This window comes from Lathyrus oleraceus, chromosome 4 (assembly GCF_024323335.1).
Source record: "Lathyrus oleraceus cultivar Zhongwan6 chromosome 4, CAAS_Psat_ZW6_1.0, whole genome shotgun sequence".
Classification (NCBI taxonomy): Eukaryota; Viridiplantae; Streptophyta; class Magnoliopsida; order Fabales; family Fabaceae; genus Lathyrus; species Lathyrus oleraceus.
In genome coordinates this window covers 303,914,194-303,986,282 of record NC_066582.1, presented here as the reverse complement: position 1 = coordinate 303,986,282, position 72,089 = coordinate 303,914,194, and the positions used below count along the sequence as shown (strand labels likewise).

Here is a 72,089-nt window from a genome sequence, read left to right as displayed (position 1 = left end):
GTTTTCTCTGATTGGGGGTGGGTGATACTCGAGGTAAAAGGCCCAATACCCAGGCTATGAGTGCAATCTAGGAAACCTAGGAATAGAGTGATTCATGGGAAGCGGGTGGTGTACGCCACTTAGCGGAACATCGATATCACGAGCAGTTCAGACTCTGATGGGGTATTATCGGTGCATACATCTGGTGTGCACAGGATGATATTCTTGAAAGGGTTGTTTATCCTGCGTTTCTCTCAACCTTACCCTGGCCTAGATGACACCCGTGAGTGGGGAGGGAATGATCATTTTAACAGGTACAGATGGTGACTGTTGGTGACCGGTTGGTGACTGTTGGTGACTCAATGTGTTCCTGTTGGTGACTCAGTTTCTCGGATTGGGTTCAGATGACAGTTGACCAGTTGACTTTGGGTTCAGATGACAGTTGACCAGTTGACTTTGGGGTTTCAGATGTTTGCGATCAGAGTTCGAGCCAAAGCTTCAATCCTGTGTCCAGATATGCACAGCTTGCCAGTCGTGTCTGCATCATGTGCATCATAGCATGTTTATTTTTCAAAAGAAACGCAATCAACAAAAAAAAAAGAATCAATAAAAAAATTGAAAAAAAAAAGAGAAAAAAAAAATGATCTCTGCATGCATATCATTTCTCAGGTACATTCCAGAGTCTGTTCACTGATAGATCCGGGTGCTCATTTACAGATGAAATTGTTGGTACTCATTGCTCTTGTATGCTGTGCTGTTGCTGCAGATTGCTATCCTTTAAAGATGAATTAGCCTCTTTGAATGCCTAAGGAATGAACATTTCATGTGCATCATATGCATTAGCATCATACTCATGTCATATTGCATAACAGGGGTTCTAATTCGGGCTTCTCACTCCGATTCCAGAGGCAAGATAGCTGATCAGAGACCGCATCGTTACTCAACCAGACTCAATCATCAGAAGCATGGATCAGGTTCAGACGGAGTTGGCTGAGATGAGGGCGAGCATGGCTCAGTTTATGATGATGATGCAAGGGGTCGTTCAGGGGCAAGAGGAGCTGCGAGCCTTAGCCCAGAGACAGGAAGCCATGATTCTGCCACCCAGTCGTGCTTCACCAGAGGGGGTCCCCGTTAATGATCAAATTGCTGCTGTCACTATTCCCGTCAACAACTACGACGTGGATGATGATTTGAGGGGTATCATAATCAATGGACAGCCTCTCGCTACAGAGACTGTTAATGTCAGAGCAACCCGTACTCCGGTTCGCCATCGTGGCTCTTCAAGTTCGTTGAATTCTAAGAAGCCATTCTCTGGGGCACCCAAAAGGGGAGAGAGTGAAACAAATGCTGTGCACCGGCGAGGGAGTGCGAACAGAGGACAATAGCGTCAAGCTGCCGCTGTGACTATTCCAGCAACCCAACAGCAACAGGGAAGGCCAACTCAGCGGTATCAACATCAGCAACATCGTCCGCAACAGCAGGCTTACCAGCCTCCCTATGATAATCAAGCCGGTACAAGTAATGAGAGGAAGAGGGTCATTTTGATCCGATCCCTATGTCTTACGCAGAGTTGTATCCCTCGTTGATAGAGCGAAACTTGATTACTCCCAGAGACCCGCCGGCTATACCCGTTAACCCTCGGTGGTGGTATAGGACTGAGCAGCATTGTGTGTATCATTTGGGTGCTCCTGGTCATGATGTGGATAGTTGCTTTCAGTTGAAAATGAAGGTTCAAGACCTCGTGCAGTCAGGTATTCTGAACTTTGAAGACTTGGGTCCCCGTGTTAATCAAGCTTGAAGATAACAAGTCGCGGGCTGGCGTTGGCTTTTCTCCTGAGGTCTTCAACAAAGAGGGTTGATCAAAAGCAGAAGCTACTAATGCAAGAGATTCTGACAGTTGTTATCCCTGGTGGGATCTATCACAATTGGGTCACTGTGGGCGTTCCTACAGTTGTTCATAAGTCAGAGTAATAATCACTTTGTTTAAAAACCCTTCTCCCATGCCAAAAGGAGAAGTGATGACATTGTTGGCAACATTTTGTGCAATGATATTTTCATTCAAACAAAAGCATGTTTAAAACATTTGTTTTTCCAATTGTTTTCCCTTTTCGCTTTTTGCATGAAATTGGTGATCACAAAAAACCCTAAAAACAAGAATAAAAGCAATTTTTTCATCTGCATAACGATTGTCTTGTTTGTTTTCCAAAAAGGTTTTCATATCGAAATCATTATGCAGGTTGTTTCTCAAACCCATTGAACATAATGATCGGACGTCATCTCCCAATTTTGAATTCCCTGTATTCGAAGCGGAAGAAGATGATGTTGAAGGGATTCCTGACGAGATTTCCCGACTTCTTGAGCAAGAAAAGAAGATCACTCAGCTGCATCTCGAGAATCAGCAGAACAGCCAACTGGGGCATCAAAAAAAAATCAATCAAAAAAAAAAAAAACAAAGAAAGAAAGGGTGCAAAAGAAATCAAAAGAAATCAAAAGCAAAATCAAAAGAAAAAACAAAGGAAAAATAGCACCCTCAAAGTCCCAAGTTGACTGATGCTGAATTCAATCGAAAAGAAGAGATTAACTGCCAGGTGTCATGGTCAGTTATATCAGCAGAGAGTGACGAAAGCATTCGACTAGAAGGTCGAGTCTCGAGTTCTGAGAAAATGACCTTGTGCTCAAGAAAGTCTTGTCTTTCGTGCCCGATTCCAGGGGCAAGTGGACTCCAAGCTATGAACGTCCATATGTTTTCAAGAGAGCCTTTTCAGGCGGTGCTTTGACACTTACAGCAATGGATGAAGAAGTTCACTCGTCCTGTGAATCCAGATGCAGTCAAGAAATACTTAGCCTAAACAAAAAAAAAAAGCAAAACAGCTCGCTAAGTTGAACACCCCAAAGGGTAACTTAGGCAAAAAGGAGCGTCTCGGTGGATTGAAAACCCGAAAGGGCGATCCAGGCAAAAGTTAGAGACATTGAAAAAAGAATTTGCATCTCGCTAGATTGAGCACCTCACACCGGGGCAATCTAGGCAAAAATTAGGGATTTGGCAAGTAACTGCATCTTGACAAGACCGTGTTCTATATCTGTCATCCGCCAGGAATTCTCTATGCGTCGTCGACCGAAGCTCCGAATACATCGAGATTCAGAATGGTAGAGGAAAGGTCATTATGTTCAATGTAGCCCTCTCCAATATATATCACCGATTTCAAACTTGTACAAATCTATGGAGTCTCGCCCTTTGCATACTACCATTCCATCACATCGATTTGAGCTTTTACCCCATTATTTGCACTCTTATTTGTTTCAACTCAACAAATGTTTTGCATGTTTTAATTGATAAAGTATCATTGTTTTCAAAATAAACAAAAATTTTCACAAAATTGTTCTTAAACAAAGTGAACATTCACAATGATGAAAGGATACCTAGGAGACCCGCAGTGCTCTCCCAAGGGTGGTATGATTACCGACGGGTAAGACAGTCGTTCGTATCTCGAGCATAACTGTATCTTTGTCCTGTAGAACCTTTTCATGGTCTCTCCTCAGCGAGGTTGCTCAGTGCAGTGTTGGTTGAAGTTGTTCATCTTCACGTCCCCGACAGTGCAACATGTTTTCTCCAAGTCTCTGTTAGCCCTATGGTGGGGCATCCCTAATAGAGTGCTGTTTGAGCCCTATCGTGGGGCATCCCCAGCAAGGTTGTTGTTTTGGACATTATCGTGGGCCAGTTCTCAAGCAGTAGGTGTACTGAAGACTTCAATTTTCGTCTCTCCAGCAGAGCAGTCTTCTCCTCTCCCTGGCACGGATGCTTTTCTGCAACGATTCGGTATTTGGAGGATTGACATCCCAGTACTCCGTCATTTTCTCAGGTAGGTCCTCAGCAGAGTGGTTGACATGAGGAACTTCATCGATGCCTATCTATTTTCACCAGAGATCTGGCTGATTCTTGGTATCTCTGTTCTCCAGCATGAGTGAGAAGTCAGTGCTCTCCCTACAGAGTTTTCATCAAGCAGATTTCCTCAGCAGAGTCTCCCCACAGAGTGGAGTATTTGATCAGTGGGCTCCCTAACGGGGTTTTCATTCACTTTGCATTTTGCATGTAGTGATCATTGCATCCTCAAATCGCGTAGCATTTCCATTCATAATGGAGCATTACGCCATAGAAAAATTCAAACATATGCATTCATGTGTTAACCCGATTAGACCGTCTCCCCGACAGAGGCAGCTTCTTGTTCGACGTCTGTACAGCGCTTTCGCTACAGTTGCTCCTGACGGCACTCAGGATTGGTACCCCCAGAGAGGTTTATTTCCTCATCCGTTGGTGAAAGAAAAACCTGGTTCTACCCAGTAGCCTCCTAGTAGATGTGGGTGTGTCTGATCTCTCCATGTAGAGTCTACCCCTTAAGCAGAAAGTGTCCATCCTTTCCTGCCATTTCCCCACTGAGATACATCCTCGTGGATGACGGTTGCTTCCGTTCCCTCCCTAATGGGATGGGTTTTCCCTATTGAGTTATTTCCTCATTAGGATGAGTCTTGATTCAGTTTGCCTTTTTGGATCGATCCTAAATTGGCTTTCCATTGACCGTCTCTTGTGCTTCCCTGGGGCATAAATGAATGGTTGCTCACTAACCGGCACTCATTCATCTTATCCTCAGCGGAAATTGTTGGCTTCTACCTACAAACCGGTAGCTGTAAGTCCTATCGTCGTGGTTTTCTACCTACAAGCCGGTAGTTGTAAAATCCCACTTTCATCCCCTAGCAGAGGTAGCCTTTGTGGTTCATTCTGTTTGTTGGCCTCTACCTACAAACCGGTAGCTGTAAGTCCTATCATCGTGGTTTTCTACCTACAAGCTGGTAGTTGTAAAATCCCACTTTCATCCCCTAGCAGAGGTAACCTTTGTGGTTCATTCTGTTTGTTGGCCTCTACCTACAAACCGGTAGTTGTAAGTCCTATCTTTGTGGTTTTCTACCCAACCGGTAGTTGTAAAATCCCACTTTCATCCCCTACCAGAGGTAACCTTTGCGGTTCATTCTGTCGATGGTTTTCTACCTGCGAACCGGTAGTTGTAAAATCCCACTTTCATCCCCTTGGTGGAGTTAACCCTGTGTGCTCATCCTATCGATGACTGGTTGCTTTTCCGTGGTTTTCTACCTACCAACCGGTAGATGTAATCCCCTCTTTGCAGTTATCAGTACCCAATTGGCGGTATTGATAGTCTTGTCCCCTCTGGATACTTGCCTTGATCAAGCAGTATTGTCCCCAGTGGGTTTCTCACTTCCCTTTGGATATTTGCTCCGAGCAACTTTATCCTCTTTTGATTGGTCATCTTTGCATACCTATTCCTGGTACCCGATGCCTTTCTTTTCGGTCGTTTATCCATTTAACAACCTACAACCCGGTTATGGATAATCTGCCATGCGAGTATCTTATCTACGTTTTGATGGCTATAGATAATATGCCTCATGCACTCTCTGGTCAGTCTTTTGATTGTTTTCTCCAGCAGAGTAAGATTCGTATTCCTTGCGGAATCGAATATCCATCCTTTAACAAGTTTGCTTTCGCTCTCTTCAGGATGATGTCGGTCGGTTTATCCATTTAACAACCTCCAATCCGGTTATGGATAATTTTCCATGCGAGTATGTTATCTACGTTTTGACGGCTATAGATAATATGTCTCATGCACTCTCTGGTCAGTCTTTTGATTGCTTTCTCCAGCAGAGTAAGATTCGTATTCCCTGTGGAATCGAATGTCCATCCTCTAACAAGACTGCTTTTCTAACCCTCTCCAGGATGATGAGTGTTTTGAAACACAAACCAATTCACGCTTTGGTCGGTCACCCGTTTCATACCTACAACCCGGTACCCGTGGTGTTCCTTCCTGTTTGCTCGCTGTAGTGACCTTGATCCCCAGTGAGATCCCCTACAAGTGTAGCCTTGCCCTATCACCTCGTAGATGTCAGTATCTAGTCAGCACCCGCGCGTGTTGTTTCCTTGGTGTCGGTAAACACCATCTTTCGGTGATTTCCCAGTCATGCGTAGTGTCTGGTCTTCTTTGGTGTCGGTAAACACCATCTTTCGGTGCTTTCCCAGTCATGCGTAGTGTCTGGTCTGCTTTTGATGTCTGTAAACGTCATCTTTCGATGTTCGTAACGTCCTCCTTCCCTAGTGAAGTTTCCTCCTCTCCGTTGGTGTCGATAAACGTCGAGTTTTTCCTATACGTCCGTTGGCGTATAGTTGATATCTTTCCCCACAGGGTCTTCCCCAGTTGAACCTCCTCTCCGTTGGTGTCGATAAACGTCGAGTTTTTCCTAGTCGTCCGATGATGTCTAGTTGCTTATTCCCTACAGATCATTTGGTAATACCATATGATTCCTCTCAGAGTTTCCTCCTCTCCATTGGTGTCGATAAACGTCGAGTTTTTCCCCATCATCCATTGATGATTTGGTTGTGTTCGCTCTCCCCAGAAGAGTTTCCTCCTCTCCGTTGGTGTCGATAAACGTCGAGTTTTTCCTATGCGTCCGTTGGCGTATAGTTGATATCTTTCCCCACAGGGTCTTCCCCAGTTGAACCTCCTCTCCGTTGGTGTCGATAAACGTCGAGTTTTTCCTAGTCGTCCGATGATGTCTAGTTGCTTATTCCCTACAGATCATTTGGTAATACCATATGATTCCCCTCAGAGTTCTCTCCTCTCCGTTGGTGTCGATAAACGTCGAGTTTTTCCTATTCGTCCTATGACGTCTAGTTGTACCCTTCCCCAAGTGGATTTACCTCCCCGTTGGTTTCGATAAACGTTGTGTTTTTCTCATTCGTCCGATGACGTCTGATTGTATACCCTATTCCCAGTCATTCATTAATGTCTGGTTGATTTCCCAGCCAGAATCCCCAGTAGACGTCCTATTTGGTGTCCGGTTGTGGTCTCCCTTTCGTCCTATGACGTCTGGCTGAGTTTTCTCCTTCTCCGTTGGTGTCGATAAACGTTGAGTCTCCCTTTCGTCCTATGACGTCTGGTTGAGTTTTCTCCTTCTCCGTTGGTGTCGATAAACGTTGAGTCTCCCTTTCGTCCTATGACGTCTGGTTGAGTTTTCTCCTTCTCCGTTGGTGTCGATAAACGTTGAGTCTCCCTTTCGTCCTATGACGTCTGGCTGAGTTTTCTCCTTCTCCGTTGGTGTCGATAAACGTCGAGCTTCTCCCTTTCGTCCTATGACGTCTGGTTGAGTTTCCTCCTTCTCCGTTGGTGTCGATAAACGTTGAGTCTCCCTTTCGTCCTATGACGTCTGGTTGAGTTTTCCCATTCATTCATGATGATTGGTTACCTCTCCGTTGGTCTTGGTAAACGTTGAGTTTTTCCCATTACGTCCGCTGACGTATGGTGGTATCACTGTCCTTCCAGTCATTCATTAATGATTGGTTACCTCTCCGTTGGTCTTGGTAAACGTTGAGTTTTTCTCATTACGTCCGCTGACGTATGGTTGTATCTCTCTTCCCATTCATCCGATGATGTCTGGTCACCTCTCCGTTGGTTTTGGTAAACGTTGAGTTTTTCCCATTACGTCCGCTGACGTATGGTTGTATCTCTCTTCCCATTCATCCGATGATGTCTGGTCACCTCTCCGTTGGTTTTGGTAAACGTTGAGTTTTTCTCATTACGTCCGCTGACGTATGGTTGTATCACTATCCTTCCAGTCATTCATTAATGATTGGTTACCTCTCCGTTGGTCTTGGTAAACGTTGAGTTTTTCTCATTACGTCCGCTGACGTATGGTTGTATCACTATCCTTCCAATCATTCATTAATGATTAGTTACCTCTCCGTTGGTTTTGGTAAACGTTGAGTTTTCCCCATTACGTCCGCTGACGTATGGTTGTATCCTTTCCTGGTTATCCCCAGTAGAGTTGAGTTACCTCTCCGTTGGTTTTGGTAAACGTTGAGTGTTTCCTAGTTGTCCGTTGGCATCTAGTTGAGATGATTTTTGTTCCCATTCATCGTGTGTCGATGTCTGGATGTGCTTTACCCTGAAAAGAAAGAAGAAAACAAAAAAATTTCCCAGCAGTGTGCAAATTTCTACGGTACTTAGTATTCAATCCCTGTTTACCCTGAAAGTCTGACAGCCGTTGCTCTCATCCATTCGGGTTCCCAGCTGATTGAATAGGGGCAGCTGTAGCACCTCAAATTTGCACCCTACCTTTTGTACATTCATTTCATATTAGGTCATTAAAATAACATAGTCCATTGCATAACATTGCATTGTCCATTTGCCCAAGTGCAAGCCATTCAGAAGAATTAGGTCAAACTGGTCAGGAGATCAGGTCAAACAAGCAAGCAAGTGCCATTTTCATTGAGACAAAGCCCTAGGGTTGATTTATCAAGTTCATGTGGTCTAATGATCATTTTGAAGTGGGTTGGCCCAAGATTGGAGGCTCAGAAGTCATCGGTCAAGCTGAATTTCAGCTGGGACCATAGAAAGTCAACGGTGGTCAACTGTGGTCAACTGTGCCTGATTTTATGGATTGGAAGGTGGGAGATGGTTTGAAAGGCCTCATTCATGTCCATACAAGTCTCATTTGACATATCAAATACCAAGGTTGAAGGTTTGGAGGTCAGACAAGAAGTTTCCTAAAATGGCAGGTGACCTGTAATTTCAGCTGCCCAAAATGGAAAGTTTTTCTCCCCAAAATTACTTCATCATACATGCTTCAAATGGAATTTTGTCCAACATGAAAGTTGAAGATCTTGATCTCACCATTCCAAAAAGTCCAAGAACTTGAAATTCCCATGTGTGGTTAGCAAGATAGGGTCCAGTCATTTTCAGAAAATGCCCGAAATCAAAGTGGCATAACTCTCACATGGAGTGGCCAAATTGGATGGTTCTTCTTTGAGAAAATCACATTTAATGTGTACTTTCATAATCCATCACCACATTTTGCCAAAAGCATTCACACAAAAAGGCCATTTTTCAAGTGCACTAATTAAAATTCAAGGGCAAAATGGTCCAATTTAAGAAATACTTGGAATTTTGGCATGGGACTTTTTGCAACAATTTCTAAATGTCATTTGTGACCTGTTGGAACCAAGTTTGGACAGAAAAATCAGCTGCATTAAGGAAGGGTATTTTGGCCACACACTTGAAATTACACATTAACACTAATTCTCCAATTTTGCTAATCTTAATTAATTTGTGATTAAGCATTGGTATAAATAGATAATTGTAACTGTAATCACTAACCACTAATCATTTTTTCAGATCCAATCCAAAAACTCTCCAATTCTCTCAAAAATTTCACAATTCTCATTCACTTTTTTCATCAAATTCTTCAATAATTCACTATTGTTTCTGCGAATTCTTGGTTGAATCTTCATTTGCAGGTGATCTTAGAGTTCTGTTTGTAGCAAATTGAAGCAAAAACCGTCCGAAACTCCAGCTGCTACAAGCTTGCTCTCACATGGCAGTTACGATTTTCCACTGATCCGTGCACCGTTGAGCTGCAAAATCATCATCATTCATCTTCATAATCATCAATCACGATCTGTTTTCAAGAATCAAGGCCAACAACATGAGGATTTCACGGCTGCACTTCAAGAAGGTGATTTTTCGAAATCTTTAATTCGTGAAATCAAGATATGGCTTAGATAGTTCGTGGAATGTAGGTTAATTTGATGTTTGAATCGCGCGATTCCGTTAAGTATTGAGCTAGGTATGTTGATCCGAATATTTGTGTGTGAAACTTCTTTCGATCGGATCTTGATACATGTTGATCTTTAGACAATTTCGTTTGCATATTGTTAATCTACGTTGGAAGACGAAGAGATCCGTATATCACTCGTCCATTTTCGTTGAAAAAAGTTCGAAGCCGCAGCTGGCATTGATGAAGATGATGAGCGCGGGATGAACACTGTAATTTCTGAAAATTTCACGTGCTACAGTACAGCGTTTCAAGCTTGGCTGCACATTATTACGAAACTGCCATTGCTATATATTTAATTCGTATAACACAAAATGATTATTCCAATAAATATTACAAAACTTAAAAAATTCATAAAAAATTCAATATTAGTCCAAATTAGGTGAGATTTTTTTTGTTAGTTTCCAAATTTTATCTACTTTTTTTTAGGCATAGTAGTGTAAGTTGTGCCTGGTAGAATTTTAGAATGGCTTATTGATTTTTGACATGTGTGCAATATTCATGTGCTTTACCATTTTAATCACCAAATGCTCATACATTATCCAAAATTAATGAAATTTCATATGGTGATTCTTGACACATTCTTGGAGATTTTCATGTATCATTTGTGATTTTTGGACCTCTGGATTGGTAGATATGATTTATTCAATTTGAGTGTGACAATATGTGTCACACTATGCCATGCTGAGTTCATAAATTAATTTACCATGCTTCCACTAGGCCTATGGCTCTGATTTTTTGCATGAGATACAATGTATATGTTAACTTTCAACATGAATTTTTGTGGATTTAATTGATCCATTTTCTATTTGATTAGGATTTTTGATTGCTGTTTAGAAATTTTAGGGCTTTGTTTGTGTGACAATTTTACATATGTTGCTAAATCCTCATCCCTAATCCTATGATAATGAAATTTGGTGGAGTGGTTCCTAACATGTGTAGCTTCCATTTGGCTTTGGTCCCATTAATTTCCCATGTGATATCACTGTTTTATGAATTATTGAAGATGATGCTTATGTGGAGGCCTTGAATTGGCTTGTATAATTGTATCTGGATTTCTTGATTTTCATTGACCTAATTTCTTTTGTCCAATTGAGCTGAAAATTGACATGCTATACATTGAATATGTCCTGTTTATGTGTGAATTTTTGTGGAATTAATTGAATTGTTTTGGTATGCTTTTGAGTGAGATAGTTCTGTTTGGTCATTTGAAGTTGCAAATTGCATGATTAATGTTAAATTGTGCATGAATTGATAATGGTGAATGATGTGAGCATGGGACCAATTGCATTTGCTTTTAATTTGTTTGAATGTGATTTTGGTTGAATATTACTTGCTGTTTAGATTTTTTTTATCCCTCTTGGACCCTAGGCTTGGCCTAGTGGTCTAGTTTCTCACATTTGGTTTGGATTTTCAGGTTAAAAGTGCAAAAGGCTTAAGGAGAGAAATGGAAATTGAAAATTGAATTTGTTTGATGTTGTCCACTAACATGTCTTTGTGTTGTAGGGATTAAAGCTTGAGCTTGAGCTTATAGCTTGCACTTGTGTGCATTAACTTGTGATGCTTGTACAGATTAACTGATTAACCATTTGCTGTTTACTGTTGTCTGTCTGAGTACTGATGATACTTGATTGATTTCAGGTACATTTAGTCGCTTACAGTTCTTTAAGAACTTGCTTGCTGCTGCTTGGTTTTTAACCACTTGAGGTAGGACTCCTATTCTCCATGTAGTCTGGAAGACCTGGCCTGTTACTTGGCCAGGCAACTGTCTGAAGTCCTCCTTAAGAGGCGATGTTTGTGGTTGTTTACATTTGTGCCCAAGTAGGTAAAGACCTCTATGAGGCAATTGGTGGATCAAAGGGATATGCAATCTATCCCCCACTATTCTGTTGAGTCGTCCCTCTGCTCACACGGCTGTGTGTTGATGCATTGGGACACAAACCCAAGATCTTGTGCTGTTGCACAATCGAGTCAGAGTCTTTGAGCGTAGAAGGGTCCCTCCATTCTGGACCCACGCTCCTTTGTCTGAAGCTCTCCCTGACCAGGGATAAGAGCTGTGAAGTCTCATCTTCACTCACCTTTCATCAGCTTCACCTTAGCCCCTCAATGGCAAGGTTAAGAGCTAACCTTACCCCGATACAGAGGCTTGTTTGTTGAGGTTGATATGACCCCTCGACTAAAGCCTAACCCTGATGTTTGAGCCCCTTGTTGGTGTGTTTATTTCATGCTGTATATGTTTGTGTGGTGTGATTGTATCCCCTAGGTTTGCTAGACTCCGCGTAGTCTCGTTTGCATGTCAATTAAGGTAGCACGGTTCCTTCGTATAGGACTTCCTTTCTTGCTTGAGCTTTCCTAAAACATAAACAAACATTATCCCCTCTTAAGGATACGTCAACTCCTTCTACTACAGGTGAGTAAGTCTCCAAAGGTCGAGCATCCGGTAGATTGCGTAGTGACGTTGTCCACTTAAAAAACACAAACCAACAGGAATAGTTTAGCCGAACTACGGCAACTCTGATTCTCATGTCCAGATGAGATACGTAGGCACGAGATGCGATGTCTTGTCGAGTTTGACTAACAACTAACACTAATTCTTTTCTCTCGCCCTCGTTGCGATTGAGACCTTCCCTTTCTCTTGCCCTAGTTGCAATCGAGACCTTTCTTCTGCCTGTGTCTTTGTTTTGTGTTGTTGTGTGCTTGGAAGCTGATGTAAGTCCATCGAGTGGCATTCGGGTTCCAGTGTGCGTGTGTTTGGTTCGGATGCTGATGTAAGTCCAGTGATTGGCATTCAGGCTCCATGTTTGCCTTCTTGCGTGTGTTTTGGGTTCGGATGCTGATGTAAGCCCAGTGATTGGCATTCAGGCTCCACGTTTACCTTTGCCTGTGTTTGTTTGTGTGCGTGAGCCGAGCTACGAATGCTCTGATTCTCCTTCGTCCAAAGGAGATACGTATGCATAGGATGCGATATCCTAGCGAGCATGTGTCGTTTCCCCAGTCCGAACTACTCTGACTCTGATGTCTATGCTTGATAGACTAAGTAGGCCCAGGATACGATATCCTGCCGAGTCAGTCTCTTGTTCTCTTGTGTCTCCTTCAGCCAGTGTGTGTGTGTGAGCAGTGTTTTTAGCAACCATTTTCCTTCCTATTGTGCGTGGATCCCGTCGAGTACGACGGATGCGTAGGGGTGCTAATACCTTCCCTTCGCATAACCGACTCCCGATCCCATTCTCTTTGGTCGCAAGACCATGCTTTTTCCAGGTTTACTCTGAGCGTTTCCTTTCCCTCTTTTGGGATAAATAACGCACGGTGGCGGCTCTGTTGTTCTTGTTTTCCCGCCGGTTTTTCGCGTAATGCGACAGTGTTCATGGAGTACATGAATAAGATTTTCCATCCTTATCTAGGTCAGTTTGTGGTTATGCTCATCGATGATATTTTGATATATTCTAAGTTTGGTAAAGAGCATGTAGAGCATCTGAAAGTTATATTGTGGACCTTGAAAGAAAATAAGTTGTATGAAAAGTTATCCAAGTGTGAGTTCTGGTTACGAGAAGTGAGTTTTCTCGAGAATGTAATTTCTAGTGGTGGTATTATTGTTGACCCATTGAAGATCGATAATGTGTTTCAATGGGAAACTCCAAAGTCTGTTACTGAGATCAGAAGTTTCCTTGGATTGGCTGGTTACTACATAAGGTTTATTAAAAGATTTTCGAAGTTGGCATTTCCTTTGACTCAGTTGACTCAAAAAGGTTAAGCATTTGTGTGGAGTATCCAATGTGAAGAGAGTTTTCAAGAACTCAAGAAGAAGTTGGCATTAATGCTAGTTTTGATTTTGCCGAGTCCAAGTGAATCCTTTGTTGTGTAATGTGATGCTTCGAAGATGGGTCTAGGTGGTGGGTTGATGCATAATGGTCAGGTTGGGGCTTATGCTTCTAGACAGCTGAAAGTTCACGAGAGGAATTATCCTATGCATGATCTAAAGTTGGCAGTCATGGTGTTTGTGTTAAAAAATTTGAGGCATTATCTGTTTGGTTCTAGATTTGAAATGTTTAGTGACCACAAGAGTTTGAAGTACTTGTTCGATCAGAAAGAGTTGAATATGAGGCAAATGAGGTAGCTAGAATTTTTGAAGGATTATGATTTTGGCTTGAGGTTCTATCCTGGTAAAGCCAATGCAGCAGGTGATGCTTTAAGCATAAAGTCCTTGCATATGTCAATGCTTATGATTCAAGAATTTGAATTGTTTGAGCAATTCAGAGATCTGAGTCTGTTGTGTCTCCTAATAGTGTAAATTTGGGTATGTTGAATCTGACTAGTGGTATTCTCGAAGAAATCAAAGAAGGTCAAAAGTTGTATTTGGGATTGATTGACCGGATAGTGTTAATCAATAGAGGTAAAGGAGGTGATTTCAGAATACATGAGAATGGTGTTATAATTTTCCATGATAGAATTTGTGTACCTGATGTGCCATAACTTAAGAAGAGTATACTTGAAGAAGGTCAGTGAAGTAGTCTGAGTAAGCATGTTTGACTTGGAAGAAGTCGAAGGTTGAATATCAGAAATTGTTGGGTTTGATGCAACCATTAGATCTTCCTGAACTTGAGTGGCATGGTTTTTACATGGATTCTATGACGAGTTTTCCTAAGACTTACAAAGGGAATGATTCAATTTGGGTTATAGTGGATAGATTGACTAAATCAGAAAATTTCATTCTGATTAAGATATGTTATTCATTGCAGAAGTTGGCTAAACTGTATAATGAGAAGGTTGTTAGCTTGCATGGTATTCTTTCAAGTATTATTTTTGATAGAGATATGAGATTCAGATTGAGGTTTTGGGGGAGTTTGCAGGAAGCCATGGGTACTAAGTTGATGTTAAGTTCTATTTATCATCCGCAGACGGACGTTCAGTCAAAGAGGACTATCCAATCTTTGGAGGATCTGCTGAGAGCTTATGTTTTAGAGTAGGGAGGTAACTAGGACAATTAATTATTGTTGGTTGAGTTCACTTACAACAACTATTTCGATTATAGTATTAGAATGGAACCGTTTGAGTCTTTGTATGGTAGAAGGTATATGACATATTTGTGTTAGTATGATGTTGGTGAACATGTTGTGCTTGGACCCTGACTAGTTCAGGATACTATTGAGAAGATCAAGATGATTCAGGAGAAGATGAAAGCTTAATAGAGTCTCAAAAAGAGTTATCATGACAAGCCAAAGAAAGCATTTGATTCTAAGAGGGAGATCATGTGTTTTTTTAGATTTACTCCTATAACTAGTGTTGGTCGAGCTTTGAAGTCTCACAAGCTCACCTCGCATTTTATTGCTCTTTGTCAGATTCTTAAGCAAGTAGGCTAAGTGTCCTACAAAGTTACTTTACCATTGTCTCTTTCAAATCTTCACGATGTGTTTCATGTGTGTCAACTTTGGAAGTATGTTTCAGATGAGTCTCATTTGATTCAAATGGATGATATGCAAGTGAGAGATAACTTGAATGTGAAGGCATTACCATTGCAAATTGATGAACGAGAAGTGAAACACTTGAGAGGTAAAAAGATCGTCTTGGTAAAAGTTGTTTGGGGAGGACCTGCTGGAGGCAGCATGACGTGGGAGCTGAAGATTCAGATGTTGGAGTCTTATCCGGAGCTGTTTAGTTTAGGTAATTTTCGAGGGAGAAAATTCTATAAGTGGGAGAGAGTTGTAACACCCCATTTTTGTTAAATTATTTATTTAATTGAATTTATTATTTATTTATTTATTTAAATGAACTTTATATACATTGGATTGATGATTTGGTGTTTTGGCATGTTATACTATGTTGGGATTGATACAGTGTTTAGTTATTTAATTAAATAATATTAAAATTTAATACAAAATAGAGGTTTTGGGTGGAAAATAGAAACCGTGAGGAAAATAAGGTAAGTGGTGAGAATTATAATTAGTAGGGGGTCAAGGTAAAATTATTAGAACATTAAATCAGGTTTTTAATAAAAAGGGATTAAGAAACCTAAGAGCAATCAATACGTATTATTTTGGGACAAGAGGAAAAAAGCAAAGTGAGAACAAGGGTTTGAGAGAAAATCACCATAGCCAAATATTAGAGTTGTTGCTGGAAATCCAAAGTAAAGGGGGATTATTCTAAATATGGTGTTAATTGCATAATGAATAGGGAGAAATCCTTTACCTCTATTAGTTTGATGATATGGATGAATCTATCATGATAACACGATGTGAAAGTTGTAAGTATCCTAAAATTCGTGTGTTGAATTACCAAGAAAATTAGATGTTTGTATTCATAAAAGTGGTATGAGTTGTGTTCATATGGTTGACATGAATATGATGAATAAAGTGGTAAAAGTTGTGATTAATTGATGAGATTTGATGTCATCGATAGGTATATGATATTTTAATGATGACATGTTATTTCTCTGATGTTTATGATCGATTAGAGGGTATGGGGTGGAAAATCGGAGTTATCAACTAAGCTTCATAGTAGAACATGAATTTTGCTTATGTAATAGAGGTGACGGGTGTTACCGGCGTGACAACCTAGTCGTCACGTGCTCCAAGATGCTGACGGGCGTCAACAGTCTGACGGGGAGTCCGTCATGGTCTCCAGGAAAGCGTTGAGCCTTGTCGGTCGTCACAGAGGAGAAGGTTGGAGGAAAAGGGTGATGACAAGCGCCACCCAGGTGACAGGCTCCCCGTCATTGTGTCAGCGGGTGCATTTTCCCTGTTGAGTTAGACTTTTAGTAATGTTTTATCGTGCGGTCGATGTTTGCCTGTTATTTGGTGTGCTTTGATGAATTTTGGTTGTTTAATTGAATTGTTTAATTAATCTATTGATGTTGAATTGTGTTGATGGTGAGATAATAATTTGACGAATGTATAAATGAGATTGTAGTGGGTAGTCCAAGATTTCACAACCCTGCTCCTACGTATCTCCGGGTGCAATAGAGAATTCAAGGTTTACGTAGTGATGGATAGAAAATGTTTGTTTGTTGGTCGATTTTAGTGAAAACTATCTTGTATTAATCTAAGAAAAACATTGTTTTACCCAACACAGATGAGGAACGGACGTATACATCACATCAAATGGATTTACAAATCAACATTCGGAAAACCGTCACTTATCTCAACTCAACAATTGTGGATGAAGCATTACTTTTCATTATCTTAAGATAAGATGTCTTTCATTTTGAAAAGGTTTTTGAGATCGCACGGTGGCGAGAAAAAAGAATTTGATTAGTTCAATGTATTTTATAGGTAAATGACGAACGTTTGATGAGAACAAGACCTAAGCCTCAGGATCAAATATTCGGGATTCTACCAGAATGCTAGATTCCAATGGTCCTTTTTCATTCAAGGATAATTGAGAAAATTATTTCATGAACAACGAACGGTTGATAAGAATCAATTGCTCAAAGAGTTACGCCAACATGCTAGATCCCAACGACCCTTATTTATCCAAGTTGCTTTAAGTGTTTTAAGAATGAAAGAAAAGAATGAAAGATTAACCCAAAACGCATGGCCTGGGACCGATTATTCGAGTGTTTCCACCGGAATGCTAGATTCCAACGGACCTATTCTTTCGTAGTTGTTAAGAAAAAGAGTTAATATTATGTTTGATTATAAGAAAAAAAACCAATGGATCTTTGATCGAGGTTTGATTCATAGATGATTTGAGAAATGGTTTTGAAAATAATTTGAAGTTGGTGAAATTTTGAAAATTTACTTGATGTTAATCAAATGCTCCTTGTATGAAGGCGCAAGAGTAAACCTTGAGACCTAAAATCAAATGAAATTGAAAGCGATTGAATTTTGGCTCCAAACTATCTTAGAGTGGATTCATGTGGGAATCACTCTGTAAGAAGTCGAGCAACAAAAGTTATGTGTCCAAGAAATTTTCAGAAGTTAAATTGGATTTTAACTTTGAAATCACGACACAATAAAAGACAGCAACAACCAAAATGTTGTTATAGCAGTGTTACAATTTTTACATCAACTCAAAGGAATCTTAAAAACAGAAAGCTAACACGTCACATACACATGATATCCAACAAATTTATATCGCTACAAAATCGACATAAAACTAAAAATAAAATGAAATGTGAAAAAAAGAAAGAGAAAACAAAGTTAACACACTACAAATATATATATATATATATATATATATATATATATATATATATATATATATATATATATATATATATATATATATATATATATATATATATATATATAAACTATAAAAGAAATTAGGGAAAAAAATGTATAACTTTAAAACAAAATAAAAGTATTAATATAAACTAAAAAGAATCTATATATATATATATATATATATATTGAAGACTATGTAGAACAAATAAGTAGAATAACTAAAGGAAAAATAAAATATGAAGATGAATAGAAAGTTTTAAAGGAAAGAAGGAAGTTGGTTTCTGGAAGAGGAAACAAATGGCAGGGGTGAGGGCCGTTTTGAATCTCATTCGATTTCAAATGTCAAAGGTAAGGTTATATAAGGAGTTAATAGGGTTGTCCAAAATAAAATGAAAAGAAGACCCTTAAAAAAATTTAAAGATAACAAAGAGTTTAAACTAATTAAACAATTAAAAAAAACTAATTTAAATAATCATCGTAAAATCGAAATGAAAACATAAAAAATCCTAATTATTTCTTTCGAATATTTTGACACAGAAATAAAAATAAACAGACTCAAAACGAATAAAAGTTAGGCGCAAAAATGCTCAAAAAATTAAATTGAATACACCAAAATTACCAACGCGAAATAAGCTTCTCGGAAACATACAACTTTTGGTTTAATTTTGAAATAAAATTTGACCGGTTAAAAGACTCAGACAAATCAAATTTTGACTGAAAAAATAGCCGAAAAAATAAAGCGAGTACGCCAGGTTATACTACGCAAACCATAGATTAATAAAATTGACGTCTGCAGGCTAGATTTAGAAGTTTTTCGCCCTCTAATTTCACGTACATTTGAGAATTAGTTTGACCGATTTGTCTGTAAATGTGTGGATTTATTTTAGTCGATATTTTGGGAATTATGTAAGGTGAAATGCATTCTACGATGCATGGATGATACCGATGTCAAGATGACTGTATGAGGTTCAAAATTGGGGTATGGTAGTTGTCATTATTTAAGTATCTTCAACGAGAGAATATGAAGAATTTTAATCTTTATATGATCACAGTGGGAGATAGTAAATACTAAAAGACCCAAATTTTGTCCTTTGATGAAATGATATGAAATGATATAATGTGTTATGAATGCATGAAAGACTCTTTTTTCTTTGTTGGGGGTATGACGTGAGACGAAATGAACCCTAGCATGACTTTTATGATGGATGATGAACAAATTTATGGGGAATGATAGAGATACGGTAACGGTGATCCACAGGAAAATGTCAGGGACGACTGGGCGAGGACTCATTGGGGATAACAAATTGTTGAGGAAAAAGACACTGGGAAATATGTAAAGAGATTTTAACAACAGGTTCATACATGACCTGACAACATCGGAATATTCAAAGAATTTTCAACAACAGGTTCAAACATGACTTGACAACACTTGAATATTCAAAGAGTTGTCAATTAACATGCGCATACATGACCTGACAACATTAGGGAACATACAAAGAATGTTTGAACAATAGATTCATACATTGAGTTGATGACAACCTGAATATCAAGGAAAGTTTAGTCAACAGGTTCATACATGATCTGACAACACCGGAAAAAATCAAAGAATTCCATCAATAGGTTCATACATGACCTGACCATTTGGAATATTCAAAGAGTTTAAAAATAGGTTCAAATATGACCTAACAATGTTGGGGGATATCAAAAGGTTTCATCCACAAGTTCAAACATGACCTAACAATACTAGAAAACATACGAACAAAGTTCCATCAACAGGCTCATACATGACCTGACAACATTGGAAAATTCGAAGTGTTTCAACAACAAGTTCAAAAATGACCTGACAATTCTAGAAAATCAAGGAAAATTTCAATAGGCTCATACATGACCTCAACATTGGGATATTCAAAGAAAGTTTCATTCGCAAATTCAGACATGACCTAATCAAAGAGAGTTTTATCAACAGGTTCAGATATTACCTGACGGCACTTTAGAGTATATTTGTTAGTTATGGAGATTTCTCATAAGAAATTCATCCAATCATAGATTTTGGAGATTCCTAACAGGGAAATTATCCAAGACAAGAATAAATTGGAGTCTTCTCATTAGAAGATCATCCATACTACAACAATGGGATTTTTTCATTAGAAAGTCATCCACACAAAAAAAACATTGGAGTCTTCTCATTAGAAGATAATCCACACAAAATATTGGAGCTTTCTTATTAGAAAGTCATCCACACAAAATATTGGAGTTTTCTCATTAGAAAGTCATCCACACAAAAAAAATTGGAGTCTTCTCATTAGAAAATCATCCATACAAATCATTGGAGCTTTCTCATTAGAAAGTCATCCACACAAAACATTAGAGTTTTCTCATTAGAAATTCATCCATAAAAAACATTGGAGTCTTCTCATTAGAAGATCATCCACACAAAACAAACTATGACGATTCTTTATGAAGAAATCAATCAAAACAAACATGATTGGAGTTTTTCAACAAGAATAACATCCAAGCTTCTCGGAATTCCTTAAAATGAAGAGTCACTCATGATTTTCACGGAACCATCAGGAAAGACATGTAATCAAACTCTCTATACGTGACAACAACAATTGGACTTTAACCATAAGCAATGGATTGCAAACAACTTTGAACAGATATGTGGCAACAATAATTGAACTTTCACCGTAAGCAATGGATTACAACCAACTTTTAACGAATTGGTGTAAAAAATAATTAAACTTTCACCATAAGTAATGGATTACAACCAACTTTTAACAGATTTTTCCAACAACAATTGGACTTGGTCGAAGGCATTAGTAAAACAATTACCGGTACAACGGAGTTTGCCAGCAACAACTGGACTTGAAATGATGTTGGTGACAACCAAAGTTCAGATACCAATTACAATTGTATTTACAAACGGAGTGATAATGATTCCAATGACAATTTGGTTTAAAATGAGTTCTAGTAACAATTGATCTCGGAATAATGCTAGTGACAGCTGAATTTTGGGAGACACCAATGAGCCTAGAAATAATGCTAGGGAATGGCATAGGGGTTCTGGAATTGCGTCAGAACAAAAATGACATGTCCAAGAATTCATCGGAGAGTAAAAGAAATGAATTCTGGAAATGCATCAGAATTACAAGTGATATTATGGAAATATAGCATAATACAGACACATCCAGTAATACATCGAGGAGATTCTGGAAATACATCAGAATACAAGACAGACATATTCGAGAATACATCAGATAAAATTCTGGAAATACATCAGATAAAGACATACATATTCAAGAATACATCAGATAGGTGGGGAAACATCTGGAAATACATCCAACAAGTTATGTAAATGCACCAATAACCAAAGGAGTAATCCAGAAATTCATCGGATAATCCAAAAAGGAATTGAACCTCAAGGACAAAAAATTTTGATAGGTGCCAACTGAGTTGGACTTGAAAATGACTGTGAAAATTGGATGATGGTTTAAGGGCACCAAAGACAAACTGGAATTGGAGGTCAAAGGATATAGGATCAACAACAAGACCTGGGTCAATGCAAAATGAGCACGAAGTATATTTCGGCGATGCATGATTTGAATTTGTTTTTATGCGTGATATATGAATGATCATGATATGAAAAGGTTGACACTTGAGTAGACTGAGAGTTTGTAAAGGATTTTTATGGAGGTCATGATTCCTTAACACCGAGAACTCAACCAAATATTTTGTGATAGATGTTGTCAAAGGAGAATTCTATCCACCTTGACAGCCACAACTTAACGAATGGGATCCTTTTAGAGGATTAATGAATCGTGCTAGAAAAAAATTTGGGCACTCGTCTTAAACTCAATAGTTGTTGACGTATAGCATAATTTGTTTGAGCAGTTTGAAAGCATGAAGGGGGTCAACCCCTATATGGCTCATCTTGCCCCAGTCTGTTGGGTCTTTGAAAATGTTCACCTTGAAAGTGAGTTTGAAAATAACTTTCCCTGAGACGACCTCGAGATGGCTTGCCCCAATATTTGAATACCGCATTGATCTAACCTTGATTAACCAAAACCTTGAAAGGTATACTTATGATTGAATGTCCTTGGCTTGTTGGACTTAATGAGTTCCAAGGTGGCTTGTTCCAGTCTGAGTCTTGAAGCAAATTACTCTTGGCTAACTGAACCTTGGGGTGATTGGCTCGGATTGACTGATGCTCAAAGTGATTTCCCCTGACTGGACTTCTTTCACTTTATCAAGCTCCTCAATTGTATATTGTTGGAATTTCTTTAATGCTAAGTGTTAACTCGCAAATAAGATTGTTCATTCAAAAATGGTAATTTTAATGTAGTGCTTATGCAAAAATTTGAAATCAAAATTTATTGATATGAACGAGTGAAATATAGTGAATGGGTCACTGATAAGAACCAATGATGATCTAGTCATTCACACTATACAAGTTGGTGCGATCAAATGATTAACGAAATCGTTTGGAGTCAGGTTAACATAACCTTATTGTAGTATGCTTTCAAAATAAACATTGCCTCAATTAGGTCTTTTAAGGGTTGTAACATGGACTGGTTCACGGTTTTTTTAAACAAAACGATATAAGGCTCAAGTTTAATTTTAACCCACCCCTTCTTCTTAATGATCTCCAACTCCTACATTCAGTTAATTCGATACACACATTCGACTTCGAAGGCGTGAAGGTGAAAATGAGGATTCAAGATGAGATTTTCTTGAAATGGCAGTCACCTTATTTTGTTTTTGATGAGGATTTAGTGACAACTTTTGATTGATTTTTTTTATATCCCTAATTTTTGTCTGGACCACTTCTTTGAAGCCTTTGGTCCACCAAGATGCCCTGATTTTTGCCTAAGTCATCTTTTGCGGTGTTTGACTTAGTGGGCTTTTCCTTTTTTTTGATGATTCTTTTCTGATTGCCATGTTATTGGTTATTAAGGATTAACCGTTATAATATTGGGTTTTTCATAACTTCTTCGACACTTCAAGTTGTGTGCGAAGGATAACATATGGTTGATCTCTTTAAGTAGGATGTTTCCTCTTGCAATTTAAATGCAAAGTTAGATTAACTGAACAAACTACCCTGCCCCTGGTTAAGATTAAGGGTTTTAGTTTCGAAAGAAATACTAACTTCAAGGATCAAAGTGGTTAACTAGGGACTAACTCCTTATTTCTCCGGTGTTTGGGGATTTGAAACAATGTCTTACATCATCGACAAGGTTTTCTTCAAAAGCATACCACAACAACTTCAGGTGTTTAATTTTCATCATCGTCCCTCAAATTTTTGCTAAAACAAGCAGTTTGAAAAATAAAATGGAAGGGAGAAATACATTTTTGTTTTCTTTTTCATAAATGAAGGGGAAAATCAAGAGTGGATATAAATGTATTGATTCAAAATGCATGATCACTTCATTAATATTACCATTAAAAGAAACAAAGCTTAAAAGCAAACAACGTTTAACATGAAAATAAAATACAAATGAAATGCTAGAAATAGCTAAATGATTGTCGGCATTGAGGATGAGCTCCTTTGTCTTGATTTGCTGACTCTGGGAAGTGTTTCCTGAAGTCTCCAAACTCATGAGGGTAATGGACCATTCACCATATTAGGGCCATCGAAAGTCAGTTGGCCTTTGTTGATAATACATTGCACTTCTTCATGGAAAACATTACACTCTTAAATTGAGTTCCCCATTACTCCATCATGAAACTCACATTAAACATTCGGGATGTACCAAGGAGGGAATGGGAACTTCCTGGACCTGGTCTCTCTAGGAGTTATTAATGAGCTTTGTACCAACGGAGACCATAATTGACTGTACATCATCAGAATCGGGTTAATATGGAGAGTCTCTCTTTCTTGTCGGATTAGAGGTTTATATTGAGTCTGACGCAGAAGTTGATTGTTTGAATTTTAAGCCCGGTGATTCTAACATTGATGTTGATGCGGAACCTGAGTAGGTTGATTCAGCGGATCTTGCCACGATTGCTGGTACTGAGGACCAGGAGGTAATGGTTGTTGGCATGACACTTTGGGCATTTCTAACTGCTCATTCTCAGCCACTTGAAGGTTGGGATCAACAAGCTTTTTGACATTGGCACGACGATCTTCAAATTCTTTTCATTCAATCTCATAGTTGGATGCAACCCTCTTAGATCCACTACTCATTTCTCCTTTGCTTTCGTTGGCATGGGTCGTGACAATAGAAATCCAAGGCGATATCTCACTGCTCTTACCTGGAAATGATGATATCTCGTTAGCCACATCCCTGACCTTTTCCTTGTGGTACAAAACCTTAAGGGGTTTCGGGGGTCCTTTGCCTTTCTTATTACCTATATCAGAAATCAAGATATATACACCTGAGCCTTCCTCCTTGAGTGTAGGTGACCTTATGTCAATAAATATTTGCATCTTGAGCTTATAACTCTTGCATTCCTCGATGGGGTGACCCATTGTTCATGTATGGTATCCGCACTTGACCTTCGGGTGGTCTTCCTCAAATACTAAGCTCTTTTTGTTAATCAGTTATCGTACCAAGGCTTTCAACGCTAAGATGGAATCCAAGTCATGTCCCACTGCCCCTTTATGGAACTCATGTGCTACATTTGGATTGTACCATGGTAGGTATGGTGACATGGGTATGAGATCTCAAGGAGTCACCAAAGCATTATGGGTTACCTGTAGGTAGAGCTTGCTATATGGCATCAGAATCGATTCATTCTGATCTTTGTTCCCCTTGTTCTGATTCTAATTTTTGTTTCGAACCTGACTTTGCTATTTTGAGGAGGAATAGCCAGATGAGGTTGATGATGACATCCTAAGGGAAGGCCATATGCCGGTAGATGAGGAGTTGCCACATAAAATTGCCTTTGACTTGGTGTAACACCGGATGGATGCGGAGTAGTATCTCCCTCTATTGCAACAGTGTATACGGGGTAACCCTCTTTTCTCAACAAGGCTTGTAGGATTTCTAAGACCCATCCCATTTGGCTCTTCAAAAGATTGAGTTCCTCCTTCAATGCTTCTTGGTTTTTCCTTAGCTCGTCCACCATCTCCTGAGACATGGTTCTTTGTTCTAAACACGTGTTGAGAATCACTTTGTTGATCATGGACAAAGGATAAATGAGTTTTTTTTGGTATTTTTGAAAAATGATATGCAATGCATGATGACGAATGCAGATGTAATGGTATATGAATGGATACAATGCATTTTTATTAGGCTTTGGTATGCAAATAAAATGCAATGCAGGTAGTTAGGATCTAAGATAACACAAGTAACTCATAACATCTTACTAGGTAGGCTCCTTAATAGATAGTTCTAGGCTTTCTATCCATAAACCCACTCACGAGATAGTTTCTATATTTTTTATTAGGTTCCCAGAGTCATGGACCATAATCGTATCAACATCATGCAACAGGTTAGCCGTTTTATGACAAGAGTGACGAAAGGTCTCTTCTGAGCGGGGTTTTCATGTTGGGTGCAACAAGGAAAGGCCCTTGGAGTCCAATATTACGCAACCCCAAGGAAGAAACTGGTTCTAAGAGGGGCTCCTAGAGTCATGGATCCTTCATGAATCAACGTCATGCGACATGCTAGCTGTCTTATAACGAGATCTACAAACAGGTCTACTCTAGGGGAGTCTTCATGCTAGGCACACAAGGATTGGCCCTTGGGGACTAAGACTACACAAATTCTAATTATAAACTTATGTGTTCTCTCTTATTTTTTCAATGCTCGGGTGTAGAGATTTATTCATGATATCAAAACCCCAAAGCCCATATATATATATATATATATATATATATATATATATATATATATATATATATATATATATATATATATATATATATATATATATATATATATATATATATACATATATATATATATATATATATATATATATATATATATATATATATATATATATATATATATATATATATAAATGTGATAAAGCAGAGATAAAGAAAACACATAGTAGATCAGAAAAAAGGAAACAAACAAAACTAACACACATACGAAAACCTAACTAAACTAGGGTTGACTCACTTAGGGATGTTCCACTCCTCAGCAGAGTCACCATCTGTCGTACCTCAAAAATGTGAACACGACCTTGTGAAGCGCAATCGCACGCTCGCGGGATGAACAGAACAGAGTCGCCACCGAACTTTATTTATTCCCAAAGAGGGAAAGGGAAAATATCAATAAAACCCCTAAAAGAAAGGATAAGATATGGTCATCGCAACCAATATCAGGGTTCGGGAGTCGATTATGCAAGGGGAAGGTATTAGAACCCCTCACGTTCGTTGTACTCAACGGGAACCATTTAGTTAGTTTTGAATTGAATGTTAGTTTGTGTTAGCTTCTAATCTTCTACTTATTTGGGATAGAAAAAGAAAGAATATAAATGCTTTAGAATTTTTATTAATGAGAGAGGACCTAAATAGGTTTTTATTATTAGGGGGCAAAGAAGAAAGGAACCAAACCTAATTTTTTATTAATGGGTCTGACAAGATTTCTCAATCCTGCTCCTACGTATATCTGGGTACAATAGAGAATTCAAGGCTTACGTAGTGCTGGGTAGAAAATGTTTATTTGTTGGTCGATTTTAGCGAACGTTATCTTGTATTAATCGATGAGAAACATTGTTTTATCCATAACATATGATGAGCGGACGTATACATCACATCGAATGGATTTACAAATCAATATTCGGAAAAACGTAACTTATCTCAATTAACAATTGTGGATGAAGCATTACTTTGCATCCTCTTAAGACAAGATGTCTTTCGTTTTGAAAAGGTTTTTGATGTCGCACGACAGCGAGAAAAAGAGTTTGATTTGTTGGATGTATTTTATAGGTGAATGAAGAACGTTTTATGAGAACAAGACCTGAGCCTCGCGATCAAACATTCGGGGTTCCACCGGAATGCTAGATTCCAATGGTCCTTTTTCATTCAAGGTTAATTGAGAAAATTATTTGATGAATAACGAACGGTTGATAAGAATCAATTGTTCAAAGAGTTATGCCAGAATGTTAGATCCCAACGGCCCTTATTTATCCAAGTTGATTTAAGTGTTTTAAGAATGAAAGAAAAAAATGAACAATTAATCAAAAACGCTTGGCTCGGGACCGATTATTTGAGGGTTCCCACCGGAATGCTAGATTCCAACGGTCCTCTTCTTTCGTAGTTGTTAAGAAAAAAAGTTAACATTATGTATAACTTTAAGAAAAAAAAACCACTCGATGTTTGATCGAGGTTTAATTCATAGATGATTTGAGAGATGGTTTTGAAAATAGTTTGAAGTTGGTGAAATTTTGAAAACTTACTTGATGTTGATCAAATGCTCCTTGTAAGAAGGCCCAAGAGTAAACCATTAGACCTATAACCAAACAAAATCGAAAGCGACTGAATTTAGCTCCAAACTATCTTAGAATGAATTCATATAGGAAACACTCTGTAAGAAGGCGAGCAACAAAATCTATGTGTCCAATTGATTTTCAGATGTTAAATTGGATTTTAACTTTGAAATCGCGACGCAATGAAAGGCAACAAAAATCAAAATATTATTATAGCAGTGTTATAATTTTTATATCAATTAAAAGTAATCGAAGAAAGATAAAGCTAACACGACACACACATGCTATCCAATAAACTTATATTGCTACAAAATCGACATAAAATTAAAAATAAAATAAAATATGAAAAAAAAAAGAGAAAAAAAATTAATATATATATATATATATATATATATATATATATATATATATATATATATATATATATATATATATATATATATATATATATATATATATATATATATATATATATATATATATATATATATATATATAATTTAAAAATTACAAGTTTAGAAAAAATAAGTATATATAATTAAAAATGAGAAACAGAAGTATGTTAATATGAAACTATATATATATATATATATATATATATATATATATATATATATATATATATATATATATATATATATATATATATATATATATATATATATATATATATATATATATATATTTATTGAAGACTATATAAAAACAAACAAGTAGAATAATTAAAAGTAAAAACATATGAAGATGGATAGAAAATTTTACAGCAAAGAAGGAAGTTGGTTTGTGTTGTGTATTATTGTCTTCAACCTACAGTAATGAGGTACAATAACGAGGAAAGAGTAATGAAATTGGATCTAAGTGTCGTGAAGAAAATAAAATTTAGTTTTTTTTTTTTTCAAGCCAAACACTCTTTCTATTGTGTCTTCGGAAATGAAAACGAGATAGAGTCCGGGAGATGTGCCGCGTTTTAGTTTCTTAAGTGGTCTTTTGATCAGTCTTTAATTTTGAGAGAGTGGAAACAAATTGCAGGGGTGAATTTCGTTTTGAATCTCATTCCCTGTTTCCATATATTGGAGTTATTATGGTTGTCCAAAATAAAAGACAAAAAAACCCTTAAAAAAATTTAAAGATAAAAAAGAGTTTAAATTAATTAAACAATGAAAAACCAAATTAATTTAAATAATCATCGTAAAATTGAAATGAAAATATAAAAAATCCTAATTATTTATTCATAATATTTTGAAAAAGAAATAAAAATAAACGGAACCAAAATGATTAAAAGATTTGCGCAAAAATGCTCAAAAAATTAAATTGAATACACCAAAATTAACAGTGTAAAATAAACTTCTCGGAAACATAAAGTTTTTGGCTTAATTTTGAAATAAAATTTAACCGGTTAAAAGGCTCAGAAAGATCAAATTTCAACCGAAAAAATAAAACAAGTACGCAAGATTATACTACGCAAACCGTAGTATAACCTTGCGTACTTGTGTAAGATTAAATGCATTCTACGATGTGTGGATGATGCAGATGTCAAGATGACTGTATTGATTTATTGAATGAGGGTCAAAATTGGGGTATGACAGGACCACATGCATGAGTTGAGTCGTTATTGCATTGCATTACATAACGGTTGTGCAGATGAGTTATTTTGGGTGCTGCTGAGTAATTGTTTTATTGATTTATATAATTGAAATGTACGATGGTTAATGTTTTTGCATTAGTATACCCTCACATTCTTTTGCGCCACTATATATTTTAAGCATATTCTCACCCCTTTGTTTTGTTATGGTATTTTGTGCTCCTAGTTGTGGTATAGACAAGCAGGTATGCAAGTAGTTGCTTTAGATCTAAAGGATGGCGTTGAGGTTATTCTTCCTGTCCAGTTTTATGTAATTTAGATTATCATTGCTCTGTCTGTAACACTGGGCGAACGAACGTTATGTTTTATTTTATCTGAGTTATTGTTGCAAGATTAAATGTTATAACTCCTGGTTTTGAGTTGCTTTAATGTTGGAGGCATATTGCTCTGATTAAGTTTAAATTTAAATAAAAGTTATAGTTGAAATTATTTGATTGAGTTGTTATTTTTAATGATTAATTCCGCTACGATGAGCCTAAGTAAAGGCAGGCATGTGACGACAGATGTTTTGAACTAAATATTTTATTTTAGTAAGTATTATAGAGCAGGTTGAATGTGGAGATTGTGTGACATCCTATATGAAATAGTTGATTTATTCTATACATTAACCCTTATTGGCTACTCTTGAAAATTTTACTTGGAGGCCAGAAACTAACTCAAAACCTTTAAGAATGACCTTTATAGTCTAGAGTTTCTCCATGGATGAGTCTGCTAAGATAAGAGTATCATTAGCATATTGAACATGATAGACCACCTAATCAGAGGCTCTTATCCTAAAACTAGTGAAAAGACTCAACTCAATATCCCTAACAATCAAGCCATTTAATCATTCATCCACTAGTAGAAAAGGAAAAGGGTTATAGGGTCTGTCATACCCCAAAAAATTGCCCTACCATTTTTCTTTTTACCTAACTTATGGTTTTATTCATATCATTCATCATGCCTGTGTAGGTTTCATCATTTCATTTGCATACATTGTATATTTCATAATTCCAATTTCATTTGCTACAATTGGGATATAGGCTCTTTAATGACGTTGTTTTGCTTAGAAGATTACTTGAACTAACGGAAAAGGGAAAAATTGGAAATTCACATAATATTTCATTTATTCATGATACATGGCTTATTGTTTAAGACACGAGTGAAAATAAGGGATTACAAGGAAAAGGATAATAAATTACATAATTTTGGTATGGTTGACTTTTTGGTCAATTACTGACTTTTGGTCAACTTTTGACCATTGACTCAATTTTGAATACTAAATATTCCTAGACTTATCCCACTCTCATTTGATCACAAGAATTCTCATTTTCATTAAAGAAATCAATTATGTCATGAACATGTTTCATGAAAGGATTTTCAACACTTTCCATCCTTCAACCTCTCTTTCCATGGGTTTTTCCCCTTCTTCCCTTGGTGCTTTAAGAAACTTATTCCACCACTTTGTTCACCTTGCTACAGGGAAGAGAATAAAACAAGTCAATCACCAAACTCATCAATCAAAGACATCCAAAAGCTATGGATAAGTCACCAAAAAAATACTGCATAAACACTTATGAAAATTTTGGCATGACCTCTCTATTTTCCCCATTTTTCCAAAACCTATTCATGCAAAAAAAATGGAAATTTGATTCACAATTTTCACCATTCAAAATTGCTTATTTACAACAACAAATCAATTTGCAAAAGTACTTGAAAATATAGGATGATTCACATAAAATTCCATTTCCAAAACCATTAAAAATCAAGCCAAATCAAAGCATAATATCACTATTTTCAAGTTCCAAGTTTGTGATCATTCATCCTACCCCTAAACTTAGTAATTATGCTAAAATCAAATATGTCTTGCTTCTAACTACCCTAACTACCTATTTTAACATAAAACCATGCATTAACTCATTTACCCTTAACCTCCCTAACTTCCTTAAAGTTTACAAACTAACACAAAATTAAGCAAATTTTTATCAAACCTCAACCATTGATAACAATTAATCTAACGAATAAGTTTAGTGATCCACAACTAATTTTCAATTAATTTCTAACCATTGACAAAGTAGTGAGTTGGATCATAATCCAATGAACCATAATTAACCAAAAAATATATATAAACCTTCTTTTTATCCCAATTTTAGTGGTGAATGTCTCTAACCATTTTATCACCATTTTTTGGCTTCTAACCTCTAAATTTTTTCTCAACCTTTTCACTATTTCCATAACCTCCATCAAAGTTCATCACCATTAGCATCTGGATTTTCACATTGAAATTCTAGTTTTGGTAGAACTCAACCACAAACACTCAACAATCATCATTCAACAACTCAAGATTCATCATTTAATAATTCAATATTTACCACAATTCAATAATTCAAGATTTACCACAATTCAACAATTCAAGTGTTCATCAATTTCAATAATTTTATCAAGATTCAAGCATGGATCACTTTTCTACCATCTCATAATTCCAACATGCACCAGAGCAAATCTAGACTCCGTTGATAAGCCTTAAACTTTCATTATTTATATGTCATTGCCATGAATCCTCTTATGTGTTTGATCTTGTTAATTGCATGTGGTAGAGTCTTTAGATTATGCTACTGTTTTAAGGTTAATTTGATCATAAAAAGTAGTTTAACTATTCAAGAATTTATCATTAAAGTATCATGAAAATGAACATAGCATAGTCTTCCCCATAGTCTAACAAGAATGTGCACTTAACATAGCAATAGAGTAATAGCTAGTATAGCAATAACTTTGATTTAGGTATAGAATAAACATTGACAAGTCGTCTCCAATTCTTAGCATAATCATTGACATAGAATTAACATACTTGACATAGGAATTAAACAAGTTCGAAACATAAAATTAGCTCCATGAAAACAAACAACCTTTTTTTCATAAGCACTTATTTTCATTTTTAAAAAAAATCAACTTTTCAAGTGGTAATTAGCACGGCAATTTCTAGCATAATTTTAGTATTCAAATTACATGATTTACATTGAGTTAACACTAATATAGATTGTTAGAATAATCTCTTTTTCTACAATTTTCAAACATGTTTTAACATAAAAAAGTCATTTTTTTCTTGAATCCCAACATCTCCAATCCATCATAAACAATGAAAATCATCAAAAATAAACACTCAATCATGAAAACTCATAACAATTCAAGGATGAAACACTTTTATTTGAATAATTTTGAGCAACATTTTAATTTTGTCCACTTACCTCAAAATCTTAAAGAAGCATAAATGGAACCTGGAAAAATTGGGGAAGATGAAAAATCACAACACCCCTCGTAGGAGGGAGGACAACCGTCGGCCAACCCCTTGAACGGTCACCACCGCGGCCACATAGCCACCATCGTGCGGTGCTCATTTTTGCACTCCCCTTGTTGCTTTACGTGTTAAACAAAGTGGGGGAAGGGTGTGTTAAGCTGGACCGGTCTGGTCCGATCTGGTGAACCGGCCAGTCGATCCGGTCTGGTTGGGACAGGGTTTCTTTTTTTAATACATTTTTTTCTCCCCTTGTTTTAATTCGAGCACATTTCCTTTTTTAGGCTTATTGTTTTTTGTTTTGTTTTCTGTGCTGAAAAATACTTCCCAATAAATTTTGTTTGGACTTTTAACTTTGGGTTATGCTTTAAGCCCCTTTATTTTCTTAAACCTTTCTTTTTTTATTTTTCTATTATTTTGTTTTATTATTAAAATAGGATTAGGGATATTTTAGGTTTATAAATAATTAGAACTAAAAATTTAGGATTAGGATAATTAGGATTTTAATCTTGTTAGTTAGAAATTGTAGATATTTAATTTAATTAATTTTTAGAACTTGATTTAGGTTTTAGAAATTAATTAGATTAATTAATTCTTAGAACTTGTTTAGGTTCTAGAAATTAATTAGATTGATTAATTTTTAAAACTTGATTTAGGATTTAAAAATTAATTAGATTAATTAGTTCATTAGTGATTGATTAGATTTTAACTTCTAATAGATTGTTAGAATATGATTAGATTAATTAGATCTTAAAATTATTAGAATTGGTTGAATAATTAGGTAATTAGCTTTTAACTGATTAATCTTTGGACATGTTGTACATAATTAACCATTAATTCATCCCTTTAATTAAGTTGGTCAAAAGAAATTTTGATTAACTAAATCTTTTGTGTATAATCCCACGGTCTATTCAAGTGACCTCTATTTTCCCCACTTTTCCAAAAACTATTCATACACAAAAATTGGGAATTTGATCCGTAATTTTCACCATTCAAAAGTGTTTATTTCCAACAACAAATCATTTCCCCAAAGCACTTGAAGATATAGGATGATTCACACAAAAATCCAATTCCAAAACCATTAAAAATCAAGGCAAATCAAAGCATAATTTCATTATTTTCAAGTTCCAAGTTTGTTATCAATCACCTTACCCTTCAACTTGGTACATATGATAAAATCAAACATGTTTTGCTTCTAACTGCCCCTAACTACATATTTTAACATAAAACCATGCATTTACTCATTTACCCTTAACCTCCCTAACTAACTATAATTTCCTTAAAATCACAAACTAACACAAAATTAAGCAACTTTTCATCAAATCTCAACCATTTATAACAATTAATCTAACGAATAAGTTTAGTGATCCGCAACTAATTTTCGATTAATTTCCAATAGTTGATAAAGTTGTGAGTTGGATCATAATCCAATGAACCATAATTAACCAAAAATATATATAAACCTTCTTTTTTCCCAATTTTGGGGGTGAATGACTCAAACCATTTTTTCACCACTTTTTGACTTCTAACCTCTAAATTTTCTCTCAACCTTTTCATCATTTCCATAACCTCCACCAATGTTCATCACAATTACCATCTAGAATTTCAAATTGAAATTCTAGTTTTGGTATAACTCAACCACAAGCACTCGACAATCCTCATTCAATAACTCAAGATTCATCCTAACAATTCAAGATTTACCATAATTCAATAATTCAAGATTTATCACAATTCAATAATTCAAGTGTTCATCAATTTTCTACAATTTCATTAAGATTCAAGCATGAATCACTTTTATACCATCTCATAATTTTCATATTCTAATCATTAATATTCATCTCATCATTTGGATTATTGGTAGCATAATAAAAAGATTATCTCTTGAAACTTTTTCCGGATTTCGCTTCTTTTCGGCATAATTTCAACACGCACCGGAAGAAATCTAGGCTCTGTTGGTAAGCTTTGAACTTTCACTATTTCCATGTCATTGTCATGAATCATCTTATGTGGTTGATCTTATTAATTGCATGTGGTAGAGCCTTTAGATTATGCTACTGTTTTGAGGTTAATTTGATCACAAAAAGTAGTTTAACTATTCAAGAATTTATCATTAAAGTAGCATGAAAATGAACATAGCATAGTCTTCCCTATAGTCTAACAAGAATTTTCACTTAACATAGCAATAGAGTTGTAGTTAGTATAGCAATAACTATGATTTAGGCATAGAATAAAATAGTTTTTTTATATAAGCCTTTTTCCAAAGAAAATCAAAGTGTAAGTAACATAGAAATTAGTTTAACAAGTAGCCTCCAATTCTTAGCATAATCATTGACATAGAATTAACATACTTGACATAGGAATTAAACAAGTTCAAAATAGAAAATTAGCTCCATGAAAACAAACAACTTTTTTCCATAAGCATTTTTTTGTATTTTAAAAAAAAATCAATTTTTCAAGTAGTAATTAGCATGACAATTTCTAGTATAATTTTAGTATTCAAATTATATGATTTACTTTGAGTTAACACTAATAGATTGTTAAAATAATCCATTTTTCCACAATTTTCAAACATGTCTTAACATAAAAATGTCATTTTTTTCTTGAATCTCAACATCTCAAATCCATTATAAATAATGAAATCATCAAAAATAAACATTCAATCATGAAAACCCACAATAATTCAAGCATGAATCACTTTTATTTAAATAACTTTGAGCAAGATTTGAATTTTTTCCACTAACCTCAAAACCTTTAAGAAGCACCAATGGAGCTCGGAAGAATGGGGGAATATGAAAAATTACAACACCCCTTGGAGAGGGGGGGGACCACCATCGGCCGGCTCCCGGGACAGTCACCACCGCGGCTACGTGGCCACCACCGTGCGGTGCTCATTTTCACACTCCCCTTGCTATTTTACACGTTCGGCAAAGTGGGGGAAGCGTGTGTTAAGCCGGACCGGTCTGGTTGGGGGAGGGTTTCTTTTTTAATACATTTTTTTCTCACATTATTTTAATTCGAGCTCATTCGCTTTTTTCTTAGGCCTATTGTTTTTTTTTGTTTCTTTGCTGAAAAATACTTTTCAATAAATTCTTTTTGGGCCTTTAACTCTGGATTATGCTTTAAGCCCCTTTATTTTCTTAAACCTTTCTTTTTTTATTTCCCTATTATTTTGTTTTACTATTAAAATAGGATTAGGAATATTTTAGGTTTATAAATAATTAGAATAAAAAACTTAAGATTAGGATAATTAGGATTTTAATCTTGTTAGTTAGAAATTTTAGATATTTAATTTAATTAATTTTTAGAAGTTGATTTAGGTTTTAGAAATTAATTAGATTAATTAATTCTTAGAACTTGTTTAGGTTCTAAAAATTAATTAGATTGATCAATTTTTAGAACTTGATTTAGATTTTAGAAATTAATTAGATTAATTAGTTCATTAGACATTAATTAGATTTTAACTTCTAATTAAGTTGATAGAATATGATTAGATTAATTATATCTTAAAATTGATTAGAATTGTTAGAATAATTAGGTAATTAGGTTTTAACTGATTAATCTTTGGACATGTTGTACATAACTAATCATTAATTCATCCATTTGATTAAGTTTGTCAAAAGAAATATTGATTAACTAAATCCTTTGTTTGAGTATAATCCCTCAGTCTATTCAAGTGATCAAAAGTCTCTTGATCACTTGATAGGATTATTTCCTGTAATGTTGTGGATCTCAAGGCTTCTAGTTCAGACTTTCATGCAAGGCATCCCAGACAAATCAAGTAGTGGATTATGCAAGACACAACAAAGGTCAACACTTGTCAATTGTGATTCAAGTTGCATGCCATGAGCCTTAAGCAATAAAGAATGATAAATGGAGTTTCTCCTACCCTCATCTAGAGTGACTTTACATACGGGGCGTAAGGCCTAGCTATTCAAAGCATTCTCCTTCATTCATAGACTTTAACATAACGCGAATCAAATGATTGTCAAGCCTTCTTCTCCAAGGTGGTAACATCATCCTAAGGAGCAGCAAGGAGATTTCCTCTTCAACACTTGTCAATCGGGATAAATATTTCATGCCATGAGCCTTAAGAAATGAAGAATGATATGACGAAGTTTATCATACCCTTGTCTAGAGTGACTTTGCGTACGGGGCATAGGCCAAAGCTACTCAAAGCATTCACCTTCGTTCATAAACTTTAATGTGATTCATATCAAATGTCTGTCAAGTATTTTTCATCTTCTATTATCATATATCATTCCTCTTGCCTCATCAGTCTCTTGTTCTCTTTGTTTCGGTCATAGTAGGTTGAACTACGAAAGCTCTGACTTTTTCATTGCACTATGAGAATACGTAGGCACGAGGATTTAGATTCTCAGTGAGCTACCTTATTTATTTATTCCATATTTATTGATTCTTAATTCCTCATCAATCAATACCATATATTTGAACCAAATAATTTATCCCTTTGGATTCCATGTATATTTTTGGGTCAATAATCAATGCCTTCCTTTGAACCAAGAGATGTTTGATTTGATGTCAATCACTTAATTCTCTTTGTTTTCTGGTTATGACAATACAATGTGTATACATATGTCCCTCCACATCTTAGTTTGTACCTCCCTTACTCTTTGGTTCATACTTTATTCCTTCATGGATCCGATATACCATTCTTCTTTGGTTTCAAATTATTTATTCCCTATAGTGATATATTATTCATTGTACCAATCATCATTCTCCTTTGGGTCCCATACCTACCCTTTTAAGACATTTGTCCATCTTGTGAACCAAGAGATGTTTTCCTTTTATGCCAAACACTTAATTCCTTGTTTTTGGTTAGGACAATACAGTGGGTATGCCTTTGTCTCTCCACTCTTAGTATGTATCTCCTTTACTATTTGGTTCAAATTATTTGCCTTTATGGTTTCCCATGCCACCATGTTCTTTTGGTACAAGTTATACGTTTCATCACTTATCTCTCTTTCTTCGTTTTTGTAATTCCATGAACTACGAATACTTTGACTTTCTCATTACACGATGAGAATACGTAGGCATAAGGATATGCATCCTTGGCAAGCACAATCCTAATTATTCCATCCTCTGCCTTAGGGTACCATCTGTATCTATCATGATCCATATCATCGACCTTCAATCATAACCATTCACCTTAGTGACATACTACCTTTCTTTGAAACCAAATACCATTTTTCTTTAGAATCCCATATACACCCTTTTAGGACATTTGTCCACCTTTGTGCCAAAAGATGTTTGCTTTCGAACCAAACACTTAATTCCTTGTTTTCGATCATGACAACACAGTGGGTATGCCTTTGTCCTTCCACATCTTAGTCTATATCACCTTTACTCTTGGGTTGTCAATACCATTTCCTTTATGGATTCAAATACATTTTTACCTTTGGTTCCAAACAATACTTTTCAGTTACTTTTACCAAGACCTTCAATTCTTTGACTTTGGTTACTTTCTCTATTCATTCCATTCATCTCCATGATGCATTCATCATTTACTACCTTCATTCACTCCAGGTGATATACTTTCTCTTTGAGCCAAATATATTATCTTTTTGAGCTTCATCTTGTGTCTGCTTGTGAACCAAGAGATGTTTGTTATGGAACTAAACACTTAATTCCTTGTTTTTGGTCATGACAATACAATGGGTATGCCTTTGTCCCTCTACATCTTAGTCTATACCACCTTTACTCTTGGGTTCAGATTCCATCCCTTGCTGAAGTCAAACAACACAATCCTTTGGTTCATACCGTATTTGTTATCACATTTCTTTCCACCTCCCACTATTAGTTCTATGAACTACGGAGCTCTGAATTCCTTATTTCACTATAAGGATATGTAGGCATGAGGGCCCCAATCCTTACCGAGCACTCTATATATTATTTTTCTCATTCTTTCGCTAGTAATCTTGAGATATCACACTCATCTGAGCATAGAACAATCAAAATGGTTCTCGTTGAGTACAAGGGATGTGAGGGGTGCTAATACCTTCCCCTTATATAACCGACTTCCTTACCCAATCATCTCTTTCCCCAGATTTTATCGATGTTTTCCATTTCCTTCGGGAATAAATAAAGTGCGAGCGACTCTGTTGTATGTTCGAGTGTGTGATGCGTTCGGGTATATTATGCTAGCTTCAGCTGGTTAGGGATCTCTTCTTGAGTATCCCCAACTTCAGGGTCCTCTTGATTCACACCATACTTATTTCTTAAGTTGGGAAGCAATTTAGAAACACCGCAAGATTCCTAGCAAAATCACAGGCTTTGATCCAAGACCTTCACTTAACCAAGTTTAACTAACATATACTTCATAAACTCCCAACTCACAGAGTCATAAGTCTTCTCAAAATCCACTTTAAAAATAAGACAAGAATTCAGAATTTTCTTAGTTAGGTCAATCATTTCATTTACAACCACCACCATCCACCAACATTCTACCTTTTAGAAAGACATATTGATTAGGGGAAACAACTTTTTCCATGACCTCCCTTAGCCTAGAAGCAAGTATTTTAGTCATTAACTTGTACAAAGAACCAACTAAGAAATTGGGTATAAAATCACTTACCTAAACATGAGAAATAACCTTAGGAATCAGGGTGACAAAGTGTTGATTGTAATTTTAAGTGTCGGGTTTTTGTTATCGTATCCACAGGGATTGTGAGATATCACCGCCTTTCGACAGTTGTATTAATTCTTATCTTAAGGTAACAATGGGGTTTTGGTATTTGTCATGGTATCTTGCATAAAAGTATAATAAAATGCGGTAAAAGTTTTGGTTTGAATATTTGAGAAATATTGCCAAAGTTAGGGTTCGACGATCACTTTGCATGTATATGTTTGATCAACAAAACTTATAAACTCCTTTAGATGATAAACTATTTCACAAAGTCCTCCCAATGTGTTTATCTCTAACACACATTGTGAGTTTTCCCATTTTGATCCATTGTTTATCTCTAACACAATCTATCAAAATGACAACTTTTTGGTTCAACCTTATGGTGAACAAAATCATTCATTACTATCTCTAGCTAACAAACAAGATTGGATGAAAACCTAGGTTAAGAGTTGGTAAACATCTCTCGATCATAAACCAACACAAAGAGTTTTCAATAAGAACAAAGTTTTCACCATATATTCACCATTAAAGAGTTTACAAATGAAGATCCTTACATTTACACACAAAGCTAATGATCATCTACATCTAACCTTGACAAAATGAAGGACTTAGCTACTCATTTTCATGGTAGCTTGGTCAACAAGTTTCGGAAGAAGGTTGATCAACATCCGAGTCGAATAATCGAGATTGGATGGGAATCCACCTTCTTTTTGTGAAAGATGGTTAAGAGATGAAGAAAAATGGTTTCTAGGTCACAAAAGATCCTTAGAACAATGCTGTAAAATATCTAGAAAAAGTACAAAAGTATGGAAAAATAAGGTATGGCTTCAAAAAGTAGCCCTTGCTACTTATAGAGCTGCTGTCATGCTCGCTAGGCGAGCAGAATGGCTCGCCTAGCGAGCCCCTAAATGAGGCACCTGAGGCACCTGCGCCCAGAGAAACAACCATTGCCAGACTGTCATGTTCGCTGAGCGAACAAAACCTTCGCCTAGCGAAGGCCACACTTCAACCTTCGCTCCAGCGAGGTTGAGAGATTTTGCTACTGGAATGCTCGCTGGGAGCTCGCTAAAGGCTCGCCTAGCGAGTGAGTGCTGGTTGCGCTTTTCACCAAGTCTGGACGTGTTCGCCACACACCTCGCTGGAAGCTCGCCTAGCGAGTGTGGTCATGTTTGCCACTGTAAAATACTGGAGCTTTTCGCTGGGCTCTCGCTGGACGCTCGCCTAGCGAGTCCTTCGCCACAGCCCTCGCCTAGCGAGCAAGCTGATGAATGCTTGTTTTATTTGATCCCTTTGCCAAATTTCTTGTGTCTTCACTTTCTATTATTTCATGCCTACTTCCTGCACAATAACACACAAATCAAAGGTACCAAGATCGTTTATCATTGAATTGCATTTCATCCAAAACAAAGGTGGTTTCGAACACTTTAGCAAGGAAATGGAGTGAAAGATACCCATATTTGATAGCTCAAATTAGCACTTTTGGGTATCTAACACAAAGTAAGAAGCAAAGTTATAAGGTTACGAAGAAAACCAATGAAATTGGTCAAACAAAACCTAAAATCTTCCCTAAAAAAATTCCAATACCTTCTAAAAAGGGAGAAAGAAAAATCATTGGGGTCATGACTCTTATTACCATCCCACAGTGCAATGGAATTGTCTAACTCTTGAAGGGTAAAAGAAGCGGTCAAGGCAAGGTTATCCTTAGCAGGGAGAGTGGGAAACAATATCATCCAAGAGAGGCCTATCAAGATTTGGATCCTTGGAAATCTAAAAATAATAATTAAACACTTATGTATGAAAATCAAACTTCACATACCTTCAAGGCAAGAATAATATTTCTCTTATTCCTACTATTGACTGGAGCTTGAAAGAAACCAGAGTTAGAATCACCTTATTTACGCCACTTAGATTTGGATATTTGGAACATTTAAGAGTCTTTGGTCCTCAACAAAGATTATAGTTCTACAAATTTACTAGAGTCCTCCTTAGATAAAGCTCGTTGATCAGTCACAACATCCAACTCCCTAATTGTCTCCCTTATAGAATCAATTTGAATGTCTAAGTTTCAAAACATCTGTTTATTCCAACATTTCAACACCAATTTGAGAGCTTTGAGTGTTTCTAATAAAACAAAATATTCCATTGAACTGAAGAACTAGACCAACAAAAAAATAACAACTTTAGAAAACCCGCAGTTTAATAACCAATGATTATTAAATCGAAAAAAATTTGACCTTAATAATTAACTAAAATATTTGAGAATGATAGAACAATAATAAGACGGACCTGAAAATGACCCATTGAGTTATCACCCCAAAAATATCTCTAACCATAACTTGAAATTAACTATTTTTCCTTTTCTTTTAAATGTTTTAAATCAATAATAATTTGATTCAAAATTATTAGAGACCCACGATGAACCTTCCTATAATCAAACTTTGTCAACTATAGTATTTCTGAATAATATATACACTAATTGGATAGCATTGTCTAGTATACAAATTTTAAGAAAAAGTCAAGATAGTAAAATTTTAATAACTTGCAAACAGTAAGATATGCATATCTTATCATTATTATCCGTTTATATTAATGGTGCAAATGTAACTAGAGATAGAAAATAAATATATACTAGGGTTTGTAAACAGTGGTCCAACACAAGTATCACGGGTTGGCATTTGGCAAGAATGAGTAACCGAAAATGGTGTGGGGGCAATGTCACATGCAATACATCAGGCTCAAATTTGACCCTTAATGGGTCCACACAAAACACTTAGTTTCTCTAATAAGATATAAATTACTAAGATCAAACACTAACATGTTGCATCTCCAAAATCGTAAATATTTTAACACATTCATGTGAATAGCATAATAGAAAAACCATAGGTAGGGCTAGGGATATACACATATAATCATATATTGATTAATATAACTACTCATACTAATTAGGAATTAATTCATTATATTAATAATAGTTATATAATGAAAGTTGTTACACAAAATGTCGAAAGGTTGACATATAATTATAAAGTACAAGCTAGCTAGTGAGACATTTTAAAAGACATGTGCTCGACATAAAAACTAATTTATTAATTAGACATATTGATCACATAATTAAGCTCCTAATGATAGCTGCTTGAGGAGTGTTAGGGTCTATAGTGTCCAAAAGTTGTGATAATCGGTCACTTAAATCATGAACCTCTCTATGCAAGTTTTTGATGTAATTGCAAGTCTCTTGCAAAACTTTAGCAGCTGAAACCTATATTACAAACAAACAAACAAAAAAACATAAACCAATTAATGTTGTTGGAATTACTCGACAATGATATATGCATGGCAAGTGGGAATGTCCTAAGTCCCACAGCCCTACAAGTTTGTGGGTTAAGGGCACAAGCCTGATGACTTATCTAGCAAAGACAACCAAAACCACATAAAATATGTGTGTTGTGTGTGTCATGTGCATGCATGTGACTCCCTTGTAGTATTAATTAATTCTTGTTTAGACACCTTTTCTAGGAACACACATTTTCTTGTCAAAATCAAAAACTTTAGAATAGGTATAGAATAACTTATATTTATAAATTTGATAAAAAAAATCTCACATTTCATTAGCAGAAATTTAAATTATATTGTAGTGAATATATAATTCAATAAGCAAAAGTCGATATTGATATGTTGAACGCTATTACTATAATTTAAATCTTAATTTTTATAGTTATACGTGTGAATTTTTAATGATTATTACCTACTTTTTTTATCTAGAGGTTATGAGTCAAATGTCGTATTGCATTTCGAATTAATTATTAATTTAGATTTAACTCAATTACAATTTTCATTCTGATTTTAGTTTATTTACATAATTAATCTCATTATTCCAATATATTATAATTTTAGTTTATTTTTTAAATATTTTTTACACTTAAAATTAATGATTATTTCAATATCATATTATCATAGAATAAAAAAATCTAATTCTTTAATTGAAACATTGCAATATATATCTTTAATTAACTCTCTAAAACAAAAATATTTAAAAAAACTATTTCAATAGTTGAAGGGTCTTATATCATATAGATCCATATAATTCTTGAACATGTTATGTAGAAATTTATATGTAAAAAAAATTAAATAATTTTAAATTTTGTTAGTTTTAAGAATTAAAATAACTATAATTACAATTTTAAAGACAATTAATTGATTAAGAATGAATTGATTTTAAAAATAAATTAAATATAAAGCAATATATATTTTAAATACATTTATTTTTTAACCTGTCTTAAAATGTTAGAAATTTTAATTTATAATTAAAATCAATTTTAGAATTTAAATCAATTTTAATCAAAATAGTTCAAACATGTCGAAATTAACTTTATTTGGTTAGAATCACTTTTAGTTGTTTTAATACTATGAAACGAAATACACACTTAGAAGATGTGTTTTACAGTTATGTGTGAGAGAATATTAATTGAAAAGAAAGAAAATGAAGACTAGTACTACCTTGTTGGAACGCCTTGCAAGTTCAGGGATAAGTTGTTGCAACTTGGTGATGAGATCATTAATTTGAGCATCAGAGATCTCAGTGGAAACACCAGATTGTCTCGAACTAGATCTTCTGCTAGACATTGTTAAGGAGGTAGGTGTAGGTGTGTCAGAAATATATTTTGTTGTTTAGTTTCTAATCTCTTAAATGTAAATGAAAAGAGCCTAGAGAATGTGGCTGAGGAAGAGGAAACAAATGCAACCTAGATTCTAGCTAGCTAGGTTGATACTATAGAGTGTAGGAAGCTCTTATATTAAGTGAATATTTCAAGAGAAGATAGAAAAATAATGCAAATTAATTACTTATTTAGTTTCTGAGGTGAGGAAAATGATGGAGGAGAGAGAGAAAAGGGTAGCCATGAAAGAGAGATTAGGTTAGGTTGATATAAGAGAATGTTGTTGTCAGTTGGTGTTAGGAGTTGAAGAGGAAAAGTGTTTGAGAAAGGTATTAGGGTAGGGATGTTATTAAATAGGGATATTGTATGAGGGAGACAAGTAGATGAAATAGGAATGGGAGAGATACTCCATACTGTCCTTTATGCATATGTCCCCCATAGGGTTAAGGGAAATGTGTGCATGTATATCTCTCCCCCCCAACTGCTTGGGGACCTCTTTGTGTCCGCCTCAGCATACAGGCCCATGTTATCTTATTACTTCCTTGTCATTTTAATTATTTCAAATGGATCCATTGCCTTTTCTTTGTTAACTTCAATATTACTTCAATGTTTTGTATATGAGTATCAAGGAACTATTAATCACACATAAAAGAGAAGGAGAATCACACATAAGAGAGCAGGAAAAATTGGATTGAAAATTGTGTGTGCATATCTCACATTAATTATTGATCTAATATGTGATTATTTTTACACATTATGAGTTGGGCTTACAAGGCATTGATAAGGCCCAAAACTTCATTACCAACTTAGTTAGTTACTTGTACATCAAGTAATATACTAACATGACTACTTAGTTACTTATTTATTATTTATAATCTAACTTGTGAGGTTTGGCATATGATTTTTAGTTGGTTAGGGGTTTAATTGGCTATTCCTAGAGAGTTAGGGTTTTCTTTGAGTTTTTTCTTTATTTAGGTAATAAGGTTAAGTATAAGGGAGGTTTTGTCATAATTTTTTAGGTAGTGGTGTGTACCATCTGATTAGTGTGTAATGATACATTGTTTTCTGGATCATCAAGAAACGTGAAAGAGGTGGAGGTAAATAGTATTTTTTAACTTGAAGTTGGTTTCTTAACATATCAACATTGAACAATCCCTCCTTCTTTGACTGATTTTAGAACCCTATATCATTTCTTAGCCAATAGTTGACCAAGAGTTATGACCTGCTTAAGAGGGATCAGAGGTCTTTGATGTTATAAATAGTTCATTTGGTCTGTTGATGGTGGGTTTGACGGGCGGAGCTTTAGTCGATTTTTTACTTTGTGGTGTCTTATGTTCCTTGTAGAAGTTTTGATCCCAACTTAGGTGTTCCTCTTCTAAGGTTTACAATTATTATTTTCTCTTTGTTTTTGCCTTTTATTTTTTCACTTTTTACTTGGTACTCCTTGAGCCATTTGACGATTTCATGTGTATTATTGGGCTTTCAACATGTGTTTTTCAATATATATATATATATATATATATATATATATATATATATATATATATAATTTCCAAGCCGACCATGATGAGCCCCGACTGAACATTCAGAAAGAGTGCAATTTTTCTAGAACCTTCTCAGTACAGGAGAGCTATCATATGTCATACCCCAAAGTTTATGCTTCATTTTGCATTATTTATTTGCATACATCAAATCATATCATGCATGACCATTGCATTTGGTCATGGGATCACAATCATGGTCATTGTGTAATTTCTATCTTAACATTAGGGTTTCATCTTGTTTTGCTTAACAACTAACCATAACTTCCACAAGAGATGGTACTTGGTTGCTCTTGTCATCATGCTCCAAATCAAGGCAAGACAAAGGGCTTTAGATCAAGGGAAATACAAGTTTGTTCATGATGATTCGAAGTTGGCCTATGTGCTTGTTTTCATGCCACATCACTCAATCTTCATGTTATTATCAAAATCATTCAAACCCTAATCAATTTTTCATCAAGGGATGCTTATTCCATCATCATTGTGGCTTGAAATACAAGAAAACATCAAGTTTGCACAAAAGAGTACAAATTTGTTTGACCTAATTTGCAAGTAGGCCATGCCTTTGATCCAAACTCCATAACTCTTTCATTTTTTGTCCAATTGCCAAGCTTATTTGAGACAAATATGCATTTTGGAATTCTCTACAACTTTGATTCAAGGTTCAAACAATAATTCATTCATTAAAGACCTCATTTGTGCAAAGGACCAAGTTGCCAAAATGGGTCAAAACCTTACCATGACCCCTACTTTCCACCCTTGCCATTTTCAGCTCAAACACTCATTTGATCTCATTCTTTTTACATACTGTTAAGCTTATGTCAAAGATCATTTGGCCTAAGTTTGGCTCAAAATGCACGAGGGAATCAAAAGTTATGGTGTCACGAACTCGGGACCCCAAAATGACCAAACAGGCTGCAAAGTGTTTGAGCAACTGCCCAACCTAAAAATCAGGTCACGACCTCAACTTCACAAGCATGTAACTTCCACCTCAAAGCTCTTTTGGACTTTATTATTTTTGCATCATTTTCTACTCCATGAAGTGATAATTTGGCTCAAAGACAATTAGAAAGTGCATGAGTGGATTGGACTTGGCCTAAGCATAAACATGGTGACCTAAACTATGTTTTTCGCTGTGACATATAATGTTGGATCATGCCCAAATAAACTTGGTACCACTTCTCACACGTTCAAACTCATTTCCCATGACCAAACGCGTCTGATGACAACATGAAACGACTTCCAAGGCTCCAAAGTCACGAGTTTGGCACCAAAATTTCACACGATTTGGATTTGAAAATTTCCAAGTTGATTCACACGAATTCAGACATATTTCACGTGTATTTTAATACCAACACATTCCCTATAAATAAAGGAAGTTTTTCCTTCATTTCCAAGCTTGGAAAGTCAAAGAAACTCTGCAATCATTTGAGCCTGATACCTCTAATAACCAGTCACTCTCTTTTTCGATTCAAGCCATTTTACTTCTATTTATTTGCCCATAATCCTTTATCAGAATCCTCTGAAGTTGTTTGAAGCATTCTTATGGTCTGAATCCTCCTTCAACCTTGCTTCCGGATCCACCATTGTTGACTTCTGAAACTCCAATCGAAAAGGTAGATACGTGCTACTATTTCAAGCAAACAAGTTACCACACTCTTCGCCTTGTTCCACTGATCAAAAACCCTCACTTACTTGGGATTTATTCATAATATTCTTCATTTAATTTTACTTTGAAGAACTAGGATTCTTCGAGTTCTTGAACAAATTCTCTCTGCTCAGAGTAAATCAATTGCTCTAATGCAGGGAGACATGAATGATGAGATGTTTTACAAATGAATTAATGCTTGATTCATATTAAAAACAAGAGTTCATGAAGTTGCAAAATCAAAATCTGGAGGTTGAAGATGAAGTTGCTTCGTGCGCTTCCGTGCCAAATTCATATTCTCCTTCTAATCAGAAGGCAGTGTGTGTCCTAGCCGTTGTGTTCAAATTATTTTCTTTTTTCTTTTTATTCCATTTAATTCATTTTTCTTTCAAAATTAGTTTTATTATTTTTTAGTCCAACTTTTTTCCATAATTTCATAAAAATATTTTCTATCACATCTAATTTTTCCATACTTTGTAAAACTCATTTTGCATTTAATTCATATTTTCTCTTATTTTTCATTTAATTTTCTTTTAGCATTTTTATTTTATTCATTTTTAAATATTTTTCATCCCAACTTTTGAGGTTAAGTCACCTCTTTGACATTTTTTCTTTTATTTTCTTTTATTAATCATTATTAATTCATTTTATTTTATTTTTAATATTCACTTGATGTTTTGAATTGAGTTGATTGCTTGGTTGGTGATTTCTTCCATATGTCAAATCATTGATAGATGGACTTGAGGTTGATTCAACCTTCTTTGACCCAAAAATGTTAAAAATGATCATGAATTATCTTTAATACTTTACATCAATGATAGGTTACCCCTCGATGTGTCATATTTTGAGTCCTTTAATTTGTGGATAGAATGATCCCTTTGTGGTTGCCTTGATTTTCCTTTTTCACTCTTTCTACTTTCATCTCTTTTCTTCTTCTTGATCATTGTGTGACATGTTGCTTGAGAGTAACTTTGTGTTAATTCTCTAACTTGTCTGACACATACATTATTATTGATTGGCCTTAGATAGGTATGGCTTCTACATAAGCCTACTTACGATTGTTTAACATAGTGCTAAATTGTCCTTATACAATTCATTAATCATTAACTCCTAACATTACTTTGTGCTCTTTACATTATGGCCATTTAATTCTTTCCATTTAATTCAAACCATTTAGTTTATGTCATATACCTTTATGTCATTTACTTAATTCACTTTAATTTCATGTCCCATTAATAATCATATCACTTCATACTATATTCATCTTACTCTATTCATCTGTTGTTTCTTATCTTGTTTATAAAGCAACTTGGACTTAATTTTAACTCTATGCTTGACTTGGAGTGATGAAGACCTTTTGGACTTTGGACTTTGACTTAGGTGTAGACCATGTGCTTGACTTGGAGTGACCTTGGACCAATGGACCTTGTAGACACTTTAACTTGATTTGCTCTTGTTGAACTTTTGAGCTTGTAGTCTTATTCATCTATTTAATTCATTTGCCTCATGCCTCTTGCATTCATCTACTTAAGTTTTACACACTTTTTACACACACATGGATTTCTCTTGGGCTACATAACAATGAGACATAGGATAATACACTTTGCACCCACAAGGATTTCTCTTGGGATACCTAGCAATGAGACCTTAGGCTAGTTTTGTATGATCATGCATCTTATTTATTCATCAATCCATTTCCTATTGATTCAGATTGATCAAATTCCCATTTGATCAAACTAGATCTTTTCATCTGTTACACTTACTCTTTGTCTTTGTCTTTGTCAAGTAACCATAAGTTCCTTGGTCACTTGATGAGACTTATCTCTGTTACTTTATAGCATCAACCTCTCAACAAGTACAAGAGTTCCTATTGGACTACAACTTTCCTCAGCAGTCAATCATCTGACTCATCCCCACAAGAATCTTTGGGAATCTGCTTCAACAACTTGGCAGACATTGACTAGGCTTGCATTCCATGAGCCTTAAGCATTAGAAAATGATGAGAAGGGATCTTCCCTACCCTTGTCTAGAGTACCTCTGTGCATAATATGTGGACCCTAGCTGCTCATAGTAGTCATTTCTATTCATAGCCATGTGGATCCTTTTTCTATTATTTTGGTTTAAACACCATTGTAATCACCTTTCTAGGGACATCACCTTTCATGGTTAACCCCTTATCTTTTCCTTTTGGGACACACCTTCATGGTTATTCCCCATCTCATAGTTTAAGCACCATTGTAATCACCTTTTTAGGGACATCACCTTTCATGGTTAACCTCTTATGCTTTCTTTTAGGGTTCACACCTTCTTGATTATACCATGGCTTAAGACCTTCATGGTTATTCCATATTCATTATCGTATCAGTACATGTGCCTTAGTAAGACCCTTGTCATGTCAATCCCTGCACTTTGACAAGTTCATATTTTTCTCATTATCAGTCCATGTGCCTTGGTAAGACCCTTGTCATGTCAGTACCTACGCTTTGACAAGTTCTTATTTTCCTCATTACCGTATCAGTCCATGTGTCTTGGTAAGACCTTTGTCATGTCAGTTCCTGCACTTTGACAAGTTCTTGTTTTACTCCTTACCATATCAGTCTTTGTGCCTTAGTAAGATCCTTTTCATGTCAGTCCCTGCGCTTTGATGAGTTCCTATTTTCCTTATTACCATATCAGTCTCTTTGCCTTAGTAAGGCCTTTGTCATGTCAGTCCATGCGCTTTGACAAGTTCATGTTTTCCTCATTACCATATTAGTCATTTTGCCTTGGTAAGATCCTTGTCATGTCAGTCCATGCACTTTGACGAGTTCCTATTTTCCTCATTACCATATAAATCCATGTGCCTTGGTAAGATCATTGTCATGTTAGTCCCTGCGCTTTGACGAGTTCTTGTTTTTCTCCTTACTATATCAGTTCATGTGCCTTGGTAAGGTTCCTGTAATATTAGACTCAGTGTTTTGACAGGTTCATGCATTCATTAATTACCATGTCAATCCTAGTGCTTTGGTAAGCCTTTTCTTTCCGATTTAACACCACCATCAATCATATCTTTTCTCAGTCTCTGTCCTCCAAATTACGGAACTCTGACTTCCTTATTACACTATGAGGATACGTAGGCACTAGGATGTTAATCCTTGTCGAGCATTTTTCTTTCTTTTCTTTATCCTCACCTGTTCCACGAACTACGAGGCTTTAAATTTCTCATTGTACCATGAGAATATGTAGGCATGAGGGCCACAATCCTCCTCGAGCACCCCTTTTCTTAACCCCCTTTCTTTTTTGCAAACACATACAGATTGTAACACCCATCCAAGCAAGATCCTTCAAAATGGTTCTCATGGAATACCATGAATGTGAGGGATGTTGTTAATACATTCCCCTTGCATAATTGACTCCCGTACTCATTTCTCTGTTTCCTTTTGGGTTTTATTGATATTTTCCCTTCCCTCTTTTGGGATAAATAAAGTTCAGTGGCGAATCTGTTGTACCTTCGAGCATGCAATGTGTTTGGTGTATACACCGATTTCAGTTACCTAGATTCACCCTACGTACGAATAAAGGTGAACCAAGTCTCAACTACATTCAATGGTTCACCATATTGCACACCTAACTAATAACATGTTGTTATAACATCTCCATTATAAATAGAAATTATGGTAGTTTGAGGTACACAAATTTGAAATTTATTTTTAATTCACTATTCTCCCTCACATACTAACTTGAGTATTGGAGTGCTAACCTTGTATGTCAACCCCCTCTCCATCTTATCAGAAACTCAGATTCATCGTAATCCTCCATAATCACTAATTCTCACTCAATTTCTGGTTCCACAACAAAATACTGACACCCATTACTACAAATAATATATTTCATGTCAAAGCTTTCACCTCACCCAAAAAAAAAAACGAGATATATTTTCAAGACCTTGCATGTTTTATTTTTTACTTTTTAAAATATCATATATTCCCTTGGTTGTTGAATATAGTTGAGGTGAAAAAAATTCATGACATGCTTTGATTCCCAACAAATGCAGTTTATATTTTTGTTTCTTTAACAGTGATGTCTTTCTTCTTCTTTTATTTTTTATTTGTAAATTAAATGATTTATTCCTTCACTTTCCTTAATAACTGAGGGGTTAGATAAACTGATTTTACTATAAAGCACTCGTTAATTAAGTTTTATCTTGATGAGGACGTAATCCAAGACATAAATGATACAATGCAAAGCTTAGGAGGTCCTATGACAAGGGCACGTGCAAGAAGAGTCAATGATGCTTTAGTTCACTTCATGATCAAGTCAATAGAATGCATGGGGCAGATTGAAGAAAAAGAGCCCAAGTTTATTCTTATCATCCAAGCATGTGATAAAAGGCCCAATAATGCATAAACAAATAAAAATAAAGGAAATACCAATAACCACACTGTAATGGACGAAAATTGCAAGAGAAGTGGTAAATAAATAATTGTCATTATTCTGCCCTTTCAAGAACCCCACTATCTCTTCTTTATTTTGCACTTTCTTTGTAATAACTCAACTCACTATCATGATAATTAGTGGCTGAAACCCTTTTGTTTTTTTAGGAGTTAATTTTTACTTATTTCATCATCTTAAGTCATTCTTATATAAAGGAGGCATGTATCTTCTTTTTGGATCAATGAATTTTGGCAAGTTTACACATTGTGTAAGTGAGAGTATTTGCTCTTAGGTTCTGGATTTGACCAAAATTGATCTTATCAAGAAATCCTTTTCTTGTGGTGATCCTCATCCATAGGCTTATCATTCTCTCTTGGATTAGAAAGAGTGTGGTGCCCCTTCTACTTAATTCCATTTCTTATTTCTCATTTATTTCATATCAGTCTCGTTTATTTTATATGCATGTATCAAATTCTGTCATTCTTTCAATTATAAGGCAGATTACTTCCTCTAAGTCACAAAAGAATTAATATTCCAAAAGTTAACAAAGTTGTTTCAGGAATTTTGAAGGAAATGCATAATTCTCAAAAGTTAGTGCATATCAAGTGGTAATCAGAGCATATTCCAAAAAAAAAAGGGCCGAAATATGGTAAATTGTCTATATTCTTGTTCTTCATTATTATCCATTTATCATTATAAAAAAATCGAAAAAAAAAGGGTATAAGAAAAAAAATTGAAAAAAAAGGGATCTGATTGTTAAAGATTGTGATTAAAAAAAAATCTATTTTTTTTTCTTGCCACACTCTTAAAATTCTCCTGGTTTCCTTTGTTTTAGAGTCTTTTTTTTTGTTTGCTGTTTTTTTTTTAAGTTTTTTATGTGTTGATTATCATCTGAAATTGATTTCTTTGTGTTGATTCATTTTGGTTTCTCTAAAGAACTAAAAGAGCAAATTGAGTGGTAAAAGGCAAAGTGTTTTTATTATTAAAAAAAGTCACACAAAAAGAAATTGAGTGAAACACGAGTGATTGAGTGTAAACACGTGAGTAAAGTGGTGAGATCCATTTTTAAACACTTGTTCCTAATTTCGCAAATATTTCACAATTATGTCTAGTACACCTTCACCTAGAACAGCAACTTTAACTGTTCAGATCGCAGCCATGCGTGACAATTTTGAAAGATTGTTAAGAGAACAAGGTGAACAACTTCAACAAAGAAATGATGAGTTGGAAAGGAGGCCCCAAAATTCTAATGATGGTAGTGGTGATGAGGAGGAAAGAAGACGTAGAAGGAGACAATGGGAAGATAATTTGAGGGGCATAAAAATTAAAGTTCCATCTTTTGTTGGGAAGAGTGACCCGGAGGCATATCTAGAATGGGAGACTAAACTTGAACAAATTTTTAATTGTCACAATTATTCTAATCTTGAAAAAGTGCAGGTTGCTTCTATTGAGTTCAAGGAGTATGCCTTAGTTTGGTGGGATCAATTGACCAAAGATAGAAGGAGGTATGAAGAACGACCAATTGATACTTGGGAAGAGATGAAAAGAATCATGAGGAGAAGGTTTGTTCCTTCCTATTATCATAGGGAATTGCACAACAAATTGCAAAGACTCACTCAAGGTTCTAAAAGTGTTGAAGAATATTTCAAGGAGATGGAAGTTCTCAAAATTAGAGCTAATGTAGAGGAGGACGATGAAGCAACTATGGCTAGGTTTCTCCATGGTCTATATCATGACATTGGTGACATAGTGGAACTTCATCACTATGTTGAAATGGATGAATTGGTACACCAAGCTATCAAAGTGGAACAACAACTCAAAAGAAAGAGCCAAGCAAGGAGAAATTCCACCACTTTCAATTCTCAAAGTTGGAAGGACAAAAGATAGAAGGAGGGTGCTTCATCATCTAAGGAAGCCACGGTTGAAAACAAAGGTAAAACTATTACATCTTCTTCTTCAAGTGTTTCAACTAACAAAAGTGTTAAGTGTTTCAAGTGTCAAGGCCAAGGACATATTGCATCTCAATGTCCAACAAAGAGAACTATGGTTATGGAAGAAAATGAAGAAATTGTTGAAGAGGAGGATGGTGATTATGATGAGGAGTTTGAAGAAGAAATACCTAGTGGAGATTTACTCATGGTGAGAATAATGTTGGGAAGCCAAATAAAAGAGGAGGATACAAGTCAAAGAGAAAACCTTTTTCATACGAGATGCTTTGTGCAAGGAAAGGTTTGTTCTTTAATAATTGATGGAGGAAGTTGTACAAATGTTGCAAGCACGCATCTGGTTTCTAAACTAAAATTGGAAACAAAACCTCACCCTAAGCCTTACAAACTCCAATGGCTTAATGAAAGTGTAGAAATGCTTGTTAATAAACAAGTTGAGATTTTTTTTAAATTGGAAAATATGAGGATGTAGTGTTGTGTGATGTAGTACCAATGGAAGCTAGTCATTTGTTATTAGGTAGGCCTTGGCAATTTGATAGAAAAGCCAATCATGATGGGTACTCCAATAAGTACTCTTTTATGTATCATGATCAAAAGATCAATCTTGTACCATTAAATCCTAGTGAGGTGAGAGAAGATCAAAGAAAAATGAGAGAAAAATATGATCAAGAAAGAAAAGAAAAAGAAAAAGAAAAAGAAAACGAAAAGAATGAAAAGAAAAAGAATGATAAAAGAGAAAAGAAACAAAGTTTAATTGCAAAAAAAAGAGATGTGAAAAAAATAAAATTGTGTCACACCAGCCTTTGTACTTGCTCTTTTGCAAGGATGTGCCTTTGCTAACCACTATTTCTAATGAAAAAAACTTTCCAAATTGTGTTGAGTCTCTTTTGCAGGAATTTAAAGAATTGTTTCCGAAAGAGGTGCCAAGTGGTTTACCACCTATAAGAGGAATTGAACATCATATTGATCTCAATCCAGGAGCATCTTTGCCTAATAGGCCAGCATATAGAAGCAATCCACAACAAACTCAAGAGATACAAAGGCAAGTTACTGAATTGATAAGTAAAGGATGGGTTAGAGAAAGTTTAAGTCCTTGTGATGTCCCTATTATTCTAGTCCCTAAAAAGGATGGTAGTTGGAGGATGTGCACTGATTGTAGGGCCATTAACAATATTACCATTAAATATAGGCATCCTATTCCTAGACTAGATGATTTGCTTGATGAATTGTTTGGTGCATGCTTATTTTCTAAAATTGATTTGAAAAGTGGATATCACCAAATTAGAATAAGGGAAGGGGATGAATGGAAAACTGCTTTTAAAACAAAATTTGGTTTGTATGAGTGGATGGTTATGCCTTTTGGATTAACTAATGCACCTAGTAATTTCATGAGACTAATGAACCGTGTGTTAAGGTAGTTCTTGGGTAAGTTTGTTGTTGTGTATTTTGATGATATTTTGATTTATAGCAAGAACTTAGATGATCATTGCATTCATTTAAGGGTTGTTTTGCAAGTGCTAAGATATGAAAATTTGTATGCCAACCTAGAAAAATGTGTCTTTTGCACCGATCATGTGATTTTCTTAGATTTCATTGTGAGCTCTAAAGGAGTCCATGTTAATGGGTAAAAGGTGAAAGCCATTCGAGGGTGGCCTCCTCCCAAAAATGTAAGTGAGGTAAGAAGCTTTCATGGTTTGGCTAGTTTTTATAGGAGGTTTGTGAAGGACTTTAGTACCTTGGCAGCACCCCTCAATGAAATTGTTAAAAAGGATGTTGGTTTTAAATGGGGTGAAAAACAAGAGCAAGCCTTTACTGCCCTAAAGGAAAAGCTCACCCAAGCACCAATTCTTGCATTGCCTAATTTTTCTAAATCTTTTGAAATTGAATGTGATGCATCTAATGTGGGAATTGGAGCTGTTTTGTTGCAGGAAGGTCATCCACTTGCTTATTTTAGTGAAAATCTAAAAGGGTTTGCCCTTAATTATTCTACATATGATAAGGAATTGTATTCCTTGGTGAGAGCTCTACAAACTTGGCAACATTACTTGTTGCCCAAAGAGTTTGTCATTCATAGTGATCACGAATCCTTAAAACATTTGAAGGGACAAGGTAAGTTGAATAAGAGGCATGCCAAGTGGGTTGAGTTTCTTGAACAATTTCCTTATGTAATCAAGCATAAGAAAGGTAAATCTAATGTTGTGGCAGATGCACTCTCAAGAAGACATGTCTTGCTTTCTACTCTTGAAACAAAAGTTTTTGGTCTTGAGCATATTAAAGATTTGTATAAAAGTGAGCTTGATTTTTCTTCAAAATTTTTAGCTTGTGAGCATACTGCCTTCAATGGGTATTTTAGGCACAATGGCTATTTATTTAAAGAAAAAAACTATGTGTGCCTAAAGGTTCCATTAGAGAATTACTTGTAAAAGAGGCACATGAGGGAGGACTAATGGGTCATTTTGGGGTTTCTAAAACTCTAGAATTCTTAAAAGAACATTTTTATTGGCCTCACATGAAAATTGATGTCCAAAAGCTTTGTGAAAGATGCATTGTATGTAAAAAGGCTAAATCAAAAGTTATGCCTCATGGTTTGTATACTCCTTTGCCTGTACCTGAATTTCCTTGAATTGACATTTCCATGGACTTTGTTTTGGGGCTGCCTAGAACAAAGAATGGCAAAGATTCTATTTTTATAGTTGTGGACAGGTTTTCAAAAATGACACATTTTATTCCAGGTAAAAAGGTGGATGATGCGTGTCATGTTGCTGATTTGTTCTTTAAGGAAGTGGTGCGCCTACATGGCTTACCAAGGAGCATTGTCTCTGATCGTGACTCCAAGTTATTAAGCCATTTTTGGAGGACTTTGGGGGGAAAGGTGGGTACAAAGTTGTTATTTTCCACTACTTGTCATCCCCAAACAGATGGACAAACTGAAGTAGTAAATAGAACTCTTTCTACTCTTCTTAGGGTTGTTCTTAAAAAGAATTTAAAAATGTGGGAGGAATGGTTACCTCATGTAGAGTTTGCTTACAATAGGGTTGTCCATAGCACTACACAACATTCACCTTTCGAGATTGTGTATGGTTTTAATCCTTTAACACCTCTTGATTTGTTACCATTGCCTAACACATCTATTTTGAAGCATAAAGATGGGAAAGCTAAGGCTGAATTTGTGAGAAAATTGCATGAACAAGTAAAATTGCAAATTAAAAAGAAAAATAAAAGTTATGCAAAAAGTGCAAACAAAGGGCGAAAGAAAGTTATTTTTGAACCCGGGGATTGGGTTTGGATACATATGAGAAAAGAGAGATTCCCATCACAAAGGAAGTCCAAACTTCAACTTAGGGGAGATGGACCATTTCAAGTACTTTCAAGGATCAATGACAATGCATACAAAATAGAACTTCCAGGTGAGTATGGGGTAAGTACTACTTTTAATGTGGCTGATTTGTCTCCTTTTGATGTAGGTGATGATGGTCTAAATTCGAGGTCGAATTCTTTTCAAGAAGGAGGGAATGATGAGGACGTAATCCAAGACATAAATGATACAATGCAAAGCTTATGAGGTCCTATGATAAGGGCACGTGCAAGAAGAGTCAATGATGTTTTAGTTCACTTCATGATCAAGTCAATAGAATGCATGGGCCAGATGGAAGAAAAAGAGCCCAAGTTTATTCTTATCATCCAAGCATGTGATAAAAGGCCCAATAATGCATAAATAAATAAAAATAAAGGAAATACCAATAACCACACTATAATGGACGAAAATTGCAAGAGAAGTGGTAAATAAAGAATTGTCATTATTCTACCCTTTCAAGAACCCCACTATCTCTTCTTTATTTTGCACTTTCTTTGTAATAACTCAACCCACTATCATGATAATTAGTGGCTGAAACCCTTTTGTTTTCTTAGGAGTTAATTTTTACTTATTTCATCATCTTAAGCCATTCCTATATAAAGGAGGCATGTATCTTCTTTTTGGATCAATGAATTTTGGCAAGTTTACACATTGTGTAAGTGAGAGTATTTGCTCTTAGGTTCTGGATTGGACCAAAATTGATCTTATCAAGAAATCCTTTTCTTGTGGTGATCCTCATCCATAGGCTTATCATTCTCTCTTGGATTAGAAAGAGTGTGGTGCCCCTTCTACTTAATTCCATTTCATATTTCTCATTTATTTCATATCAGTCTCGTTTATTTTATATGCATGTATCAAATTCTGTCATTCTTTCAATTATAAGGCAGATTACTTCCTCTAAGTCACAAAAGAATTAATATTCCAAAAGTAAACAAAGTTGTTTCAAGAATTTTGAAGGAAATGCATAATTCTCAAAAGTTAGTGCATATCATATCTAAACCTAGAAAATTTTGTTTTAAATATTGCAACATAGAGATAAAGTGGTGAATGGTAACAAAAATTGAAAAGGAAAACAATACATGTTACTTTCAAATTTTTACCATTCACCATTTTGTTTCCTCTATAAAATCGAGGGGAAAGTCCCTATTTTATTTATTTTTTAATTAAAAAATAAATAACATTCCCCCTTGGTTTTATACAAGAATCGAGGGGTATAGTTACTTAGTTAACCTACAACAAATATATGCCCTATATTCATACAATAACCATGGTCAAGATATTTCCAACACATCAATCCACAAGAAACCATCTACATCCAATAAGAATGCGAACACCGCAACTATATATTTTAGAGGTTATTAAAAAAGGAAATAATATATATTACTTTCAATTTTTTACCATTCACCATTTTTTTGCAAGTAATATATTACATCGGTTCCTCTATAAAACTGAGGAAAAAGTCCCTATTTTATTTTATTTCTTTAATTAAAATAGAAATAACCTTTTCCCTCAATTTTATCAAAGAATTGAGGGGTATAGTTACTCAATTAACCTACAACAAATTTATGCCCTACATTTATACAGGAACAACGCTCGAGATATTTGTTTATCGCCGACAATCTCTAGTCTTCCTATTTGAGGTTTACTTGCAGGACTGGCTACAAAGTCCTAGACTTGTGTGTTGAGTATATGACTATTTCGTTGGTAAAGTGTTTGGAATATTTAAGGGTAGTGAAAGTAAAAGTAAAAGTAATGCGGTAATATTTAAAGTTAGAAATGCAGTAAAAGTAATGCGGTAAAGGACAAAAGTCTGATGTAAATGAACAAAAATAAACAAAGACAATTTGGTAAGTTAAATGACTTGTAAATATAAATGGAAGCAAAAGTACATTTTATAGGGAGATGACTCTTTTCTCGTAAACACTTTGATACTTCAAGTATACTCCTACTACAATACTAAAAAATGTCACCCTTTGAAATGATCATTACAATTTGCTTAAATACTAGTAGAAAATAACCGTTGGGAGGTTACAGCCCATTCACGAGATGACACGTGTTGGACCACCTCTCCCATGTTCAAATACCCATGATTAATTTCCATCATGGTGTGTTGGCCTTCGACTTTGACAGGCTTCCCTCTACGTCAACCCCGTGCTCTGGTTTTCTGCCTCGTTGATCCAATCCTTTGATCGTCCTTGTGGTCGACCAAGCTTTGCGCTCCCTGGGATGAAATTTTCCAGGTAACAAATTTCCCCCTGAAAAGGCTGGTTTCAAATTGAGATCTTCGATTGAGAAACCTGACTTTTGACTTTCCAAATTTTGGCTAGCCATCTAATCATTAATGATGGTTTTATGTGTGATGATGGATTTCATGCGTTACAGTTTCCCAGACACACTATCATCATTACTAGCTATCCTTTAGGTTGTGGGATTACAACCAATGCCACCAACTCTCCCACTACCTCCTAAATGGACATTTGTCAGTCGACTAATGCTTGACTGTTCATTTGTTCGCCTATAAATAGCCACCTCTTCATTCTCAAACTTTTCTGCTTCCACAACCGCGTATCTGCATACTCCTTCTGCATTTTTCTTCAACAACTTTCATAGGAACCTCAGTTTCACCATACTTACTTCAACCTTCTTAACAATGGATTCTTCCACTCATACTAAAGGCGCGGGCTCTTTCAACACTAGTGACAACCCTATTTCCTTTCAACTCAATGTAATAGAAAGCATAAAATGCATCCCTCAACCTGCTTCTTTTGATGAAGCGGTAACGAAAATTTGACAACACCCAGATGCTTATTCCTTTTGTCATTGACAAGAAATTAGTTACATTTCATGGTCCTCTTGCAGACCCAAAGTCCGCACCAAAAGCAGTCCAAGGATTTTTCCCTGGTTAAGGTCCTGCTGCTCCTCCATCCTTAGACAAGGTCGGAGTTATCGACGTTAGGTTTATGGATTCCAAAGCCAGAGTCTTCAGATATATGCCTACTTCAGACAATAAATAATATTTGGTGTGGCTTAACAAAGTCTAAAGGAAACGCCAGGATCAGTGGAGAAGTGCAGGGATCTTCCATACCATCCAAATCTCTAGGTATGCCCACCACATCAATCCTTGCATGTTGCTAGCCTCTATGTACTTCTTGGATGGTTCGACCAACACCTTTTAACTTCCATGTGGGATGTTGATGCCCACATTCTTCTACATAACAGCCATGCCTGGTCTATCTCCGTTCGGAGATACCTTCGACCCCACACTTCCAACGGAAAACACTTTCTCGTTTGGTCGAGCCAGTCTTCAAAATTACATCGAGGACCATCACAACAAAGATTCTGTTGAAGTATCAGATGAAGAACATATCACTTTACTCATATTGTGGCTTTCGTATTACGTATTTTGTCCTGGATCTTTGCATATAGCTAAGACTTATATCAATCTGGCGATCCAAATTCACGAGGGTCGACAGGTCTCTTTGGGTAAGCTTCTACTAGCCTTCTTGTATCAATCTTTGGAGCTTGCAACCCTGAAACTAAAATTTCTCCATAATACCCTCAAGGCCCTAAATTTGTCGGGTCCCATGTGGCTTTTACAACACTGGTTAAATGCCACTTTTGAATATCAGTTAGGCTATCCAGTGTCGGAACGCATCCTTCAGTTGAATGAGGATCGACCGATCGAAGGGGCAAGGTTATCTTTGATGACATGTCAGGAAACTCCCAATAAACACCTATTCATGAAGTACCTAAATATGTTTATCGAGGCCGATAAGTTTTCCCCTGGCATGGCCCCATTCGCGGATCAGAGCTTCCGACCAAAATGGTTTAAAGATCCTTTCCCAGGTGACTCTCCTCAGGCTGCAGCATAATCGAATTCCATATGGAGAGTGTTTTTGACTCCTAAGCTACTATATTTCATAATTAGAGCGGGGTCGAAGGGGTACGGTTTAATGAGTTATCAACCCAATTTGGTGGCTCGCCAATTTGGGCTAAGTCAAATGGTCCATAAGCCTTTAGTAGCACATGTGATCGACATTGTATGGTCTGGTCGATCATTAAATTCAGATGACCGTAAAGTTTGCCTTCGTTTTTGTAAGTCAACTCAACGTTATGAACTTCCTATGTTCAAGTTTTAACAGTCCTTTTTAACAACAACTGATTTTGACGAATGGTGGGCCATCTACCAATGTCAAGCCTTTTCCAGTGATCTCTTTCTCCAAAATATGATCCATGCCTTTTCCACCTTCGTCGGCGATATACCTCCTCTGTCACCGTCTATTAATGCTCCTGATACCATAATCCAAACTGACAATGTCGATGAAGCCCCAAGAAAGATAAACATTATTCTTTCACTCCTTCTTTCCCTACGAACGTAAAAACTAAACGTTTCTGTTATTAGGGTCGAAAAAGGGTTCCCCCATCTAAACCAGCCTTGGCCAAGCCTTCGAAGAAGCAACGGGCGCCATCAACTCCAAAACTGCAGTTACTTAGTATCAATGTCCTCAAAAGTCTTTATGTTCTAATAGTTTTATCACCTTCTTACTTGTCTTATCATCCAGGTTCCTAAAGAGGTCCCTTTGGTCGACAACAAGGAGTCTGATGGTAGTGTGCATTCGCACATCTTCCCGACGACGAAGGTACCACCAATAACTCTTCCTACTCCAATACGAAGGAGGAAAGTTCAGGATAAAAAGACCCCTTCAAATATGGCTTTTTCGATTATGAACTCTGCAGTCCCATACGACCTTAAATAGGTCTTTACCCCTCATGATCCAGAGAGGTCTTCTCCTATTTCTCCGTCTCACGTGGCCCCTCAGGTATTCGTCCTTCTTTACTTTCCACCAACTTGTGGGATTATTTTCGACATGAGTTCTAATCCTTTCTACCCTAGGAACACATGGCTGATTCGGCTCCAGCTGAACCTGTGGCAGAAGAGAGGGCCGACCATAAAATTGCCGAGGTTATCTTGAGCCCACAAAAACAAACTGAGTTTCAAAGTTTCTCGCTTGGGATCCAACAAAATCTCATTTCTCAACCAACTCAAAATCCTCCAAATGTCGTTGACGAAGGGATCTCTACCGACATTCTGACTCCATACGAGATCCTAGCCATCAAGCAACGGAATCCAGCGGAGACTCTAAGGGAACTACAACAACTTCGTCAACTTTCGACTGAGGCGCAACCTTCATCTTCAACTACGGCTCCTTCATCGGAGATGGATGTCGCTGCCACTCTTACACTCCAACAATTGAAAGACTTACTACTTGAGCGCAAATTTTTAATCATCCTTGATGAAGAAGAAAGGTTTAGCCTATGACATCTTCAAGCTCCTTGACGCACTTTCACTTCATGAGCTTCCTGCCTTGATTGTCAAGCATTTTTCGATTTTGAGGCTTTCTTTACCCAAATTTTCAAGGACCTCAACCTTCGTCGGAATGATGACTTTCAAATCAAAACGAAGCTCAACGAAATGAGGCTTGAGTGGGAATTCAGTGAAGCATGCGGGGAAAAACTTAGTGACTTTGAAGCCAAGAAAAAGGAGAGCCTCTGCCAACAATAGACCTTCAACCAGCAAATTTTAAGACTACCAAGTGCAGATAGCCGAACTTAACAAGAAAATTGCTGAGGTGGAGGCGCAAAAGGCTTCCTTAGAGATAACTGAAGAGCTTCATGCATAAGAAGTTGTCGACCGCGAAGTTCTAAAGGGGATCTCTCATGGAGAAAACTCCCTCAAAATCAAGGCTAGCATCAAGCAGCTGCAAGGGAAGAAAAAATGTCTAGATAGTTGAATTGGTCACGAGACAACCTCCTTTGAGGATTTCAAATCGAGATTTCTCGTCTGACTTTCTCTTTGTATTGGTTTTGTAAGGTCGGCCAACCATTTTTTGTAATGCCTTTTAGGCTATTTAAACGAATTAATGGATATTTTCATTATGTTTGGAGTTGAATCTATTGTAGCATAGGTTTATATTTCTTCAAATATTTCCCATTTACCCTTAAGACCCTTCGATCCATGCCTAGTTCCTGAATCTCATAGGCGTTGTTAGTAAATGTTCGGATTACTTGAAATGGTCTTTCCCATTTTGGAGACCATTTTCCTAAGGTTCAATCTCTTTGATCCATAGGCAAAATTACTTTCCAAACATAATCATCTACTGCAAAGGTTTTCTTTTTAACCCTTATGTTGTACATTTTGGCCTCGCGCTCTTTCTGTCATATCAATACCTCCATCGCGACCAATCTCTTTTTCTCTAAATCAGCCAATTCGTCAAACATCAACTCCCAATATTGCTCCGATGGAATATCATTCTGGCGTTGCACCCTGACTGACTGTAAATAAATCTCTACTGGTAACACAGCATCATGCCCAAATGTCAGACAAAAAGGCGTCGAATTGGTTGCCTCTTTTGGGGACGTTCGACAGGCCCATAGGATTTGGTCCAAAGTCTTGTACCAATTTTTTTGCTTTTTAGAAACATGTTTTCTGATTAGACTTATTATCACCTTGTTGGCTTCTTCGACTTGGCCATTTGCTTGCGCATAATAAGGTGTAGAAGTGACCAACCTAAAACATGGTTCGACGATGAATTCTTGCATCTTTTACCCCACAAAGACCGAACCTTGGTCTGTGGTAATGGTTTTTGGGATGCCAAATCTATATATGATGTACTTTTGAATGAATTCGATCACGACCTCCTAATCTAATTTTACCAAAGGAATATCTTTGATCCATTTTGTAAAGTAGTCTATTTCGACCAGGATAAACTTTTGTTGCTTCGATGAGGCCGGTCGAATCTAACCAATGACATCTAATTCCCATCCCCTAAAGGGCCACGACTTGATAACCGAATGCAGTCCACTTGCTGGTACGTGTTGGACGCTCGCATGCATCTGGCATTCTTGGCACCATTTGGCGAACTCGATACAATCCTTCAACATATTGGGCCAATAAACGCCTTGTCGGAACAATAGCCATTTCATCTTATGGCCTACTTGGTGTGCACCACATGCTCCACTGTGTACTTCAGATATGGCCAAGTATGCTTCCGTACTTCCCAGACACTTAAGCAATATTCCCTCTGGAGTTTTCTTCAATAATTCATTTCCCAGTGGTACATAGCTCAAGACCATGTACTGTATTTCCCTGTCAGTATTTCTGACTGGATTCTCTAAGTACTCCAAAATTGGTTTTCTCCAATCTGATGGTAATGAATTACCAACAGCAAAAACTTAGTGTCTCCAAAAATTTTATAACTATAAATCTTCGAGGTACTCTTCGTCGAAGCCTTCATAGTAGCTGACATTGTCGTCAAGGTTATCTTTCCCCTTCGCCTCTTGGATGTTCGCACTAAGTGGTGGTGGTACATCCGACACCATCTTCTCTTGTACCTCAATAATTACATGGAGTCTTGACTTCGACATCTTGTACCCATAAGCGATATGGGCTAGATCGTTGGCTTCTTGGTTCTCATTCCTTGGCACATGCGTAATGTCGATGATCTCGAAGTGCTCCAATAGTTGTGTTGCCATCACGAAATACCTCAGCAAATTTTCTTTAACGCACTTGTATTCTCGTGTGACTTGCTTAATTACTAATTTTGAATCTCCTCTCACCTCTAGTTTACTGGCTCCTAATTCTTTCAGGATTCTAAGATCAGTTATTAAGACCTCGTACTCAATTTCATTATTGGAACATTTTTCGTCGATTCTACACTTGAATCTTGTTGAAATATCTTGCGGGGATAATATCAATACCCCAACTCCTGTTCCATCTTTGTGGCTCGACCCATCAAAATACAACTGCCAAGGGTCTATGTCAACCATGTTCAGTGAAGGTTCGATCATAGCATGATCCACTATAAATTTGTTATGATTTGGCCCTTCATAGCCTTTAAAGGTTTATATGTCAAAGAAAACTCTATTAAAGTTAGTCACTATTTTCTAATTCGACTATGCATAATAGGTTTATACAACATATGTTTAATAACATCATAGTGAGACGAAACATAAACATCAACTGGTTTTATATATTTCTTTAATTTCATACATGCGAAGTACAGGCATAGGCACAGTTTTTCAATCAGATTGTACCTAGTTTCAGCATCTATCAACATTCGACTGAGGTAATATATGGGTCTTTCGACACCACTAATATCCTTTTGAGCTAACATACTCCTTATGGTCATATCCGACGCAACAATATACAAACTCATATTTTTACTCCTACAAGGGGTAACAAAATGAGAGGCTTTATAAAGTATCCTTTAATGGCGTCAAAAGCCTCTTATTTCTCCTGTCCCCAGTGAAAATCACTTTCCTTCTTGATCTTGAGTAGTGGCGAAAACACCTTTGTCTTGCCACTTAGATTCGATATGAACCTCTTCAAGAAGTTTATCTTCCCCAATAAATATTGGAGTTGTTTCTTTGTCGACAGAGGCTTAAGATCCAAGATCGCCTTTGTCTTGTTTTGATTGATCTCGATGCCTTGTTTGTGTACCACGAAACCTAAGAAGTCTCCTGCATGTACACCAAAAGCACATTTTAATGGATTCATTTTTAATCCATATTTTCTCATTCTATCAAATGATCGTCGAAGGTGATCAATATGATCCTCTTGATATGACGATTTTATCATGATGTCATCAATGTATGCCTGCATAAAATTTTCAATGAAGTCGTGGAATATAGCATTCATAGCTCTTTGATAGGTTGCTCCTGCGTTTTTTAGGCCAAACGGCATCACAACCCATTCGTATGTCCCCAGAGCTCTAGGGCATCGAAACGTTGTCTTAGGGACATCATCTTCGGCTATGAGAATTTGATTAATCCAGAATAGCCATCAAGCATGCTAAAATATTCAAAGCATGCGGCTGAATTAACCAACATTTCTGCCACGGGCATCGAATATTCATCCTTTGGCGTGGCATCATTTAAATCTCTAAAATCTATACAGATTCTAAGAGTTCCATTTTTCTTAATGATAGGCACTATATTAGCTAATCATTCGACGTACCTTGCAGTCCTGATGAACTGACTTTTGAGGAGTCTTTCGATCTCCTTCTTAATCTTCAAGGTGATCTTCAGAGAAAAGTGTTGGGGATGTTGCTTCACTGGCCTTTTCCCAGGTTGGATAGGAAGTCGATGCTCCACCATGCTTCAATTTAAACCGTGCATTTTGTTATAATCCCAGACAAAGCAGTCTCTGAATTCAGTCAATACTTCAATCAACTTAGCCTTCATCTTTGACCCAACTTTAGTACTTATGTATGTTGGTCTTTTTATGACTCTATCTCCTAAATCGATTTCTTCGAGTAGGTCTTGTGCTTGCATCTTCTGCAACTCATTTGATGGGTTCTTCTTGAACCCCAAAGGCTCACTGTCATAGATGCAATCAAGCCTCCGACTTTCTAAAGTTGTTATTTGGTCTTGTCGAGCGTCTTCCACTTCTTTGTCCTCGAAGGCCAAGTCTTGAAGCCTCTCCTTTTTTAGAGTCAACTTTCTCTTGTTTTCAGCCAGATAGGCCAAAATTTGAGCCAAACTTTCTGACTCATCAATCATCTTCATCGACTGGATGCCACCCCGTAGGTGGAATCACCATCTCTGGCTTCGTTTCTTCCTTAGCATCCCATATGAATCCATGATTGGGGTCTAGGTTCAACACGCGACCGGTGTTGACTGAAGTATAGGAACCTGATTCGTCGTCACATGGCACGATGTTTGCCAAAGGTTGGTCGAAGGATCCCTTCGAGCCCTTGGCATCGTCGATTCGGTAATAACTTTGGTCGGCCTCAATGTTTTCCATGATGTCGTCTTTACGCCAGATTATGAAAGTTGAAGGCATCGCTCCTATCCCATGGATCCATTCTCGACCTAGGAGTAAGTTGAAGTTAGCTTTGGAATCTATTACCATAAAAAGTGTCGAGCGTGTTATTGTGCCCACAACTAGATCGGCCTTGACAACACCTTGTATATTACTAATTTTCCCTTTGTAGTTTGATAGAACCATGTTGTGTTGTCGAAGATCGTCGTCTCACTTCCCCATTCTCTTAAATAGAGTATAAGGCATTAAGTTGACGGATGCACCCCCATCTACAAATACATTATTTACGCCACTCCATCAACCTTCGCCCTTATGAATAAAGGCTTCAGATGATACATCATCCCTGGGCTGGGTCTTTTCAATGTGGCCTTCTGCTCCTCAACCACACTATTATTCATGACATAGTAGTATGGTTTCCCTCTAACCGTTTCGTCTGGCATAAAGTCTTCCTCCATTTCGGAGACTTCTGATACCATGTTGTATTCAACCGGAAATACTAATACAATGCCTCAGTTTACAACGAAATCATCACCATAGATGTCATCATTGGTTTCGCCGTACATGTCTTCGTCAAACTCCTCGTCGGACTGGGGGGAGTATTTAGGCTCTCCTTCCTCTGACTGAGGGGAGTACTCAGGTTCCTTCTCCTTCGATTTACCCGCGTCACCGAACTATTTTTCAACCTCAGAAGGACATTTCATACTTTGGGAAGTTATTACTACTTTCTTCCCTATCGAGTCAACAATCATGGCCATTGTTTGATTAGCCACCTTTTTTCCTTGTCCTACCCCCAGTGTCTTTGGGATCTACCTCTTTTGTCTGAGGTTTCAACGGGCTTCAAATGTGGGGTTGTGACCTTCTTCCCAACTTTTTTGTTCCGTTGGTAACACCTTCATTGTGTTCTGGTCATTGGGTTCTTCCCTTTGTAATTGGGAGAAACCACATAGCCCCTTGTCTCGACCTTCTTCTCCGGAAACACTTTTTCTTTCTCTAAATCCAATACTCTCCACTTTGATCTCTTGCCCCCTTTCTGGTTCACCAATTCTACCCACTTCTCTTATGGAACATCCGTCGACGGAATGGAATTCTTTGGTCGAGAATTTTGGAAATGTATCCTATATTATTCGTTCTGTCATGGTGTTCCATGTTTGTCGAACACGAATCTTGGGACAACAGGTTTCTTCTCCGTCAATGCCTTGTTTCTAGACTCCAATCTTTCAGCGATTTTCTCGTCGAACACCGCGTTGCACTTAGGACATAGCAGGGATTTTGACCCACTGACACGACACTTCTCTTGGAAATCTGATAAGCTTTTGCCTGGTTGGGAATAGGCTGACTCCAATCCATTTTCAGCCTTGTCGTCGGAACCATCAATAGTTTCAATCATCAGTACTTCAGAAGACTCAGCTAAGGACACCATGTAGCACCTCAAATTTGCACCTCCCATTTTGTACATACATTTTCATGTTAGGTCATTAACATTAACATTGTCCACTGCATAGCATTGCATTGTCCATTGCCCAAGTGCAAGTCATCAGTCAAGACTGGTCAGGAGATCCAGTTGTGCAAGCAAGCAAGTGCATTTCCTATTGAAGCAAAGCCCTATGGTTGGTTCAACAAGTTCATGTGACCTTGGGATAATTTTGAAGTGGTTTGGCCAAAGGTTGGATGTTCAGAAGTCATCAGTCATTGCACAATGCATCTGAAACCCTAGAAAGTCAACTGTGGTCAACTGTGCATGAATTCATGGATTTGAAGGTGGGAGATGGCTTGAAAGGCTTCATTCATGTTCATACAAGTCTCATTTGACATGTCAAAGATCAACATTGAAGAATTTGAGGTCAGATGAAAAGTTTCCAAAAATAGTAAGTGACCTGTAATTTCAAATTGCCAAAAATGGAAAGGTCTTCTCCTCAAATTTACATCACCAAGGAAGCTTCAAATGAAATTTTGTCCAACATTAAAGTTTAAGATCTTGATCTCACCTTTCCAAAAAGTCCAAGAACATCCATTTTCATTTGTGGTTGAGAAATTATGATCAAATCATTGTCCATGGATTTTGAACTTCAAGCTTGGATAACTTTCACACCACAAGGCCAAATGAAGTGGGGTTTTTTGCTACATTCTCCTTTTAACATGTTCTATCATGATCATTCATTACATTTCATCAAATCTCATCACAAAAATATTGCATTTTTCATTGGAATTGAATTTGAAATTTGGAGGGAAAAAGGTGAATTTGAAAACTAAGCATTTTCCACACTTCCAAGCATGGCATTTGGCTACTACATGATATTTGGAGTGTGTTTGGTTCATAAACATGCACTGTAGCAACAGGTTTCATGCACATGAGGGTGGGTTGATCAATTTGCCATAACACTTCATTTCCTTGATCACTTTGGTTTTGGCTAATCTTGATTAGCAAACTTGATTAACAGCACATATAAATAGATAATTCTAACAGAAAATGCAATTAACACTTCATTTTGCACCAGATCTAGATCAAATTCCATTTTTCTCTCAACTTTTTCTCTGCATTTTTTTGCAATTTTTTTCATAGAACTTGCATTGATCTTCACTGAATCATCATCCACCACCATTTCTGAAGAAGATTGAAGCTAGGATTCATCATTTTCAAGTGGAATTTGGAACTGTTGGAACAAGCTTCATCAATGGCAGTTGTCGCTTTGAGCAAGATCGAGCAAGATTGATCAACATTCCGTCATCCATTCAGCTACCTGATCATTGGAGAGCTTCTGTTTCCATCTTGCAAGGCCTGAAAACTCCAAGATCCAGTTCTGCAATCTTTAAAGGTTGGAATTCGAATCTTGCAATTGTTGAAATTATGCTATGTGTTTTGTAGATCTTTGATCCATGAGCATGCTGAACTTTGTAGTTTTAAATTTCATCAAGTATTAAGAAAGTTATGTTGATTTTAATTGTGATGTGTGGAACTTATTTGACTCGATCTGGACATGTTAGTTAGAGTTAGGATAAATTGATGTTGGATTGTTGATGAGCATTAGATGATGAACACAATGGTATGCTGTTTGTGGATTTTGGTGATACTTTGTTCTTGAGATGGAAAATCCATGAAGAACACGATGAACAATTAGGGTTTTCTATTTCCAGATTATGTTTGATCTTGTTTGGCGCTGAATGCATGAGATTTCTTGTTTATGGCTTTGTATTGGCTGCATGTAGTACCGCGTGGCACAATGATTGGCTCAGTGTGTTTTGCCATGCCACATAAGCATAAGTGAAACGGTGCATTTCACTTATGGTGGCGCCACTTTTAAAAACATACGCGGTTCGATTCTGGCAGATGGTGACTTCGCATTTTGGCCTTGGCATTTTCTCATTATATGCTTCCATGTTCATGTATGGTTCTTACATGTTTTTTTTAATTTTTTCCTTCATTCAAAAATCCATAACTCCAAAAATATTTGTCCAAATGAGATGAGGTTTTTTCCATTGTGTTCATCATGATCTCTAGTATTTTATGGTGACTTTTCCAGAAATTGTGCACGTGTGGTTTTCAAAATTGCCTAGGGTTTATGTTTACATGTGTTTTCTTGCACCTTGCTTGCTATTTTGGTTGTGAAATGATGATGCTTAATCCAATGGAGCTGAAAATGTGCATGCTTAATCTGGACACCTTTAGGGATTTTTTGGTATAGAGTTTGTGATTTTATCATTTCTGGTTGTGGAGATATGCTATGATGAATGTAGGTGTGACAATTTGTGTCACACCATTTCTTGTCCAATTTGATGATTTTATTTGCCATGCCATATGAACTTCAATTGGTCTGAATTTTTGCATGTTGACTCTTCTGGATGTTAAGCTTAAGTGTGAATTTTTGTAGAATTTTTTAGTGCATTTCCAATTTGTTTGAGAATTTCTTTTCTGTTTGACCATTTGTGGACTTTTTGAGAGTCATGAACTTCTATGATTTGTGAAATTCTTGATGTTTATTGGATGGACTTAAAATTTTGCACATGTATTCTAGACACATTTAAGTTTGTCATGGCTTTGGGTTGATGTCCATATCATGTTTGGATTCTGTTTTATGCTTGCTTGAAGTTGGTATATGATTTTGTGCCTTGTTTGAGCTTGTTTGAGCATGCTTTGACTTAGGGGATTTATTTGACATGCTTCCACTTATCCAAATTACTTGAATTTTGATATGATGATCAATTGATGAATGCTGTTTAGCCATGATTTTTCTTGGGATTTAATGAATTGTTTTTGAGTTAAAGTGGATTGATTCATTCTGTTTGGTTCTATGAGCTTCAAATTGCATGCCTTGCCTTCTATGCTTTATGAAATGAAATTGGTTGATGATATGAATGTGAGACCACTTGGATTTGTTTCTTATTTGATTGAACTTGATTCTTGATTATTTTCATGTTCTGTTTTGGTTTATTGCTCCCCTTTTGACCCTAGGCCTTGTCCTAGTGGTTAGTGCTTAATGTTTGAGCTTTGTTTCAGGTCAAAGAGCACAATTGCTTATACTTGATGATGTGCACTCAATTGGAGTTGGTCCATTGCTTGTTTAAGACTAACCTTGAGTTTGTTTTGTAGGCTTTGAGACTTGTACTTGGGCCTTGTGGCTTTCACCTTTGTGCATTGCTTTGCTTGATTGTTGTTTGACTATGTACAGTTAACTGTTGACCATTGTCTGTTTTACTTTTGTTTGAGTTGAGTACTGATTATGTTGGATTGTTTTCAGGTACCTTAGTTGCTATAGTTCCTTTGTGAACTTGCTTTTGCTTTGCTTGATAGCTTGAGCATTGAGGTATAATGACTCTAACTCCATGTAGTCTGGAAGACCTGGCCTGTTACTTAGCCAGGCACCTGTCTGAAGTCCTCCTTAAGAGGCAATGCTTGTGCTTGTTTATCTTTGTCCCCAAGCAGGAAAAGACCTTTGATAAGGCAATTGGCAGATACAAGAGATGTGCAATCCATCTCCTGCTATTCAGTGAGTCATCCCTTTGCTCACACACCTTGTGTTGATGCATTGTGGGTATTAACCCAAGATCCTTGTACAGTTGAGTCAGTCATATGTGTAGAAGGGTTCCCACTTTCTGAACCCACACTTCATTTGTCTAAAGCTCTCCCAGGCCAGGGATAAGAGCTGTGAGGCACACCCCTCACTTCCTATTTCATCGGCTTCACCCTAACTCTCAATGTTAGGGTTAAGAGCTAACATCACCCTGATTACAGTTGGCTTGCTTCTGCAGCCTAACCCTTGCGTGAGCCCACTTTGTGTGTATATAGTGTGTGCTATTTGTGATTGTTTGCTTTTGCCTGTGCTACTTAGGATAGCTTGCTCCCTGTGCAAGTTAGATAGTAACCTTAACTTAGGGATGATTTGCATGATAACATCTAGGCTCGAGTTAGTCTCCCTAGTTGTGTCTCCCTTTGTTATCTGGTTAGGCTAGTCCTGTGTCCCTGCGTAGGGGAACTACGTCGCCCTGATCCTCATACCAGATGAGGTACGTAGGCAGGAGATGAGCTGATCTCTCTGGGCGCCCTTTCTGTTTTGTCTTTGTGTGTGTTAGGAGATGGATGTAAGCCCAGCGATTGGCATTCCGTATCCTCTTGTTGTGTGCTTGGAGTCCGATGTAAGTCCAGCGATTGGCATTTGGTTTCCAGTGTGCGTGTGTTTTGTTCGGAGTCTGATGTAAGTCCAGCGATTGGCATTCGGTTTCCATGTTTGCCTGTTTTATGTAGGAGTTTGACGTAAGCCCAGCGATTGACAGTCGATTTCCTGTGTTGTTTTGTCTTGCGTGCGTTAGCCGAGCTACGAGTGCTCTGATTCTTCTTTAGTCCAAGAAGATACGTATGCATAGGATGCGATATCCTAGCGAGCATGTTTTCCCCTAGTCCGAACTACGTCGACTCTGATGTCTATGCCTGATAGACTACGTAGGCCCAGGATGCGATATCCTGCC

The 72,089-nt window shown here is 36.5% G+C and overlaps 1 protein-coding gene and 1 pseudogene across 1 annotated transcript; one reads left to right on the top strand and one right to left on the bottom strand.

Moving 5' to 3' along the window:
• Window positions 1–41,695: 41,695 nt before the first annotated feature.
• On the bottom strand, window positions 41,696–43,837 carry LOC127075242 (transcription factor PRE6). The gene is made up of 2 exons (XM_051016729.1): window positions 43,248–43,837; window positions 41,696–42,009 (listed from the first exon to the last, which is right to left on the bottom strand). The coding sequence occupies exons 1-2, from the start codon at window positions 43,371–43,373 to the stop codon at window positions 41,857–41,859; spliced, it is 279 nt and encodes a 92-aa protein (XP_050872686.1). The 5' UTR covers window positions 43,374–43,837; the 3' UTR covers window positions 41,696–41,856.
• A 9,213-nt stretch (window positions 43,838–53,050) lies between these two features.
• Window positions 53,051–60,180, top strand: LOC127137218 (uncharacterized; annotated as a pseudogene).
• The last annotated feature ends 11,909 nt before the right edge of the window (window positions 60,181–72,089 follow it).

Excerpts from the sequence above, each read along its gene's own strand:
- LOC127075242 (XM_051016729.1), bottom strand. The coding sequence starts at position 43,373 with ATGTCTAGCAGAAGATCTAGTTCGAGACAATCTGGTGTTTCCACTGAG. Across the intron at positions 42,010-43,247 it reads TTGCAAGGCGTTCCAACAAG|GTTTCAGCTGCTAAAGTTTT; the intron begins GTAGTACTAGTC and ends TTTGTAATATAG.